This window comes from Ranitomeya imitator, chromosome 4 (genome assembly GCF_032444005.1).
Source record: "Ranitomeya imitator isolate aRanImi1 chromosome 4, aRanImi1.pri, whole genome shotgun sequence".
NCBI classification, from domain to species: Eukaryota; Metazoa; Chordata; class Amphibia; order Anura; family Dendrobatidae; genus Ranitomeya; species Ranitomeya imitator.
Genome location: NC_091285.1, coordinates 58273998 through 58346086, shown reverse-complemented (window position 1 = coordinate 58346086; position 72089 = coordinate 58273998). Strand labels below are relative to the sequence as shown.

Genomic DNA, 72089 nt, shown 5'->3' with positions numbered 1-72089 from the left:
CAAACTGCGGGCTGGAGTGCTGTTTCACCAAGATAACGCGCCGGCTCACAAAGCTGCAGTTGCCATGGCTACCATTCAAGAAGCGGGCTTTGAACTGGTGGAACACCCCCCCCTATTGGCCAGATCTAGCCCCCAGTGACTTCTTTCTCTTTCCTCGACTCAAGAAACACCTCCGGGGCAAGAAATTTGATGACAATAGCGACGTGATAACAGCTGTTGGGGATTTTTTTGAGGGTCAAGATCAAGAATTTTTTTCTAAGGGAATTCTAAGGTTAGAAAAGAGATGGACTAAATGTATAGACTTGATAGGAGACTATGTAAAAAAATAAAAAATTTTTTTGACTATATTCATTGTTTAGTATTGATTATCATTACTTTTGGATCGACCCTCGTACAGCTTAACAAACTTCACAATTGTCCATGAAGCAGAGTTTCACTCTTGTTGATAATTTAGATATAATTGAAAGTAATGTTTGTTATTGTATTGAATTTTATCATCATGTTTATGTATTGTCTGTCTTGTTCAACCTGTTTCCTTAACAGACCCAACGAGACCATAAGATTCCCCTCATCAGACAGAGAGATATGAGGTTATACAGGAGCCAATTAATAGGCTAAAAAAGTATGGAAAATATATCCATTAGAACCCCCCTCCCCCCATCCTTTTCCTTTTTTGAGCTACCAAACTAGATATGTCTATCTACTGGACAGTGCACGTATATGTGACGCCCAGGAGACCGGGATGCCCAGCACCGGCCAATGGGGTCTGTCTCTTGAGGGGGATGTCACGGGTGGCTTGACCCGGTGCTGTGGCCTCAGGCAATGCACAGTGTAAGGGGTATCGTGAGGGGACAGGCACTTACTTGATCAGCAGCAGGTTCTCCCAGCGGTGACGATCCCGATCCTGGATAGATGGCTATTGTCCAAATGAAAGACTGAGGCACTGAAACGTTTAACCAGTTTACTTTAACATAAAAGGATTTACAACCAGTCCTGTCACCGGAGTCTGTGTGGGAACTCTGAGTTACTTTGACCCTGCCGGGGTCTTCGCCTCTTATTGTACGCAGTTTCTGTGTGGCCCTGCTGCTGTATGTGAACTGGCTGCCGGCCCAATCTGTCCCCTCCGGGCCCTGGTTCAACAGGCAACCCGAGTCCTTTTATCGGCTTACCCCCTCCGGGAGTACCGCTGAACTCTGTGTCTGTTGCTGCGTCCGGCCCTAGTGAAGCTGATATCACCTCACGTTTTTCCGGTTGCTGTATTATATATAATGAATACAGCCGCGGATCCGGTATCTGTCTTTGCGCCTGTTCTGGGTAGTGATTAATGCTACCCGGTTCTCACAATGTCCTTTTTCTCTGTCCCTCTTCTCCTCAGGCCGGTGATTTGGGCCTGGAAACCGTCATAGGGCTGTTAGAAATTCAGCTGTATGACCTCTCACTTTCAGCTCCTTAGCCCAACTGCCATTTCTTCTCTCAGACCAGAATGGATCAAGGGAAGTCTCTGGAGCTCCCCCTTCTGGCCGGAGGTGGTAGTGCAGTCTTGCTATTTTAGTATTTGTATTTACTATCAGTAACTATTTTTGTGGCAAATACCCCTAGGGGTGCCACATTCACCCTTAGTTAAGAAAAGTACTCCGGGACTGTGGGATGATAACATTTTGAAATAACAATTAATATATACAGAGTCTTAAAAATGAAAAGTTACAAAAACCACTCAAGGAAACAAAAATAGAGTTCTGTAAAAAGTCACTTCAAATAGCGTCCATTAATACAGTTCTACCCTTGAAGGTACACAATATAAAGTCTAAAAAAAGTTCAAAAAGAGCAAAAGGCAAAGTTCAAAAAGCAGTCTTTCCGGAGCTTTGATTTAGTGCCTCCGGGCTGATAACAAGTTCAAGAATATGCAAGAAGTTCATACAGACAAGTCTCTGTAGGCACTGGGCTTAAACGTTGCAGAATGATTACAATGACTATAGTTTTATAATTGGTAATCTGCATACCTGGCCGGTAATTGACCCTGGGTACTACGCTGTGATCTACGTAATAGCGGTGTCTCTTCATGTGGTGTACTACTGTCTACTGTGGATGTAGTATCTGCCCGCTCTGCTAAAGATAATTCCACGACTATGGAGTTGGCAAGTCCACCGTGAATGGGATTACTCTGATCAGGAATCTGTTCTTCCTGGCCTGGAACCTCCTGTAGTACGGGGTCAGCCTCTTCCTGTCTTGGGACTTCTGGTATTGGGTTCGGTGTTGGGTAAAAGGCCACCATGGGAACCACTACTGCACCATGGTATGTTAGTAGGGTTTTGGGAAAGTCTCCTATACAGGTGTGATACATTTCCTCTTCTTTTTCCTTTACTGGTTGAACCAGTATGGGTTGAATAACTTCTGGTTCTGGCTGGACAACTTCTGGCTCTTTCAGTGCTTCCGGACATAATTTAAGATTGTCTCTTGACACTAGTACAGATGTTAAGCCTCCGTTTTTGCTAATGAGACACATTTTAGGATTATCCATTCTTGTTGGTAAAACTGTGTAGGGTACGGCTTCCCACTGATTGTCTAGTTTATTGGTTCGACGATTTCTCTTGAGCACTTGGTCACCCGGTCTTAATGGGGACGCTAGAGCATTCTGGTTGAAAGTTCGCTCTTGTCTTTCTCTAGTTTGCTGAAGGCTTCTTTCCACACTCTCTTGCACTTGGCGATACTGCTTTTGCCGTATGATATCCCAATTGGAGTCTTGAACTTCTGCGTCTGGTTTCAGAATTCCCATTTCTAGATCGATTGGTAATTGGCCGGGTCTTGCACGCATAAGGTAAGCTGGGGTGCAGTTGGTGGAGCTCACCGGGACATGATTATACAGATCCACCAAGTCAGGCAATTTCTCTGGCCATTGATTCCTTTCTGTCTCAGGTAAAGTCTTTAGTAGGTCTATTACAATATGGTTCATCTTCTCGCATAAGCCGTTTGTTTGTGGATGATAGGCCGTCGTCCGGATCTTTTTGCAACCATACATATTACAGAATTCTCTGAAGATCTCTGATTCAAAGGCTGTACCTTGGTCGGTGAGAACCTGTTCCGGATATCCATGGGGTCTACAAAAGTACGTTTGGAACGCTTTGGCTGCTGTTTTTGCTGTCAGATCTTTTACGGGTACTACTACCAAGAAGCGTGAATAATGGTCCACGATGGTCAAGGCATAGACATAGCCGGACCGGCTTGGTATTAACTTCACGTGGTCTATGGCTACAAGTTCAAGTGGTTGTTTGGTGATTATGGGCTGCAGTGGTGCTCTTTGGTTCTTTTGATCGTTTCTTCTGAGGTTGCACGGGCCACAATTTCTGCACCACTGTTCGATTGATTTTCTCATCCCGACCCAATAAAATCTTTCTCTTAGAAGTACTTCTAACTTTTTCCAACCGAAGTGACCAGCACCATTATGGTAAGCTTCGAGGACCATCTTCACATCTTGTTTAGGCACAATAATCTGCCAAACCAATTCATGTGTTTTCGGATTGATGTATCTTCTACAGAGCTTCCCTTGATACAGGAACATTTTGCCTCTCTCTTTCCAGAGTTGATGCGTCTCTTCTGGGGCATCCTCATCGGGATATGCACTTTGCTCAGTCAACAGTTCCTTCACCAACTTCAGAGCCGGATTGCTGTCTTGGGTGTCAGCCCATCTATGGTGTGCTAACGGATTAAAATTCACCTCTTGTTGTTTCTGATAGGTACTTGACTGATGATGTTTTGCGTTGGGATGATGGAAGGCTGGTAGTTCAATTTCTTCAAGCTCCCCCGTTTCTTCTTCTACATCTCTCAAGTGTGGCATCCGGGATAGGGCATCGGCATTGCCATTCTTGCGACCTGCTCGATACTTGATTATGAAGTTGTAATTAGATAACCGGGCTATCCATCGCTGTTCTAACGCACCTAATTTGGCTGTGTCCAGGTGGGTCAACGGATTGTTGTCCGTATAGACAATAAATTCTGCAGCGGCCAGATAGTGTTTGAAACGTTCAGTCACAGCCCAAACTACTGCCAGTAGTTCCAATTTGAAGGAGCTGTAATTTTCTGAATTTCTTTCAGTAGGCCGGAGCTTTCTACTTGCAAAGGCGATGACTTTCTCCCGACCTTCTTGCTTTTGTGACAGCACCGCTCCTAGTCCCACATTACTGGCATCGGTGTAGAGGATGAAAGGTTGATGGTAATCTGGGTATGCCAGAACCTCTTGTCCGGTTAGTGCCTTCTTTAGTTGTTCAAAGGAGTCTTCCCTTTCGTCGTTCCACTGAAAAGGAGGGTTTCGGTTTGAAGGTTTCTTCGTCTGCCCTACCAAGGTGTCTTGCAAGGGTGCTGCCAACTTGGTAAATCCTTTTATAAATCTGCGATAGTAACCCACCAATCCCAGGAATTGTCTCACTTCTTTTGCGCTGGTAGGTCTTGGCCAATCCCTTATGGCGCTTATTTTCTCGGGATCTGGTGCTACTCCCTCCGAACTCACGATGTGTCCCAGGTACTGTACCTTTGGCTTGAGAAGGTGACATTTGGATGGCTTGACTTTCATGCCATACCTGGATAAGGCTTCGAACACTTCTGCCAGGTCTATTAAGTGTTGTTCGTAAGTCTTTGAGTAGACGATCACATCATCTAGGTACAGGAGGACGGTCTCGAAGTTCTTGTGTCCGAGGCAGCATTCCATCAGCCGCTGGAAGGTACCAGATGCGTTGCAGAGTCCGAACGGCATGCGATTAAATTCACATAGACCCATTGGTGTGGTGAATGCCGTCTTTTCCTTATCTCTCTCAGCCACAGGGACTTGCCAATACCCGCTTGTTAAGTCTAAGGTGGAAAAATCAGAATTCAAAACAACCAGAGGCGCTGCACATTCCTCGGTCACCCTCCTGCAGCAAATACACAGACACCACTACAAAAGTGTCAAATGCCAGGTGTGCAAACACAAGGACTATATATATGTATGTGATCGCGCTGGAGGTGCCGATACAACAAGAAAAGCTTTCTTTTTAGAAAAACATTCACACTATGCTTAATTACCTACTTAGCATTTGGCGTCTGTTTCCCACATATAAGCAGTTGCCAGGTTTTCCTGTTAATTCTAGAGGTCTTCCCAGATATGAACGGTTACCGTATTTTCCTATTGATTCTGATGATCTTCACGGATAAGTATAAAGTGCTGTGCTTAAAAATATATATGCGAGGGAGTGGGTATAAAACTGTCCCGGCCGGTGACAGTTACCCGTTACCTCACATGCAGTGTGTTCCAGACCTTCAGCGGTGAAGTCGCGCTTAGAAAATGGAATTGCCGGCGAGGTGCAGGACCTCGCGTGACGTCACATGCACGTGGTACTCCACGTGATCAGCTAACGGAATGCACCTAGGACTTTTTGGTCCTAGGTGCATTCCGTTAGCTGATCACGTGGAGTACCACGTGCATGTGACGTCACGCGAGGTCCTGCACCTCGCCGGCAATTCCATTTTCTAAGCGCGACTTCACCGCTGAAGGTCTGGAACACACTGCATGTGAGGTAACGGGTAACTGTCACCGGCCGGGACAGTTTTATACCCACTCCCTCGCATATATATTTTTAAGCACAGCACTTTATACTTATCCGTGAAGATCATCAGAATCAATAGGAAAATACGGTAACCGTTCATATCTGGGAAGACCTCTAGAATTAACAGGAAAACCTGGCAACTGCTTATATGTGGGAAACAGACGCCAAATGCTAAGTAGGTAATTAAGCATAGTGTGAATGTTTTTCTAAAAAGAAAGCTTTTCTTGTTGTATCGGCACCTCCAGCGCGATCACATACATATATAAGGTGGAAAAATAATTAGCAGATTTCAAAGCAGTTAAGGACTCTTCTATCCTAGGCAAGGGGTAGGCGTCTTTATGGGTGATATTATTAATCTTCCGGTAGTCTACGCACATTCTCATGGTTCCGTCCTTTTTTTTGACAATCACTAGAGGGGCCGCCCAGGGGCTACAGCTGTCTCTTATTACCCCGGCCTGTTTCCTCTCCCTCAGCATATCTTTTGCACATTGATAGTGAGCGGGCGGTATGGGTCTATATCTTTCTTTTATTGGGGGATGGTCACCGGTGGGGATTGTGTGTTCTACCCCTTCTATCCGTCCGAAGTCCAATGGGTGTTTACTGAAGACTTGTTCATATTCTATCACTAGCCTATACACCCCTTGTTTTTGATGGGTAGGTGTTGAATTTATGCCCACGTGTAGCTGTTGGCACCAATCCTCCATTTCTCCATCTGAGCCATTGCCTTCCACCTGACAGGTTGGTTCTAAGGGCTCAATGGTTGTGATGGCATTGTTGTCAACAGTATATAGCCTTGCCATTGTAGCATACCTTGGCAAAGTGACCTCTTCCTCTCCACAGTTCAAAAGTCGTACCGGCACTCGTCCCCGGTGTACCTCGACTATCCCTCGTGCTGTGAGTATAGTGGGCCTGCTGTCGGTGTACACTGGTTCTATTAAGGCTTGATAATCTCGTCCCTTAGTACCAATGGCTGCTCTACACCATACCAGCATTTCTGTTTTTGGTGGGATTACAATAGACGTTGGATCACTTACCCTCACACTGCCGATTTCTCCACCTGCAACTTCTACCTGTTGCCTTAACATCAATACTTTTATTTCCCTCCGGAGAACTCTCTGCTGGCAGGATTGGGCAGTTTCAGCAATTTGCTGTAAGACAGAAATGACTTCGGAAAAACAGTTCTCTAACACAGGGGTCCCCAACTCCAGTCCTCAAGGCCCACCAACATGTCATGTTTTCAGGATTTCCTTAGTCTTGCCCAGGTAATAATTGCATCACCTGTGCAATGCAAAGGAAATCCTGAAAACATGACCTGTTGGTGGGCCTTGAGGACTGGAGTTGGGGACCCCTGCTCTAACACATTCATTCCTATCAATACAGTTGGTTCACAGTTCCGCCGGTCAACATCAACAACAATTATACCCTGTTTCTTCAATTCTACTTTACCAATCTTTATGGTCATCTCCCTGAAACCTAGTTTCGGTACCAACTTACCATTACTGGCCCATATATCTAGTTCAACATCAGAGGGCCCTTTATCAATATCTGCATCAGCCCAGTACCTCTTATAAAGGATATACGGTATAGATGAAATCTGGGAACCTGTGTCCAGCAAAGCGTTGAGGGGCATTCCGTCCAGCACGATAGGGATAATGGGTCATCCTCCGATGTACCTGTCGTGCCAGGGTGTTGGGCCTTGAAACTTCATTCCTGCGAAGCGGCCCGCATTCCCAGGGGATTCCCATTTAAATCACAATCTCGTGCAAAGTGGCCTGGCTGCTGGCAACGGCGGCAAATGGGCTGTCCATCCGGTTGGTAGCGGTCGTGGGGTCGTCCTCTCCATGTCGGGTATCTCCGGGGTCTCATCCATGGAACACCTTCCCTACGGTTTGACAACTCCATCTTGGGTCCTCTCATCTCCTGCATGGTTTTAGCCATTGAAGCAACAACATCAGTTAAAGAGTCAAGCTTTTGTTGAAGAGCCTCATTAGTACTGGGCCCCAGGGGCTTAGCAATGGCCCCGGACATAGCTGATGTCACTGGTACTCCATGTTGTTGAGGAGCCTCTGCCATGAGTTGCGCAGGCTCCTGATCCCGAGGTGCCTCTGCCAGCTGGAGACGTATAACGCTCTCCTTTAATTGGGCAAATGTCAATTCAGGGTTCTTAAAAACAAGCATGCTCACATGCCCCCGGTGAGAAGGGGTGTAGAGTCCCTCAATAAATTGATCTCTTAGCAGTTTATCCGCTCCGGTGTTAAAAATGGGTTCAGCCAGTGTAAGTGATTTAAGGGCTTCCTGCAGGTTTAAGGCAAAGTCTCTCACGCCCTCATTAGCTTTTTGTTTGCAATTAAAGAATCGTACTTTAGCTTTGCTGCCGGCAGTGGTTTCAAATGTAGCTTTTAATCCAGCAAATATGCGTTCAACAGTGCCTTTTAGATCAGCTGCCCATGCTGTGACTTCTCGCTTAGCATGGCCACTTAACTGCATCATCAGGAGACTAACACGCTGAACTTCACCCACGGGGAACATGTCAAAATGGGCCAGCATCTTTTCTCTGAAATCGTCAAGGGTATTAGGCTCACCTTCATACATAGGAAGCCATGGGCCACCCGGGGTATATGGCATCAGCACTGGCATGATGGGCGCCACTCCTTGCACCGCTGCGCTACCGGACTCTCTATCGACACTCTGTCTTTCAGCTGCATTAGCGTCGCCGGGTGCTGCGGCGTCTCCGTGCTGCGACATACTGTGCCCCCTTAGTTAATCCGGACCCGTCCGGTCCTCCGCTTCCGTCGGGATAGTGTAGATTCGTTCCGCTGTGCAGCAGGATTGATTTTCCCCTTGCTCTGATGTCAGAGCGCTCAGCTTGGTGCCGCCCACAATGACACGCCCCCTGCTGCTCCCACCCACCGCGCTCTGTAATGGCGGATTCTGAAGTTTTTCAGTTAGACTGGGGCTCAGGTGATGGCATGGCTCAATTAACAGTCTCGTGCCTAACGGTTATGAAGTGATTACCTCAGGGGATGGCGGCCATCTTTACTCCATTATAACCAATGGGGAAAAGTCACTTTCAATAGTTTGCAATGAGGAATGGATTTTTCTTTAATAAAGTCAATTTTCAAGATTTTTCATCCAAGTTTTCACAGTTTTGGGCTCCAATCACGGCACACAATACCCGGTATATGGGCTGGCTGAATCCTGTTCGTGACGCCAATTGTGACGCCCAGGAGACCGGGATACCCAGCACCGGCCAATGGGGTCTGTCTCTTGAGGGGGATTTCACGGGTGGCTTGACCCGGTGCTGTGGCCTCAGGCAATGCACAGTGTAAGGGGTATCGGGAGGGGACAGGCACTTACTTGATCAGCAGCAGGTTCTCCCAGCGGTGACGATCCCGATCCTGGATAGATGACTATTGTCCAAATGAAAGACTGAGGCACTGAAACGTTTAACCAGTTTACTTTAACATAAAAGGATTTACAACCAGTCCTGTCACCGCAGTCTGTATGGGAACTCTGAGTTACTTTGACCCTGCCGGGGTCTTCGCCTCTTATTGTACGCAGTTTCTGTGTGGCCCTGCTGCTGTATGTGAACTGGCTGCCGGCCCAATCTGTCCCCTCCGGGCCCTGGTTCGACGGGCAACCCGAGTCCTTTTATCGGCTTACCCCCTCCGGGAGTACCGCTGAACTCTGTGTCTGTTGCTGCGTCCGGCCCTAGTGAAGCTGATATCACCTCACGTTTTTCCGGTTGCTGTATTATATATAATGAATACAGCCGCGGATCCGGTATCCGTCTTTGCGCCTGTTCTGGGTAGTGATTAATGCTACCCGGTTCTCACAATGTCCTTTTTCTCTGTCCCTCTTCTCCTCAGGCCGGTGATTTGGGCCTGGAAACCGTCATAGGGCTGTTAGAAATTCAGCTGTATGACCTCTCACTTTCAGCTCCTTAGCCCAACTGCCATTTCTTCTCTCAGACCAGAATGGATCAAGGGAAGTCTCTGGAGCTCCCCCTTCTGGCCGGAGGTGGTAGTGCAGTCTTGCTATTTTAGTATTTGTATTTACTATCAGTAACTATTTTTGTGGCAAATACCCCTAGGGGTGCCACATATACGTATGCCCACTTAAGTTCCCTCAACTACGACGCAGATTAAAATTGTCATATAATGTAAGAGGGATAAACTCCCCAGTTAAGAGAGGTCAAATATCTCAAAAGAAGAAAAAGTGGATATTTGCCGCCTTCGAGAAATTCACTTTAGAAAAACACATTCCTACTTTGTCTAGAACATTTTTAACTTCTTGGTCCAAAAGTCCATCTCAATCTGGTAATTCTAAAGTGAGCATTTTTATTAACTCACGTACACGTATCACACTCAAGGGTTTATATAGTGATGAGGAAGGTAACATTGTATTTATTAATAGTCTGCTGAGAAACACACAGGTCGCAATAGGAAACATATGCCCCTAATAAGAATCAAATAACATGTCTTGTTGCGACACTAGGCTTGCTAACTTAATTTTGAGAAGGTAAATCTGCAACTTCACACAAAGCATTACGAATACTCAAAGCAAAACTACTTGAAACACAACTCACGTACAGGTGATTCTCACAAAATTAGAATATCAAAAAGCTAATTTATTTCAGTTCTTCAATACAAAAAGTGAAACTCCTAGAGTATATACAGTCATTACAGCGCTAGATACTCCCCGTTTACAGCACTCTACCCCAAGCAGGCGCAGTAAAAAAAAATTTTATTTGTTAAAAAAATAAATAATAATGTTTTTTGCTCCCAAAAAGGTTTGGTTAATTGTGTATTTCGCCGCCAGCAACACACACCGTGCGCAAATAAAAAAACTGCGCCGCACACTTTATTTTTTGCCCACATTATAGCTCCAGTAGTTAGCAAGTACAACACTGCAGTTTTGTGTGTCTTTATTATAGAGATATGAGATGGGACAAAAAATGTATACTTGTATTTTCTCCATAATCTCTTCCTTCAGCTTAGTCTGTGACTAGTGTTGCAGACTGAAGAGAAAATGGCGTCAATACAATGCAGAACTATATTCAACAGGTCAGGTGTCCAAAAACTCCTTAGTTAGGACACCTGACCTGGTGAGTAGAGAACTACCTTGTATAACCTCCATTTTCTCTTCTGTGTACGTAATCTATTTCACACAAAGTGAAGGGACGATGGCAGTCATACAAGGCATATCTATGCTCACCTGGACATGTGTCAGAAATAGTGAATTCATGAGGCTGTTATATGTGCATCATGAATTCATTATTTCTGACACCTGACTTGATGAGTATAGATCTGTTTTGTATGACAGCCATTGTCTCTTCAGCCTGCGTCCAATGGATACTGCAGAACAGAATCAGGACGCAATGACATCAACAACCTTACCACTAACAAACTGGCTGCTGTCACACTAGCAGTATGTGGTCAGTATTTTACATCAGTATCTGTAAGCCAAAATCAGGAGTGGAACAATTATAGAAAAAGAATAATATAAACATATTTAGCACTTCTGCATTTATTACCCACTCCTGGTTTTGGCTTACAAATACTGATATAAAATACTGACCAAATATTGCTAGTGTGACGGCAGCCTTGGTTTGTAGAGGAAATTCATAGGAGACACGGTCAAGATACCAAAAAAAAAGTTTATTAACAAATTATTAGTTACATTTAAAAAAATAACTGGTACAGAACAAATCCCAACAGGACATTTACACAACATTGTCCTGCCATGACACACGACCAATATCGGAATCAAAAAAGGCAGCAAATAGGTCCTGCATGTGGCCAACTTCAGCAGTTGACCGCAGCGGGTGATGCTGGTAATCTGGCAATGGGTTTCCAACTGGTTCATCCAGTTCAATGTTGGGTCGCTCCTTAGCCATTATGTAATTGTGGAGAACCACACAGGCTTTGACCACCTCGTCGACTGTCTCCATTTTTAGATTAATGGTTGTTGCAAGAATGCGCCATTTTGAGACTAGAATCCCAAAGATACACTCTACTGTTCTTCGGGTCCTGGTCAGTCTGTAGTTAAAGATCCTTTTGGTGTGGTTCAAGTCCCGACTGGAATATGGCTTCAGTAGGTTTTCACACATCTGAAAGGCCTCATCTCTAACCATAACAAATGGCATCAGTGGACCTTGAGTGTTGGGGAGAGGTCGTGGCCGTGGAAAATTAAAACTTTTGCCATACACACGGCGCCCCATATCCGAGTTCTTGAAAGTCTAGGAATCGTTGCCACGGCCAAAAGCTCCAATGTCCACGGCGATGAAGCGACAGTCCGCATCTGCTATTGCCATGAGCCCAACAGAAAAATATTTTTTATAGTTGAAGTACTCCAATCCTGTTCTGGCTGGTTTGATAATGCGGATGTGCTTTCCATCCACTGCTCCCAAACAGTTGGGGAAATCACACACATTCCAGAATTTTTCAGCTATTTCAATCCACATGTCCGCGGTGGGTAGGGGTATAAACTCATCCCGGAGAACATTTCACAAAGCCCGGCAGGTGTCCGCAACTATTCTGGACAGGGTGGAAATTCCAAGCCGGAATTAGCAGTGGAGGGATGATAAACTCTCTCCGGTTGCCAGAAATCTGGAAGAAAATAAATTAAAAAAAACTTAAAATCAATTCTATTTATGGTGTTGTTCTGCTAAAGTTATAAAGGAAAACACAAAGAATACATGTCAGAACACCCAAAATTAGCACTGGCATTTGTTTAGAATTGTTACGTACCTTAATGTAACCAGCATACGTTCCTCTGGTGGAATCGCTCTATGGAGCTGGGTGTCCTGTCTCTGGATGGCTCCTTGGACACGAGCAAGCAAATCCCGGAAAGAGTCTTGCGACATCCTGGTATATTCCGGGAATTTGTCCAGGTTGGCATTAAGCTCGCCATACAGCGTGTGATAGGCTCCACGGTTCTCATGTAGTTCGATAATGGGGTGTCGCCAAAAACGCCAACGCCGTGTCCTTCATCTTTTGCGATTTCTGTGTTGCTCCCAAGCAAACGCACAGGCAAGAAACAGCTTGATGCTTAAATCCAGGTTGAAATAAAAGCTCTCCATGCGAAGATCCATCATGACACAGGATACAGTAAGATTAAGATTGTTAAGATTTCAGCAGTTCTAGGGTCTATATATAGATATCCCATAAGACAAGCCCCCTGTAGTCCCATTGGCAGTGTCTGGTTATCTAGATTTTTCTCCTGTAAAATTTTCCACCATGCGCACAAAAAACACAAATGCACGACAAAACGCATGGAAAAGCGTGAAAACGCGGCGTTTTATTAACCGCATGCGTTCCCGCATGTGTCTAAAATACGCTGCGTTTGTATGTGTTTCTATGCATTTTTTCCTGCACTTGCGGATGCGGATTAAACGCTGCGGATTTGAACGCAAATGTGAAACTAGCCTTAGCCAGATCATTTTGCAATATTGTAATGTTAAGGTCATATTTTAATATCCTACATAGTTTGATGTCGTCAGCAAAGACTGACACTTTACTCTCAATCACTTCAACAAGGCCTTTAATAAAGAGGTTAATAAAGAGCTTAAAAAGAATCGGTCCTAGCACAGATCCCTACGGTCCCCACTGCTGACTATATCCCATTCATTTAGAGAATGTACCATTTATGACGACTCTTTGTTTCCTATCTTTTAGCCAGTTTCTTACCTATCTGCATAGAGATTCCTCCAGTCCCTGCTTCTGTAGCTTCAGTATAAGGGCCCCTTTCCACTTGCGAGGAAAATGGATGAGTGCAATCCGATAAAAAATCGGATTGCACTCGGACCAATGTTATTCAATAGGTGACATTCCATTTGCGATTTTTTTCTCAGCCGAAATCGGACTGAGAAAAAAATCGCAACATGCTGCGTATTGCTGCGATTCTCGGACGAGACTCGCCAATGCAAGTCAATGGGTGCGATAAGAAAAACGCACGGCACTCGCACCATGCGAGTGCTGTCCGATTTTTACGCACCGGTGTCCTTTGAAAAGCCGGCAATTCAGCGCAGAGTACAGTAAAATCACACTGACAGGTTAGATTAGAGTAGATGTATACACATAGAATAGGTATATATACATGTATATATATGTCAGGGAGACACCTATATATATATATTTATATTTAATGCAGCGCTAGATAGCTTCAAAGCCAGTAATTCAATTGCCGGGTTTTGCTATCTCCTTCACAAACCCGACATGATATGAGACATGGTTTACATACAGTAAACCATCTCATATCCCCTTTTTTTTTGCATATTCCACACTACTGTTAGTAGTGTGTATGTGCAAAATTTTGCGCTCTATTATATTTAAGGGTTAAATCGCGGAAAAAAATGGCGTGGGCTCCCGCGCAATTTTCTCCACCAGAGTGGTAAAGCCAGTGACTGAGGGCAGATATTAATAGCCTGGAGAGGGTCCATGGTTATTGGCCCCCCCTGGCTAAAAACATCTGCCCCCAGCCACCCCAGAAAAGGCACATCTGGAAGATGCGCCTATTCTGGCACTTGGCCACTCTCTTCCCACTCCCGTGTAGTGGTGGGATATGGGGTAATGAAGGGTTAATGTCACCTTGCTATTGTAAGGTGACATTAAGCCAGATTAATAATGGAGAGGCGTCAATTATGACACCTATCCATTATTAATCCAATTGTATGAAATGGTTAAAAAACACACACACACACATTATTACAAAGTCTTTCAATGAAATAAAGACACAGGTTGTTGTAATATTTTATTAGACTCTTAATCCACCTGAAGACCCTCGCTCTGTAACAAAGGAAAAATAAAAAACAACAATATCCCATACCTTCCGATGATCTGTCACGTCCCACGCTGTAAATCCATCTGAAGGGGTTAAATAATTTTACACCCAGGAGCTCTGCTAATGCAGCTGTGCTCATGGCTGTAAAACCCCAGCGAATGAATGGAAAGTAGGTCAATGACCTGTAGTTACCTTCAGTTGCGGTGAGGCGCCCTCTGCTGGATGTCCTCATATGAACTTGAGCCTGGGAACTTTTCTGAATATTTTCCCACGCTCGAGTTCATATGAGGACATCCAGCAGAGGGCGCCTCACCACAACTGAAGGTAACTACAGGTCATTGACCTACTTTCCATTCATTCGCTGGGCTTTTACAGCCATGAGCACAGCTGCATTAGCAGAGCTCCTGGGTGTAAAATTATTTAACCCCTTCAGATGGATTTACAGCGTGGGACGTGACAGATCATCGGAAGGTATGGGATATTGTTGTTTTTTTATTATGCCCTTTGTGCATCATTGGTGTACCTATCCCTAAGAATGGCATTGCACATGTCAATGTAGTTAGATTGTTCCATAATCACAAGGCCCCTCCCCTTGTCTGATGGCTTAATGATCAACTTATCATTTTTGGTCAGATTCCATAAAGCCTGTTCTTCCCCTCGTGATAAATTAGAGTTTGGGATAAATGACATGGTAGGGATCCTGTGTAGGTCTCTCTACTAGCTTCAGAAAACTGTCTATATTGTTGACCTCCCCTTGAGGTGGCATTTTGGTGCTTCTGTTCCTAAGGCCAGTGAAAGGACTCGTGGCCCCACCCCTGTCATTTTCCTCCAATGGGCCAACAAGGGCCCTGTAGCCCTCCAATTCATCATCCTTCAGTCGCAATCTCTCACATTGTTACTGATCATGCTGCAAGAAAAAGAAATTCCATTTAAATTTCCTACAAAAGAGATTGATGTCCTTTGTCCACCCAAAACAATCAAATCTGTTCGTTGGGACAAAATTAAGACTCTTCCCAAGGACTCCATAGTCTTCTGCGGACAAGGCATATGATGTCAGGTTAATGATTTGGCCCTGGTTTAAATTACCTTCGGTCTTAGGTAATATTCTGTGTGGGCATTTCTCTCTAAAAAAAAGAGGAAGAGGAGGAACATAAGGGTGGATATGGTGATGTGGTGCTATAGGAAGAATCCCTAACAGACTGGTTTGACATACCGACCCTGTATGATCCCCTTTGTGAGGATCTTCCTCAGCCCCTCCATCTCTGTCTTTATCATCTTCCCCTTAGTGAGAATCCTGGGTTGGCATGTTCTGTGTCAGTATCAGATGAGGATATGTCGGATGTATTATTTTGATGAAAACTATATGCCTGATTGTCCCCAAAGACCTTCAGATGCCTCTGGAACAGTAGCTGCTTCCTTTTTTTAATGAAAGACTGACATTTTTTTACAGAGATCTGTAAAAGGCCTTCCCGTCTATTAGAGTCCGGGTCTACCTTGGATTTCAGGGTCTTCTCTATTAATATATTAAGTTGCTTAGATGATTTTTCAAAGACCCCCTTTTCCTCCTCTAGAAGTAACTGCATAAATCTCAGGGTGGACTCCATTGATTCCTTCATCCACTTTGTTAGCAACTCTTGGGAAGCAGCTCTAGGAGATGGATTGAGGTTGATCTTCAGGCCTCTAGGGACAATCTTGTTTTTATATAATTCTCTAGTGCTTTAATCTCCCACCAGGTTTTGATGTGTTCTTTGTACCCTGCATACAGATCACTGAATAATGATTTAAGGGACTGAAAACCACTTTCACCATTTAGTGGATTGGTGGTACAAAACACCTGCTTTGCGTCTTTTAACCAAGCGTCCGTGTTTAATGGACCTGCCGGGAAACTGGGCATGCTAGTGTGAAAACAGCAAGAAACTGAAAAATTGGCAGGTAGGGAATTCAGATTAACAAGTGGCTAACATAAGAAACCCCAAATTGGATATAAAAATTTACTTTTAATGTACACAATTGAAATAAAACAACACAAACACCATACAGTAAAAAGGTGAATTCTAGGTTCATCCTACACCCATGGTCTTGGGGCTGTATATTTATCCTAGGAACTCCCAGAGTTAGCCATCGTTGAGCAGGGGCGCCATATCCACTGTCAAGTAGGGGTGCCAACCCAACCTTTGCTGGCAAGCAGGCTGTTTATGACAGGAGACAGCTTTAGTGGGGTACAAATGTTTATCATTGATCATCTAATAGTATCCAAATGATGCCCAATGGTTCACTTACCTACTCACCCCTCCAGCATTTGCCCACCAACACTTGCAGTTCCAGCGGCCCACTTGCCTTGGTATTTCCTTTTATTTATCCCCAACATTGTGTGATTGGGTGATTGCTTGCACTTATCCACAGGGATATCTAGGGCAGCTAGGGGCAGCAGCCGAGGAGTGAGGGCACAGTTTTAATATAGAATCAACTAGGGTGCCAACCTCCGCTTGTTGTCAGGAACTGGGATAAGGACCCGTATTGTAGGGTGAACCTAGAGTGCACCTTTTAATTGTATGATGTTTGTGTTCCATTTTAATTGTGTACATTAAAAGTTAATTTTTATATCCACTGTGAGGTTTCTTATGTTAACTGTTGTGGATTCTGTTTTTGGGCTCCCTCTGGTGGTTACTGATGGTACTGGGTGACTTGTGTTTTCTGCGGTCTCTGGTGTCCACCTGTTCTATCAGGATATGGGAGTTTCCTATTTAACCTGGCTTTCTTGTCATTTCCTCGCCGGCTATCAATGTAATCAGTGTGTCTTGTTACCTCTGCTTCCCGCTTCTGTAAATCTTCAGGACAAGCTAAGTTTTTGATTTTCCTGTTCCACGTTTTGCTTAATTTTTGTCTTAGTCCAGCTTGCAGATATGTGATTCCTTTTTGCTGGTTGCTCTAGTGGGCTGATATTACTCCTCATGTTCCATGAGTTGGCACATGAGTTCAAGTAATTTCAGGATGGTTTTTTGTAGGGTTTTTCGCTGACCGCGCAGTTCACTTTTGTATCCTCTGCTATCTAGCTTTAGCGGGCCTCATTTTGCTGAATCTGTTTTCATAACTACGTATGTGCTTTCCTCTCATTTCACCGTCATTACATGTGGGGGGCTGCTATTTCTGTGGGGTGTTCTCTGGAGGCAAGAGAGGTCTGTGTTTCTTCTAATAGTGGAAGTTAGTCCTTCGGCTGGAGCGAGACGTCTAGGATCATCGTAGGCACGTTCCCCGGCTACAGCTAGTTGTGTGTTTAGGTTCAGGATCGCGGTCAGCTCAGTTTCCATCACCCTAGAGCTTGTTTTGTTTTTTGTGCTTGTCCTTTTGTGATCCCCTGCCATTGGGATCATGACAGTTAACCACTTGATAATCTGAATCCCCTACCCGACAATTTTTCAATTTCATGATCAGGAATAGTAGCATTTTGAAGCAGCGTATTTTCGAGTTTTACATTATGTACCTGTGTTTTGGAACTATGCAGATTTGCTGCATCTAATGAAAGTCTAATGAGGAAAATAAGCACAGGATACTAAGCTTCTCTGCTACAGAAATTGACATGCTGCGGCATCGAAACCCACACCGCAGGTGAGTTTACACAGCATTAAAAAGAAGCACAGTGGGCATGGGATCTCTATGAATCCCACTCGCTGTGCTTGTAATGTAAAACAAAGTGAGGCTACTTTCGCACTAGCGTCGTACTCGGCCCGTCGCAGTGCATCGGGCCGACGTACCAACGCATACTGTGGAAGCGCCGCACAACGGGGGCAGCGGATGCATTTTTCCAACGCATCTGCTGCCCCATTGTGAGTTGCGGGGAGGTGGGGGCGGAGTTCAGACCGCGCATGCGTGGTCGGAAATGGCGGACACGACGCTCAAAAAAACATTGCAAGCAACGTTTTTTTGTTCGGACGGTCCACCACAACACGATGCAACCGTCGCACGACGGTTGTGACATGTGGCAATGCACCGCAATGCGTCGCTAATGTTAGTCTATGGGGAAAAAACGCATCCTGCAGACAACTTTGCAGGATGCGTTTTTCCCCAAAACGACGCATTGCAACGTATCCCAAACAACGCTAGTGTGAAAGTAGCCTGATTTGGACACAGTGAAAATGCACTGCAGGTCCAAAATGCTACTATTCCTGCTGGCCAGAACGCAGCCTAAGACCTCTCTCACACTCGCGTATAAATAATCAGTACCATCCAGGAGAATGGGATGACTTTTTTCGCACTTGTCATCCGTATGTAATCCATTTCTTTTCACAGCAGTTATTAATCTTTTACAGGACCATTTACAGTTTCCTATCTTACAGAATTGTAATGTATCCGTAAAAATCTCATGCCATGCTGATGGTCCTTATGTCGTGCAATTTTTTCTTTCTCACAGCCATCTGATTTTGGAATTAAATCGCAGCATGCCAAGTACAGTTCAGATAAAATAGGCAGATCTGCACGGCCACATTGAATTACATTGGTGCGAGTGGAATGTGATTTTATTTTTTTTCTCTCATTGAAGTTGCCGAGTTTATACACCGGTGAGAATGAGGCCTAAGGCTGGGTTCCCATTGCGTTATGGGAACGCGCTTAACGTACAGCGTTGCACGGCGAGATTAACGCCGTGCAACGCGTCCGTTAGCGCGCCCATTCAAGGCAATGGGAACGCACAGCACTAGCGCGTGCCATGTTCGGCACGCGCTAGCGGCACGCCGGTGTTTCCTGGCGCGCCGCGGTCCGTTCCCCGCTCTCGCAGATCGGGGATCTGCGAGAGCGGGGATGTTAACGTGACCCCGGGACGCGGCCACATAAAAACATTGCGTTAGCGCAACCCGCTAGCGCTATCGCTAAACGGGTTGCACTAACGCAATGTGACCCTAGCCTAAGGGTGGAAACAGAAAAGCGCATAGCATATTATGCGAGAGCATTGGCTGCGATATGCTAACGACCCTCGGCTCCATCTCTGCTGTGAACGTGATCAGAGTGTTAAGGTACCTTCACACTCAGCAACTTTAGAACGAGAACGACAACGATCCGTGACGTTGCAGCGTCCTGGATAGCGATCTCGTTGTGTTTGACACGCAGCAGCGATCTGGATCCCGCTGTGACATCGCTGGTCGGAGCTAGAAGTTCAGAACTTTATTTGGTCGTCAGTTCGGCGTGTATCGTTATGTTTGACAGCAAATGCAATGATGCCAGCAATGTTTTACATGGAGCAAACAACCAGCTACAACGATAAGTGAGTCGCCGTTACGTCACTGGATCGCTCCTGCATCGTTCTGGAGTTGCTGTGTTTGACGTCTCTACAGCGACCTAAACAGCGACGCTGCAGCGATCGGCTCGTTGTCTATATCGCTACAGCATCGCTGAGTGTGACGGTACCTTTAGTGCTCTGTGACCGATCCTCTCTCATGAGAGAATCACAACACAGGTGCAGAGAAGATGGAGAAAGTAATTTCTCCATCTCCTCCATGGCCTGACTCGGTGTTTATCAGACTGCAATGGGATTACATCCGAGTGGAGTTCAATGTTTCACACACCACCATAGACTTGTATAAGTGCAAGTGAGCCGAGTCTCGCTGTTGCGAGTGTTGTCTCATGCCAGATTGGCATGAGAAAATAATTGCAGATCTGAGCTGCCCCATAGATTAACACTGGTCCAAGTGCTATCTGATTTTTTTATCACATAGCACTCGGCAGTGTTATACATCCATGTGACTCCGGCCTAAGGGTGATATCTGCATTAACATACACAGTATAAATTGACATGCAAATGATGTAGTTTACATGCATCATTTTTGCGATGGTATTCACACTGGTGTTTCATTGCTGATTTTCCATTGCAGGAATCTTCCTGTTTTCAAAAGTTTATGATATACTGACCTCTGGGACCCAGACCTAGAAAGGGTGATATAGTAGTGGTATTGGTAAAAATATACATACTTCCTGCTGATCCTTGGTGGGCTGACCTATACACCATGTTCCAAATTATTATGCAAATGATATTTTTCTCTGATTTTTCTAATAAAAGTCATCACCCGTTAGAGTATACATCGAATTTTATTGAAGAAACCTCCCAATGATAACAGTATAATCTCCAAAATGAATAAAAACTCAAAATGCACTGTTCCAATTTATTGGGCACAGTAGAATTTCTAAACATGATATGTTTTAAAGAAATGAAAATGCTCATTTGTGGAATTTGCAGCATTAGGAGGTCACATTCACTGAACAAAAAAGCTATTTAACTTCCTAACATCCTAACAGGCCAAGTTATATGTTAACATAGGAACCCTTCTTTGATATCACCTTCACAATTCTTGCATCCATTGAACTTGTGAATTTTTGGAGAGTTTCTGCTTGTACGTCTTTGCATGAAGTCATAATTGCCTCCCAGAGCTGCTGTTTTGATGTGAATTGCCTCCCACCCTCATAGATCTTGTGCTTGATGATACTCCAAAGGTTCTCTATAGGGTTGAGGTCAGGGGAAGATGGTGGCCACACCATGAGTTTATCTCCTTTTATGCCCATAGCAGCCAATGACTTATATTCTTTGCAGCATGAGATCGTGCATTGTCATGCATGATGATGATTTTGCTCCTAAAGGCATATTTCTGCATTTCATACCATGGAACAAAGTTGGCAGTCAGAAACTCTATATACTTTGCAGATGTCATTTTCACAACTTCAGGAACCTTAAAGGGCCCTACCAGCTGTTTCCCCATGATTCCGGCCCAAAACATGACTCCTCCACCTCCTTGCTGATGTCGCAGCCTTGTTGGAACATGTGACCATCCACCAACCATCCACTATTCCATCCATCTGGACCATCCAGGGTTGCTCGACACTCATCAGTAAACAAGTCTGTTTGAAAATTAGTCTTCATGTATATCTGGGCCCACTGCAACGGTTTCTGCTTGTGAACACTGTTTAGGGGTGGCCGAATAGTAGGTTTATGCACCACAGCAAGCCTTTGAAAGATCCTACACCTTGAGGTTCGAGGGACTCCAGATGCACCAGCAGCTTCAAATAACTGTTTGCTGCTTTATTAAGGTATTTTGGCCGCTGCTCTCTTAATCCAATGAATTTGTCTGGCAGAAATCTTCCTCATTATGCCTTTATCAGCACGAACACATCTGTGCTCAGAATCAGCCACAAATCTCTTAACAGTACGATGATCATGCTTAAGTTTTCGGGAAATATCTAATGTTTTTATCCCTTGACCAAGGCATTGCACTATTTGATGCTTTTCGGCAGCAGAGAGATCCTTTTTCTTTCCCATGTTACTTGAAAACTGTGGCCTGCTTAATAATGTGGAACATCATTTTTAAGTAGTTTTTCTTTAATTAGAATCACCTGGAAAACTAATTATCACGTGTTTAAGATTGATTTAAGTGATCCATTGAGCCCTGAGACACAATACCATCCATGAGTTTATTTGAAAAACAAAACCATTAAATCTTTATCACACTTAAATCCAATTTGCATAATAATTTGGAACACGGTGTGTGTGTATATGTATATATCTATATAATTGTCTAAAGGCCCCTTCACATTAAGCGACGCTGCAGCGATACCGACAACGATCCGGATCGCTGTAGCGTCGCTGTTTGGTCGCTGGAGAGCTGTCACACAGACCGCTCTCCAGCGACCAACGATGCCGGTAACCAGGGTAAACATCGGGTAACTAAGCGCAGGGCCGCGCTTAGTAACCCGATGTTTACCCTGGTTACCATCCTAAAAGTAAAAAAAACAAACAGTACATACTTACCTAACGCTGTCTGTCCTCCAGCGCTGTGCTCTGCACTCCTCCTGTACTGTCTGTGTGAGCACAGCGGCCGGAAAGCAGAGCGGTGACGTCACCGCTCTGCTTTCCGGCTGACCGACGCTCACAGCCAGTACAGGAGGAGTGCAGAGCACAGCGCTGGAGGACAGACAGCGTTAGGTAAGTATGTACTGTTTGTTTTTTTTACTTTTAGGATGGTAACCAGGGTAAACATCGGGTTACTAAGCGCGGCCCTGCGCTTAGTTACCTGATGTTTACCCTGGTTTCCAGTGAAGACATCGCTGGATCGGTGTCACACACGCCGATCCAGCGATGTCAACGGGAGATCCAGCGACGAAAAAAAGTTCTGGACTTTCTTCAGCGACCAACGATCTCCCAGCAGGGGCCTGATCGTTGGTCGCTGTCACACATAACGATTTTATTAACGATATCGTTGCTACGTCACAAAAAGCAACGATATCGTTAACAATATCGTTATGTGTGAAGGTACCTTTAGGGTCACCTCCGTCTGTCTGCCTGTCTTTCTGTCTGTCTGATACGGATATTCATTGGTCGCGGTCTCTGTCTGTCATGTAAATCCAAGTCGCTGATTGGTTGTGGCAAAACACCCACGACCATTGCCTCGACCAATCAGCGACAGGCACAGTCCGGTGGCAATATGGCCACTCCTTCCTCCCCACAGCCAGTGCCCGCTCCATACTCCCCTCCAGTCAGCCCTCACACAGGGTTAATGGCAGCCTTAATGGACCGCATTATGCCGCAGTGTAACGCACTCCATTAACGCAGCTATTAACCCTGTGTGACCTGACCAACTTTTTACTATTGATGCTGCATATGCAGCATCAATAGTAAAAGAAATCTAATGTTACAAATAATCATAATAAAAAAAAGGTTATTCTGACCCTCCGACGTAGCGCTGTCCTCGGCAGTGCAAGCGGCAGGTTCCGATGCAAAGGATGCTATGCGAGAAGGACCTTCCATGACGTCACGGTCATGTGACCGCGACGTCATCACAGGTTCTGCGTTCATACCAACCCTGGGATCGGAAGCTGCCGCATGCACCGCACACAGGCGCCAGGACTTCAAGGGGCCTTCGGAAGGTGAGTATATGTTTATTTTTTATTTTAAGTCTTTTTTAACCTGTTACATACGTGGCTGGGCAATATACTGCGTCACTGGGCAGTACACTACGTGTCTGTATAGTACGTGGCTCTGTGCTGTATACTACGTTGCTGTGCAATATACTACGTGGCTGGGCAATATACTATGTGGCTGGGCAATATACTACGTCACTGGGCAATATACTACGTGGCTGGGCAATATACTACGTAGCTGGGCAATATAGTACGTGACTGGGCAATATACTATGTGGCTGGGCAATATACTATGTGGCCTGTGCAATATACTACGTGGATATATTGCCCAGCTACGTAGTATATTGTGCAGCCACGTAGTATATTGCCCAGTCACGTAGTATATTGCCCAGCTACGTAGTATATTGCCCAGCCACGTAGTATATTGCCCAGTCACGTACTGGGCAATATACTACGTGGCTGGGCAATATACTACGTAGCTAGGGAAATATACTACGTGACTGGACAATATACTACGTGACTGGGCAATATACTACTGTACGTGGCTGGGCAATATACTACGTGGCTGGGAAATATACTACGTGACTGGGCAATATACTACGTCACTGGGCAATATACTACGTGGCTGGGCAATATTGTACGTGACTGGGCAATATACTATGTGGCTGGGCAATATACTATGTGGCCTGTGCAATATACTACGTGGACATGCATATTCTAGAATACCCGATGCGTTAGAATCGGGCCACCATCTAGTATATGTATATATATATATATATATATATATACAGTATATATATATATATATACTAGACGCTGGCCCGATTCTAACGCATCGGGTATTCTAGAATATGCATGTCCACGTAGTATATTGCCCAGCGACATAGTATATTGCCCAGTCACGTAGTATATTGCCCAGTCACATGCTATATTGCCCAGTCACGTAGTATATTGCCCAGCCATGTAGTATATTGCCCAGCCACGTAGTATATTGCCCAGCCACGTACTATATTGCCCAGCCACGTAGTATATTGCCCAGTCAGGTAGTATATTGGCCAGCCACGTAGTATATTGCCCAGTGATGTAGTGTATTGCCCAGTCACGTAGTATATTGCCCAGCCACATAGTATATAGCAGAGCCACGTAGTATATTGCCCAGTCACGTAGTATAATGCACAGCCCACGTAGTATATTGCCCAGCGACGTAGTATATTGCCCATTCACGTAGTATATTGGCCAGCCACGTAGTATATTGCCCAGCGACGTAGTATATTGCCCATTCACGTAGTATATTGGCCAGCCACGTAGTATATTGCCCAGCAACGTAGTATATTGCCCAGTCAACCAGTCAAATAGTATATTGCACAGCCCACGTAGTATATTGCACAGCCCACGTAGTATATTGCCCAGTCACGTAGTATATTGCCCAGTCACGTAGTATATTGCCCAGCCACGTAGTATATTGCACAGCGACGGAGTATATTGTCCAGCCACATAGTATATTGCCCAGGCACGTAGTATATTGCACAGCGACGGAGTATACAGCACAGAGCCACGTAGTATAGAGACTTAAAATAAAAAATAAACATATACTCACCTTCCTAAGGCCCGTTGAAGTCCTGCAATACTCACCATCCGCCGCCTTTCCCGCACCTCGGGACGCTCCTGGGATCGCTCCATTGCAAGCGTCAGCTTCCGGTCCCAGGGCTGGTATGAGCAGGACCTGTGATGACACATGACCGTGACGTCACGGCAGGTCCTTGTCGCACACCAGCCCTGGGACTGGAAGCTGCCGCTTGCAATGGAACGATCCCGGGAACGTCCCGAGGAGCGGGAAAGGCGGCGGAGGGTGAGTATAGCAGGTTTTTTTTATTATTATTTTTAACATGACATATTTTTACTATTGATGCTGCCGCCTTTTCCGCTCCTCACCATGCTCCCTGGACCGCTCCATTGCAAGCGGCAGCTTCCGGTCCCAGGGCTGGTGTGAGCAGGACCTATGATGACGTCGCGGTCACATGACCGTGACGTCACGGCAGGTCCTTGTCGCACACCAGCCCTGGGACGGGACCAGAAGCTGCCGCTTGCAATCAATAGTAAATAGTTGGGGACACACAGGGTTAATAGCAGCGGTAACGGAGTGCGTTACACCGCGGGCCGTTACCGCTGCCATTAACCCTGTATGAGCGGTGAGTGGAGGGGATTATGGAGCGGGCGCCAGGCAGTGAGTGCAGGGGAGTAGGGGAGGGACTAATCGGACCGTGCCCGTCGCTGATTGGTCGCGGCAGCCATGACAGGCAGCTGCCGAGACCAATCAGCGAATGAATAACCGTGACAGAAGGACAGACAGACAGACGGAAGTGACCCTTAGACAATTATATAGTAGATATATATATATATGGCAAAAATTGAGAGACCACTGCAAAATGTTCAGTTTGTCTGATTTTTCTCTTTATAGGTATATTCTTGAGTAAAATGTAAATTGTTCTTCTACTATATAATTGTCTAAGGGTCACTTCCGTCTGTCTGTCTTCTGTCACGGATATTCATTGGTCGCGGCCTCTGTCTGTCATGGAAATCCAAGTTGCAAAACGCCCACGACCATTGCCACGACCAATCAGCGACGGGCACAGTCTGGCGGCAAAATGGCCGCTCCTTCCTCCCCGCAGTCAGTGCCCGCTCCATACTCCCCTCCAGTCAGCCCTCACACAGGGTTAATGGCAGCGTTAACGGACCGCGTTATGCCGTGGTGTAACGCACTCCGTTCCACAGCTATTAACCCTGTGTGACCAACTTTTTACTATTGATGCTGCATACGCAGCATCAATAGTAAAAAGATCTAATGTGACAAATAATAATAAAAAAAAAGGTTATTCTCACCCTCCGACGTGGCGCGCTGTCCTCGGCAGTGCAAGCGGCAGGTTCCGATGCTATGGATGCTATGTGAGGCCGCCGTCACACATGCGAGTTTTACGGACGTAAGAGCGCAGAATCTACGTCCGTAAAACTCGCAAAAAATACGGCACAATTATTCTCTATGCCCCTGCTCCTATTTGCCGTATTTTACTGATCAGTATTATACGGCTTTCTACGGCCGTACAAAATCGCAGCATGCTGCGTTTGTCACCGTACTGCGCAAGAAATACGCCAATGAAAGTCTATGGAAGCGTGAAAAATACGGATTACACACGGACGGACGTGTGACTTGCGAGAAATACGCAGCGCTGTTAGAGAGAAAAGCCGGTAATTCAGTGCTGTGTACAGCTTACAGTAGAATAGGTAGAATAAATGTGTACACATAGAATAGGTATATATATAAATATATGTCAGTGAGACACATATATGTATATATATTAATATTTATTCCAGCGCTATACAGCTTGAAAGCCGGTAATTCAATTACCGGCTTTTTCCTTCTCCTTCCTAAAACCCGACATGATTTGAGACATGGTTTACATACAGTAAACCATGTCTTCTCTCCATTTTTTTTGCAGATTCCACACTACTAATGTCAGTAGTGTGTATCTGCAAAATTTGGCCGTTCTAGCTCTTAAAATAAAGGGTTAAATGGCGGAAAAAATTGGCGTGGGCTCCCGCGCAATTTTCTCCGCCAGAGTAGTAAAGCCAGTGACTGAGGGCAGATATTAATAGCCTGGAGAGGGTCTACGGTTATTGGCCCCCCCCTGGCTAAAAATATCTGCCCCCAGCCACCCCAGAAAAGGCACATCTGGAAGATGTTGCTGCGTGGTGGAGATACATAGACGATATCTTTCTGATTTGGACTGGCCCGGAGGATACACTGATTGAGTTCCATCAATACTTAAATACGGTTGATGATACAATCAAGTTCACCTTGGTACATTCAAATACAGATATTCAATTTTTGGATGTGAATGTGAAAATTGACAATAATAGATTGACCACTCAACTGTATTCTAAGATGACTGACAAAAATGACCTACTTCTCTTTAATAGTCAACATCCGAAAAAAACAAAAGAGTCGATCCCCTTGAGTCAACTAATTAGGGTTAAAAGAATTGAGAGTGGGGAGGAGTCTTTAAAAGAATCTATGGAAAATACCCTAAGAAAATTTTCAGATAGAGGTTATCCAAAAAACCTCTTAAAAATACAAAAAAGTAAAGTGGATTTATTAAAAAGAGATGACCTTCTTCAAAAAAAGCACTCCAAAAAAGAACTGAAACGTATACCATTTGTGACGTCTTTCTGCGAAGAGAGTAACAAAATTTCAAAAATTATATATAAACATTGGGGAATGTTGTCCAAATGTTTACCACATGTGACAGAATTCTCCAATCCTCCAATATTCTCTTACAAACGTAACCGCACTATTGGTTCCACTATAGTCAAATCTGACATTGGACCCCTTAGAAAGTCCGGCCAAACAACTATATCCGGTCAAGATAGGAAAGGATGTTTCCCATGTCTATCATGCGTCAACTGTTCCCTGATGCTTAAAGGATCAAGTTTTCTTCATCCTATTACTCAAGAAAAATTTAAAATACAGTATTTCTTGACTTGCAATTCTGAATTTGTTGTGTACCTGTTGCAGTGCCCCTGTTCCTTATGGTATGTCGGTGAAACAACTTGTGATTTTAAAACTCGTATCAATCAACACCGACATACCATAAGGAAGGGGCGTATGGATTTGCCTGTTTCCAAGCACTTTGTAGAGAAATCGCACACAGAAAAACAACTACGATTTCGTATCATTGACATGATTCCTCCTCAGAGAAGAGGGGGAGATCGCGTGCGACTACTTAAAAGGAGGGAATTGGAATGGATTGTGAAACTCAATACACTAAAACCATTTGGATTAAATGTAGATTTTAAAACGAATCAAGTCCTGTAAAATTTGGTAAATTTTCTCTTTTCATTGTATGTGGGAAAATTGTTTTTAATTTTTTACATTTTTTTCAGATGTCCCAATCTATGAAGGGAAAGATACATCTTGTATGGAAAATGATGTCCCTTTGCAATTTTCCTGTTTCAAAATGAATACTCTGCAAAAAGTTTCAATAAATATATGGATGGCACTCACCTGTCTTTATGGTTTATTGGTTGATAGTATCACGATAAATGTTTACTATGGTCTTAGCAATTAAGGGTATATGAGAACATTGGAGGATTATTACCTCTTTATATTTGAGTCCTGACTTATAATATCCCTTGAGGTAGGGTGAATTGTTTGGATCCCTTGTGGACTTATGTCCGGACCATTATGTAAATATGATACGATTAAGCCTTTTTTAGTAAGACATTGTGGGTGCGTCCTAATATACAGCCAATAGCACTTACTTTAACTCAACAAATTTACATTGTGATCTTTTATATTGATATACTCATAAGACACTTATGTGGCTAGCGCTGTTTTGAATATAGAAATTCGCTATGAAATTGCAGAGTTCTCCTGTTTTCCTTTGAAATCAAGGTTATTCCCTTTTCCAAAATGGCGCCGAGGTCCTCGGAGCACTAGTGCGCAGGCGCTGACCACAATGCTATGCGTCTTGGGTGAAATGCCATAGACATGCGCAGTGACTCCAGGAAGACGCCGAGAATTGTACACAAGCGGCGATTTGCCTGTAAGTGTGCTGTCTGCTTAATTATGTATTAGATTGGGACATCTGTGTAGGTCTAATTGCTTATTATGATATTTATGTGATATATATGGTGCACTGTACATGATGGTTATTGTCCTAATAGTATTTTGGAGAGATATGCACGTTGACACTGATGCACTTTATTTGGATATGAAACTCATTAGCACTATTGTCAGAAATGTAAATATTATTTTAATGATGATTAATAGAGAACATATGTATTTTCTATATATACCCACTTCATTTGTATGTTCACTGCTTGAAAAAGGATTGGAAATCCGAAACGTTGCCACGCCGTCCAGGCATTAAAGCCCACTTTTTTCTATTTTTTGTGTGCTGTTTTCCTTTTTTTCTTATATTATTGGAACCATTTGAATATTGGTTTGGAAAGCTTTGCACCACAAGTTTGGTAATATGATGCTGTTCTAATTTTTTCTCTCTCTCTCTCTCTCTCTCTCTCTCTCTATATATATATATATATATATATAGACAGTATATATATATTTTCTTTTCTTTTTGGGACACATGGATCACTTCTATAGCGGTATGTTGGTTTTGCTAGCCTGCGAGAAAACCACGCAGTACGGATGCCATACGGATTACATACGGAGGATGCCATGCGCAAAAAACGCTGACACACCCTGCCTACGGAGGAGCTACGGACCACTTTTTTCGGGACTTTTCAGCGTATTACGGCCGTAATATACGGACCGTATTGTTTTACGCTGTGTGTGACGCCGGCCTGAGAAGGACCTGCCATGACGTCACGGTCATGTGACTGTGACGTCATCACAGGTCCTGCTCTCATACCAACCCTGGGACCGGAAGCTGCCCCGTGCACCGCACACAGGCGCCAGGACTTCAAGAGGCCTTCGGAAGGTGAGTATATGTTTATTTTTTATTTTAAGTCTTTTTTAACCACGCATATAGTGCCCACATTGCTATATACTACGTGGGCTGTGTTACATACTGCGTGGGCTCTGTTATATACTACGAAGCTGTGCAATACACTATGTGACTGTTATATACTACGTGGGCTGTGCAATATACTACGTGCCTGTGCAATATACTACGTGGCTCTACAATATACTACGTGGCTCTGCTATATACTACGTGGCTGACCAATATACTACGTACCTGTGCAATACACTACGTGGCTATGTTATATACTACGTGGCTGTGTTATATACTCTCGTAGCTCTGCTATATACTACGTACGCTGTGTTACATACTACGTAGCTCTGTTATATACTACGTCAGTTGTGTTATATACTACGTCACTGTGCAATATAGTACGTAGCCTGTGCTATATACTACCTACATATTCTAGAATACCCGATACGTTAGAATCGGGCCACCATCTAGTTTAGTCTATAAACTTCTGACAACATGTCTTAAGGTACCGTCACACTAGACGATATCGCTAGCGATCCGTGACGTTGCAGCGTCCTTGCTAGCGATATCGTCCAGTGTGACAGGCAGCAGCGATCAGGCCCCTGCTGTGATGTCGCTGGTCGGGGAAGAAAGTCCAGAACTTTATTTGGTCGCTGGACTCCCCGCAGACATCGCTGAATCGGCGTGTGTGACACCGATTCAGCGATGTCTTCACTGGTAACCAGGGTAAACATCGGGTAACTAAGCGCAGGGCCGCACTTAGTAACCCGATGTTTACCCTGGTTACCATCCTAAAAGTAAAAAAAACAAACAGTACATACTTACCTACAGCCGTCTGTCCTCCAGCGCTGTGCTCTGCACTCCTCCTGTACTGGCTGTGAGCGTCGGTCAGCCGGAAAGCAGAGCGGTGACGTCACCGCTCTGCTTTCCGGCCGTTGTGCTCACAGACAGTACAGGAGGAGTGCAGAGCACAGCGCTGGAGGACAGACGGCTGTAGGTAAGTATGTACTGTTTGTTTTTTTTACTTTTAGGATGGTAACCAGGGTAAACATCGGGTTACTAAGCGCGGCCCTGCGCTTAGTTACCCGATGTTTACCCTGGTTACCGGCATCGTTGGTCGCTGGAGAGCGGTCTGTGTGACAGCTCTCCAGCGACCAAACAGCGACGCTGCAGCGATCCGGATCGTTGTCGGTATCGCTGCAGCGTCGCTAAGTGTGACGGTACCTTTAGAATTTCCAAGCAATAAAGTTTGTATTTTTTTTTTCTGACAAAGAAAAATGGTTGAAATAAAAAATAAAAAACAGTGCTTTCAGACCTCTAATAATGCAAAGAAAACAAGTTCATAATCATTTCGAAACTACAATACTAATGTTTTAACTCAGGAAGAGTTCAGAAATCAATATTTTGTGGAATAACCATTATTTTTAATCACAGATTTCATGCGTCTTGGCATGCTTTCCACCAGTCTTTCACACTGCTTCTGGTGCAAAAATGTAAGCAGTTCTTGTTTGATGGCTTGTGACTGTCCATCATCCTCTTGATTACATTCCAGAGGTTTTCAGTGAGGTTCAGGTCTGGAGATTGGGCTGGCCATGACAGGGATCTGATGTGGTGGTCTCTTAATTTTTGCCAGAGCTGTATACACTCTAGTGAAATATTAAAACAATAAAGATTGACAATACGCAGATATTTATTAAAGGCTGTCTTAAAATTTGATTCAATAAATTATGATATTTACATGATAAATGAATACTCAAGTAATACAAAAATATAAATTTGATAACAATCAATTCTGAAAATAATCTGCAAATAACGGCACAAGAGATGATCAATCGTTACGAAGCTAGGACACCGCCATTATTTATGACATTCTGACAATTAGGAACATTCTGTCATAAAGTATTATAGTTAATATTGAAAGAGTATTTTAAGCTAAACCAACATTCTCAGGCATTTGTACAGTCATATATTTAAAACATTTCCCAGATACAGCTGATATGTTGGTCTACTTTTGCAATCAGTTTTTGTTTCTTTAATAAAAGCTCTAAATAAGAAAAAAATGAAACAGCTTTGCAGGTTAAAAAGAACCGGTTAGAAACTTTAACACCCCTCATTTAATATATTATAAATATATGCAAATTAGTCAGTGGATAGTGCTGCTAGCAGGAGGCTGAGAAGCTGTAGGTGCATCTTCCCTCCCTGATGCACTTGCAGACACATCTATACACAACTTTTGAAACAACTGACATTGTTTCTGGATCCTTACACATGTATTCCCAGTTACACGCTATTTGAATTTCCAGAATCCATGCAATGAGATCTTGTTTTGTTACTTCGGCAAATTTTAACAAAGCAAATGACAACAGACACACACAATATTAATATGACAGCACATATGACACCAGTCAGGAGTTGTGTGTGACAGTCAAACATCGAATGATTGACATCGTTGATCAGCTTACCATTAAACGTTTCAGGAGAATCACATACGTATCCATCCGGCCACCCCTGAACCGTCAGGTTAGAAATTGAAATCGCTTTCATTTCTTTTATAAAAGAGCAAGAACAGGTATATGGGATGTTGTCACCTCTAAAGCTCCTCAAATTCTTGAATGTTTGTATCTGACTAACTTGTAGCATCTTTATCGGGTTCCCGTCTACAGCAAGAATGTTTAAAAGAGGCATATGGCCAATGGAGGAAAGAGTAGAAAGCCTAGTGAAGGACAAATACAACTCTCTGAGATGGGGCAGAGAAATATTTAAAAATTCAATTCTGTTGTAGCTTAGATCTAATACCTCGCAATTTGGTGGTAGACTGATACTCTCTTGTTCCAAACCTGTATTAGATAGATTTAGATGACTTAAAGATGGCTGCCATTCACATAAAGAATTTGACATCTTGGAAAAGTCATTGAGACTTAAGTCTAAGTATCTCAGTTGGTCGTACCTGCTTAGTGCTTGGCACAATATCTCATAATTACTAAAATTGCTGCTTCTTAGTTTTAACGTTTGGAGATTAGGATATGCACCATTACAAAACATTGAGGAGACATTGTGATCCGAGAAGAGATTGTCCGACAGATCTAAAGTTGACAAGGACTGAAAGAGTAAAGCGATGTCACAAGGAACTCCTCTTAATAATGACTCTTTTACAGTTAGGTTCTTCAAAATGGACATCCAGTTTCCAAACCTATAGAAGGCAGTGTCTCTCTGGATTAATGGGTTTGAGGAGACATTGATGAACTGTAGAGCTAATATATGAGGAGGCGATTCCATTAAATTAAATCCAACAGATTGTCCGACGAAGGTGGTGTTTTCAAACAATAGCAGGTCAACAGGAACCTGGAATATTACACTTATAAAAGCAGCCAAGAAGTCCTCTGACAACACAACATTGACAAAACTAATCTTGGTCAAGGAAACACCTGCTATTTCCCAAACCACTTTTATGTCTATTAAAGAAAAATCTTCAGTGTTGATGAAAGTCCCTCCATTAAATTCAAAACTTGTGGCTGCGGCACATGGAAGGATGGACATAATGTTGTTCAACTCAAGGAGTGAACAGGAGCAATGTCTGAGGTACTTGTCATATAGACAGTCTCCATGAACCTTCTGAGCAAACAGAAGTGTGAGAAAAAGAGAATAGTAGATCTTCATCTTCATGTCTAAAAGAAATAATGACACAATTAAACTCAGATATACTAAACATAGTCAGTGTAATGTACGGATCTGTAATGCAAAGCTTATTTTTTGCTTCACACTATTTATTTATTATTATTATTTATTTATATAGCACCATTAATTCCATGGTGCTGTACATGAGAAAAGGTTACATCAAAATACAAATATCACTTACAGTAAACAAAACTAACAATGACAGACTGATACAGAGGAAAGAGGACCCTGCCCTTGCGGGCTTACATTCTACAGGATTATGGGGAAAGAGACAGTAGGTCGAGGGTTGCAGTAGCTCCAATGGTGTTGAGGTGGCTGTGTGGTCTTTACAGGCTGTAAGCTTCTTTGAAGAGGTGTGGTTTCCGGTTTCTTTTGAAGGATCCAAAAGTAGTGGATAACCGGACGTGTTGTGGCACTGAATTCCAGAGGATGGGTGATATTCGGGAGAAGTCTTGGAGGCGATTGGGTGAGGAGCGAATAAGCATGGAGGAGAGGAGGAGGTCTTGGGAGGACCGGAGATTACATGAGGGAAGATATTGAGAGATTAATGTGGAAATATACAGAGGAGAAAGGTTATGGATAGCTTTGTAGGTCAGTGTTAGTAATTTAAACTGGATACGCTGGGAAATTGGGAGCCAGTGAAGGGATTTGCAAAGAGGGGAAGCAGGAGTGAAGCGAGGAGGGAGATTAATTAGTCGGGCAGCAGAGTTAAGGATGGACTGGAGGATTGCGAGAGTGTTAGAAGGTAGGCTACAGAGGAGTATGTTGCAGTAGTCGAGGCGGGAGATGATTAGGGCATGCACGAGCATTTTGGTAGAGTGTGGGTTGAGGAAAGGACAGATTCTGGAAATATTTTTGAGCTGGAGGCGACAGGAGGTGGCGAGAGCTTGGATGTGCGGTTTGAAGGACAGGGCAGAGTCAAGGGTTACTCCGAGGCAGCGGATTTTGGGGACATGGGAAAGTGTGATTTCATTTATTTTGATAGATAGATCAGGTAGGGAAGATATGCGTGATGGAGGAAAGATAATGAGTTCATATTTGTCCACATTGAGCTTGAGGAAGCAAGAGGAGAAGAAGGAAGATATGGCTGATAGACACTCTGGGATTCTGGAGAGCAGAGATGTGACATATGGGCCAGAGAGGTAGATCTGAGTGTCATCGGCATATAGATGGTACTGGAATCCATAGGACCTTATGAGTTGTCCCAGGTCGAGTGTATAGATTGGGAAGAGTAAGGATCCTAGGACAGAGCTTTGGGGGACTCCAACAGAGAGGGGGCGAGATGAAGAGGTAGTATGGGAGTAGGAAACGCTAAATGTGCGGTTGGAAAGGTATGAGGAGATCCAAGATAGGGCAAGGTCTTTGACCCCAAAGGAAGAGAGGATCTGTAGTAGGAGGCAGTGGTCAACTGTGTCGAAGGCAGAGGACAGGTCTAGGAGGAGGAGTATAGAGAATTGTCTGTTAGCTTTGGCTGTAAGTAAGTTGTTAGTAATTTTGGTCAGGGCAGTCTCAGTGGAATGGTGGGGACGGAAGCCAGATTGTAGGTTGTCGAAGAGAGAATTAGATGCAAAGTGAGAGGAAAGTTCAGCATGGACGTGCTGCTCAAGGAGTTTGGAAGCAAATGGGAGCAAAGATATGGGACGATAGCTGGACATACATGGGTCAAGGGATGGCTTTTTGAGGATAGGTGTGATTGTGGCATGTTTGAAAGCAGAGGGGAAGGTACCACAAGTTAGTGATAGGTTGAAGAGATGGGTTAGGGATGGGATTAGTGTGGTGGTGAGGTTAGGGAGGAGGTGGGATGGGATGGGGTCAAGTGCACAAGTGGTGAGGTGTGATTTAGAGAGAAGATGAACAAGCTCCCCTTCAGATATTTTGGAGAGTGAAGTTATGGGGTTTGGGCATTGGTTTCTCATACAAAGGGGTTGTGGTGGTTGGACAACAAAGATTTGCCTTGTTTGGTCTATCTTATTTTTGAAGTGCGAGGCAAAGTCCTCGGCAACGATTAGGGAACTCGGAGGGGGCAGGGGTGGGTGGTTTAGGGATTTAAAAGTGCTGAACAACTGTTTGGGGTTGTGGGATAAGGAAGATACGAGGGTTGAGAAGTAGGCCTGTTTGGCAGAGGTGAGAGCTGATTTGAGTGCCAGTGTTGCTTGTTTGAGTGCAGTGAAATCATCTTGCGAAGGCGTTTTCTTCCAACGCCGTTCTGCAATTTTGGATACTTGCCAAAGCTTTTTAGTGATGTCATTGTGCCAGGGTTGTGTATTGGTTCGTCGCACTCTGCTATGGATGACAGGGGCGACATGTCAATAGCTGATGCAAGAGTGGCATTGTAGAAAGCAGTGGCAGTGTCTGTGTCGTGGAGTGAGGATATAGAGGACAGTGGTAGGATAGAGTCAGAGAGTGTGTGGGTGTCTAGGTGTGCGAGGTTCCTGCATGGGTGCGCATGGTGCTGGACATGGGTGACAGGTGAGGAGGACAGGGATGAGAAAGTGAGTAGGTGGTGGTCAGATAGAGGGAGAGGGGAGGTTGTGAAGTTAGATAGGGAGCATAAACAGGTGAAGACCAGGTCTAATGTGTGTCCGTCTGTGTGGGTGGCTGAGGAGGACCACTGAGTAAGTCCAAAGGATGAAGTAAGGGACAGGAGTTTGGAGGTTGCTGACTGGTGGGTGTCAATGGGGATGTTGAAGTCACACATGATGATGGAGGGAATGTCAGCAGACAGAAAGTGAAGGAGTCAGGTGGAAAATTGGTCAATAAAAGAAGTGGTCGGGCCCGGAGGTCGGTATATGATGGCCATTTGGAGGTTGTAAGGGGATTAGATGCGGACAGAGTGGACTTCAAAAGAGGGGAGGATAAGGGAGGGTAGAGGTGGGATTGGGTTAAAGGTACAGTTGGAAGAAAGAAGAAGGCCCACTCCTCCACCATGTTTGTTTCCAGGGTGAGGAGTGTGGGTGAAGTGGAGGCCACCGTAACATAGTGCAGCAGGGGAGGCTGTGTCAGAGGGTGTCAGCCATGTTTCGGTGATGCCCAGAAAGAAAAGATTATGAGAGGTAAAGAGTTTGTGAATCACGTGGAGTTTATTGCAGATGGAGTGGGCATTCCATAGTGATCCAGAGAGAGGGAGAACGGGGGTGGGCGTCATGGGCACGGATTTGAGATGGGCAAGAATTCGGGTCTTTATATTGGGTTGGGAGCAATAGGAGGGGGTAGTAATAAGAGGTATGAGCTGTGGGGGCCCAGGGTTGGGAGATATGTCGCCAGCAGAGAGAGACAGAGCAGGTGGGAGAAGGAGAGTGGGCAGCTTGTTTTGTGTTTTATTAGGAGAGATATGAGGTTGAGGAGCAGGTCAGCAGAGGAGGACAGGTGGGGAAGCAAGAGGAAAGGAGAGATTATTACTTGGTTAGGGGGTGCTGGGGTTTGAGGATAGCGAAGGAGAGTTAGGAGTAATGGAGCCAAAACTGTTAGAGCGTATGTCAGCATGATGAGAATAAGTGTGGAGGAAAGGGAAAGAAATTTAGTACATTTATTAACAGTGGTTAGTCTTACCTTCTGTTCACCTCTGGCTCATTTCTGGCATATTTCTGCAGTCATATTTGCTGTTATCCTTTCAGAGACATCCTTCTAGAGACACACCAAGGTCCAGACAGACCTGTGTCTCTGAATCTATAACAGGCTAAGAGCTCAGGAAATAGGCCAGGTGTGATCAGGAGGGAGGGGCAGCAGGAAGACTGGTCACAGACACAGGAGGGGATTAATTAGAAGTCAGAAGGGAAAATGCAAGGGGAAATAGATCCAAATGGAAAGATAAAGCCAAACTGTGTATTGGCATCAAAGAATTAAAATGAGAAAACATGCAGGGGAAGGGAAAAAAACAGTAATAGCAGCAAGCAGACATACCAGGAAGGAATAGCTGGGTGAGGAAGATCAGGAAAGTTGGGTGATGGTGATGGGATTGGGGTAGCAGTCAGTGGACATACCAGGAAGGAATAGCAGGGTGAGGAAGACTATGTTGTACTACTGTGTGCCTCCTGATTTAAATAATCTTGTCATAGATTCAAATTACATTTCTGAGGAAAAATTGAGGGAATGTACTAATCCATGCTATATTATTATAGTTCGGATCCATGAGAAGGCATAGGTTGGTAGCTAACTGGTTAAGGCGAAACCAGATATTAGGTGGAGGGTGCGGGCACAATTCTATTAAGGTGTACCTGTCGTTTCAGGTAACTTTTCACAATAAGGTGTGCTGTGTGTGGACATGAAGAATAACCATGATGGATTTGGACTGTTTTTAGAGTGGATGGTTAACTTCAGAAGGCAGGTGAAAGGGGGAAGATGTAGATTTCTCTGATAAGATATCTTACAAAATCTCTTATTTTTTTTGTACTATTAATTTATACAAATCTTTTTGAAACAACAGTGACCATTTAAAAGTTCTGGAGCTGATTTACCATCTATCATTGTAAGGGGTCATGCTATGCAGAATTGTAGCCTACAATCACTGCCCCCTTACTCAGTAGAAGAACACTGACCAACACCTTGCTCTCCAGACTGATGAAAACATCCATTGATACAGGAGACCCAACTCAATGCAGAGTGAAGCTCTCTGCTGTCAATCCACAGGATCCACTTTCAAATATCTCATGAGATAAGTATGTTCATGTGATTATTGGCTCACCTATGAGACAAATAGACATCTATGGTGTTTGCATGTGTGCCAATCCTTGTAAGACTTGGCAAATAAAATCATTGTGCCAACTTTTATTTAATTGTTTGGCTCTACTAGGATTTGGAAGTTACATTATTGCCTAATTTCCAGGTCTCTGGTTGTTTAGATACAAAGAGGAACTTGGTTGAAGAACATGTTGAGATTTAATTATGGTGTCCTTTTGTTTAGATAATCCTGCCATTTTTTTTCCATGCACCTACATCACTTCACACTTAATTAAGCCATGTTCAAGCATGCTAGAGACTATATTTCAACCCCTTTAAGGATGTGTGCCAAAATTGGAAGTTATCTTCATCCAAAGGAAAGATGATATCTTTCTGTTCGCTGGGGTTTGACCTCTCAGATACCCACTAATCCTGAGCCCCTTCTAAATGGAGAGTAAGCATCTGCACAGCTGCTCGATTTATTCATCAATCATTACTGCCATTACTGGCAAATGAGGCCTGGCAAGCAGAGGGGGCTCGCAGCGGGCCCCTCTCTTCTGCTCACCAGGCCCCAGCGGCAGTTGCTGCTGCTTCATTTACTGATCATGCGTCTTCAGATGGACAGGTAAAATCTGATAACAGCCACCAGCCAATCACTGGCCGGCAGCTGAATCGAGCAGAGGACGCCGCTGGACCTCGGCCAAGTAGAGAAACTTTTTATTTTTTTGTAAAGCACCACTATAGGGGTGCATTATACTGCTATGGGAGTGCATTATACTTCTATGGGGGTGCATTATACTGCTATGGGGGTGCATTATACTGCTATAGAGGTGCATTATACGTCTATGGGGGTGCATTATACTGCTATGGGGGTGTTTTATATTACTATGGGAAGTGCATTATACTCCTATAGGGGTGCTTTATACTACCATGGTGGTGCATTATACTACTATGGGGTGCCTTATACTACCATGGGGGTGCCTTATACTACTATGGGGGTGCATTATACTCCTATAGGGATGCATTATACTACTATGGGGGTGTCATATACTACTATGGGGCTGCATTGTACTGCTATGGGGGTGCATTATACTCCTATAGGGATGCATTATACTACTATGGGGGTGCATTATTCTGCTAAGGGGGTGCCTTATGCTACTATAGGGGTGCATTATACTGCTAAGGGGGTGCCTTATACTGCTATAGGGGTGCATTATACAATATGGGGGTGCATTACACTCCTATAAGGGTGCATCATACTACTATGGGGGTGCATTATACTCCTATAGGGGTGCCTTATACTACCATGGTGGTGCATTATACTACTATGGGGTGCCTTATACTGCCATGGGGGTGCCTTATACTACTATGGGGATGCATTATACCGCTATAGGGGTGCATTATACTGCTATGGGGCTACATTATACTGCTATGGGGGTGCATTATACTACTATAGGGGTGCATTATACTAGTATTGGGGTGCCTTATACTATAATGGCGGTGCCTTATACTACTATGGGGGTGCATTATTCTACTATTGGAGTGCATTATATTACTATAGGGGTGCATTATACTGCTAAGGGGGTGCCTTATACTACTATAGGAGTGCATTATACATTATGGGGGTGCATTACACTCCTATAAGAGTGCATTATACTACTATGGGGGTGCATTATACTCCTATAGGGGTGCCTTATACTACCATGGTAGTGCATTATACAACTATGGGGTGCCTTATACTGCCATGGGGGTGCCTTATACTAACATGGTGGTGCATTATACTACTATGGGGTGCCTTATACTACCATGTGGGTGCCTTATACTACTATGGGGGTGCATTATACTACTATAGGGGTGCATTATACTGCTAAGGGGGTGCCTTATAGTACTATAGGGGTGCATTATACAATATGGGGGTGCATTACACTCCTATAAGGGTGCATTATACTACTATGGGGGTGCATTATACTCCTATAGGGGTGCCTTATACTCCTATAGGGGTGCCTTATACTACCATGGTGGTGCATTATACTACTATGGGGTGCCTTATACTACTATGGGGATGCATTATACTGCTATAGGGGTGCATTATACTGCTATGGGGCTACATTATACTGCTATGGGGGTGCATTATACTACTATGGGGGTGCATTATACTACTAAAGGTGTGTATTATACTCAGGGCCGCCATCAGGGCATTACTTCTTTTGGCCAAAACAAAAGCTGCCGGCTATATGTGTGATCTGGTGATGGGAACTGTTAATGTGCGATAGATGAGAAGTGGAGTTTTTCCAAGAGAGAGTGGTGGGGCTGTGGACAGTTCGAGGGGTGGAGGCGGGCTGGGGTGGAGGCTGGGTGGAGTCTCAAGGGGCCCCCGAAAAAAATGTTGCCAGTATGGGGCCCCGAAATTTCTAGTGGCAGCCCTGATTATACTACTTAAGGGGTGCATTATACTAGTATGGGGGTGCCTGATACTACCATGGGGGTGCATTATTCTACTATTGGAGTGCATTATACTCCTATTGTCAAGGTAAAAATATATATCTTTATACTCTTTTGTACTTTTATATATTCTTATGCTGTGAAACAATAAGTTTTTCCCTTCATGCTTATTAATGCAAATTTAACTGTATTTAAGATGGCTGCCAGTATTCACCTTTGCCCCAGATTCGCTCTGCTGAAGAAGCAAGTTACACATTCCAGAAGGACAAGTATCATTTCTCTGGAAATGATACTTAAAGCGATGTGGACAAGATGTGGACAAAGGAAGATTCATCAGATGATGTCAGAGCCAACCAGAAGGACTGAATACTAGATACATTGCTTAAACCCCGCTTAACCCCGCCCTCTGCACACCTTCCCCCAATAGATCATATAATGTTGTGTATTAGAAAATAAAGTTGTTGTTGCTGTGACGTTACACACGAGCATGCAATGAGTTTGAACCAGCATTGTGTCTGACTCATTCTTATCCGGTACCAACATGCTCTTAATCTGATTTGGAATGACTGGTGGATGAAGGGTATTGTCGTGACGACCCCGACAATTTGGCGCCCAACGTGGGGCGTGGCTGGCGATCCGAGACCCCCTGGCTGGATGTCCGTGGACGACACCCGTAGTGGCTGACCTCGAGGACTGATCACCCTCCAAACACGGTAAGTGGAGATCACATACTATGTATGTGTCACACTTGCTAGTGTTTCAGCCATTATTGGTTAGTCTGTGGTCTCCTTGGGTCTGGGGAGTGACCGGTCGAGTGGTGAGACCGAGCGCGATCCCGTGCCAGGCTTCGAACCAGCAACTGAGAGACGTCGCACTCTGCGCGTCCTCGTGTACACCACACCTCCTCCACCGGTCATTGTACTCCATTCAACCACCCTACCCGTGACTATTGTCTAGTAGTGATAGAGTGAAAGATTGAAGAAGTTTGTGGATTGGGGGCGGCTGAGAGAAGGGATAGGAGACGTAGCCTCTGTGATATTGCACGCACATACATTGGTAATTAAGACGTCCCAAGAGGGGGACCACCAGAAACACTTGCACACACTTGCACATATCGGTAATTAAGACGTCCCAAGAGGGGGACCACCCGAAACACTTGCACACACTTGCACATATCGGTAATTAAGACGTCCCAAGAGGGGGACCACCAGAAACACAGTGGAGGGGTCTCACTAGGAGACAGCCTCCCAACATTTAGAATATCGTGACATGGCAGACTGTAATCACTGGTGTTCAGGTTAGGGAAAAGTATTGAGCGCGAGGCTCTTTATTCATAGCACGTCGAACGTGAGGCTCCGTGCTTAGGACACAAGTGTTGCTGTCGCTGTCAGCGGCCTGCTGCAGAAGGGCGTAGTATTCTGTGAGTCATGTTGCGTCTCTTATAGCAGAAGAAGTCCGTGCCCCACGAGTTAAGTGAGGATGCTGTGGAAGTCAAGACAATAGTAGAGTCACGGGAGGGCAAGAAGGCAGTCAAGAATGTTGAGAGGTTGTACAAGCATGTAGGATTGCCCTCGACAGGGAGATTGCAGCCGTCTACATGGCACAATTTCATAGAGAACAAAAAGGGCATGTTGAAAGATAAAAGACTGTTAGAACAAGCGCAAGCTCATCTGCGAGTGGCGCGAGGTTTAAAGAACGAGGAATGGAAAAAAGATTGATGGAGAGGAAAGATGAAAGAATGCAGAGCCCATGTTTGGTTATAAAATACCTCAATCATTAGTTTTTCTAGGGTGTTCTGGTATATGAGTTGTGTGAAGGTTTTGTAGAAATGAATTAAGTCTGAGAACTGCTGTATTTCGTTACTCTGTGTGGTTTTCCGAGACACCCGATGGGAGGGGTCAAACAGCTGCGCTGTGCCTTTCTTCTTTGTGTTGAGGAATGCTGTGATGTGCTTATCTGTTCCGTGTTTCTGGTATGGAGGGGGTTGAGTCGCTGCGTCCTCTCCTTGTGTAGTAAGAATTATTGTAAGTTTAAAGTAAAATATGGTGTTTTGTTTTAGATTGTTACGTTGAAAAAAGGAAAAATTGTCTATTGCTATGACAAAAACTGGATGTTTGTGGTGCAGGAAGGAACTGAGAAAGTGACTGAGATTAATGTGTTGGGAAAGCAAACAATAAGAAATTTGGTACAGGGGGGCTCCCTGTTAGGTAATATGGTCCCTCCCCAGGAAATTAAGTCTCTTCTCCCGACTGTAAGCTCTGTGCCCCTTAACCCCAAGGCACCAATATATCCTAGACTGCCGAGAAGTTCTATGGGCGTCTTATGGTAGTGTTTAAAGATCTGGGGTTTTCACTGTATAATAAAGCCCATTCACACCTTTTTGTGGTAGCTTTGATGTCCGAGTTTTAAATCTGAATTACATAGTAACATAGTTAGTAAGGCCGAAAAAAGACATTTGTCCATCCAGTTCAGCCTATATTCCATCATAATAAATCCCCAGATCTACGTCCTTCTACAGAACCTAATTGTATGATACAATATTGTTCTGCTCCAGGAAGACATCCAGGCCTCTCTTGAACCCCTCGACTGAGTTCGCCATCACCACCTCCTCAGGCAAGCAATTCCAGATTCTCACTGCCCTAACAGTAAAGAATCCTCTTCTATGTTGGTGGAAAAACCTTCTCTCCTCCAGACGCAAAGAATGCCCCCTTGTGCCCGTCACCTTCCTTGGTATAAACAGATCCTCAGCGAGATATTTGTATTGTCCCCTTATATACTTATACATGGTTATTAGATCGCCCCTCAGTCGTCTTTTTTCTAGACTAAATAATTCTAATTTCGCTAATCTATCTGGGTATTGTAGTTCTCCCATCCCCTTTATTAATTTTGTTGCCCTCCTTTGTACTCTCTCTAGTTCCATTATATCCTTCCTGAGCACCGGTGCCCAAAACTGGACACAGTACTCCATGTGCGGTCTAACTAGGGATTTGTACAGAGGCAGTATAATGCTCTCATCATGTGTATCCAGACCTCTTTTAATGCACCCCATGATCCTGTTTGCCTTGGCAGCTGCTGCCTGGCACTGGCTGCTCCAGGTAAGTTTATCATTAACTAGGATCCCCAAGTCCTTCTCCCTGTCAGATTTACCCAGTGGTTTCCCATTCAGTGTGTAATGGTGACATTGATTCCTTCTTCCCATGTGTATAACCTTACATTTATCATTGTTAAACCTCATCTGCCACCTTTCAGCCCAAGTTTCCAACTTATCCAGATCCATCTGTAGCAGAATACTATCTTCTCTTGTATTAACTGCTTTACATAGTTTTGTATCATCTGCAAATATCGATATTTTACTGTGTAAACCTTCTACCAGATCATTAATGAATATGTTGAAGAGAACAGGTCCCAATACTGACCCCTGCGGTACCCCACTGGTCACAGCGACCCAGTTAGAGACTATACCATTTATAACCACCCTCTGCTTTCTATCACTAAGCCAGTTACTAACCCATTTACACACAATTTCCCCCAGACCAAGCATTCTCATTTTGTGTACCAACCTCTTGTGCGGCACGGTATCAAACGCTTTGGAAAAATCGAGATATACCACGTCCAATGACTCACCGTGGTCCAGCCTATAGCTTACCTCTTCATAAAAACTGATTAGATTGGTTTGACAGGAGCGATTTCTCATAAACCCATGCTGATATGGAGTTAAACAGTTATTCTCATTGAGATAATCCAGAATAACATCCCTCAGAAACCCTTCAAATATTTTACCAACAATAGAGGTTAGACTTACTGGCCTATAATTTCCAGGTTCACTTTTAGAGCCCTTTTTGAATATTGGCACCACATTTGCTATGCGCCAAATCCTGCGGAACAGACCCTGTCGCTATAGAGTCCCTAAAAATAAGAAATAATGGTTTATCTATTACATTACTTAGTTCTCTTAGTACTCGTGGGTGTATGCCATCCGGACCCGGAGATTTATCTATTTTAATCTTATTTAGCCGGTTTCGCACCTCTTCTTGGGTTAGATTGGTGACCCTTAATATAGGGTTTTCATTGTTTCTTGGGATTTCACCTAGCATTTCATTTTCCACCGTGAATACCGTGGAGAAGAAGGTGTTTAATATGTTAGCTTTTTCCTCGTCATCTACAACCATTCTTTCCTCACTATTTTTTAAGGGGCCTACATTTTCAGTTTTTATTCTTTTACTATTGATATAGTTGAAGAACAGTTTGGGATTAGTTTTACTCTCCTTAGCAATGTGCTTCTCTGTTTCCTTTTTGGCAGCTTTAATTAGTTTTTTAGATAAAGTATTTTTCTCCCTATAGTTTTTTAGAGCTTCAATGGTGCCATCCTGCTTTAGTAGTGCAAATGCTTTCTTTTTACTGTTAATTGCCTGTCTTACTTCTTTGTTTAGCCACATTGGGTTTTTCCTATTTCTAGTCCTTTTATTCCCACAAGGTATAAACCGCTTACACTACCTATTTAGGATGTTCTTAAACATTTCCCATTTATTATCTGTATTATTAGTTCTGAGGATATTGTCCCAGTCTACCAGATTAAGGGCATCTCTAAGCTGGTCAAACTTTGCCTTCCTAAAGTTCAGTGTTTTTGTGACTCCCTGACAAGTCCCCCTAGTGAAAGACAGGTGAAACTGTACAATATTGTGGTCGCTATTTCCTAGATGCCCGACCACCTGCAGATTTGTTATTCTGTCAGGTCTATTAGATAGTATTAGGTCTAAAAGTGCTGCTCCTCTGGTTGGATTCTGCACCAATTGTGAAAGATAATTTTTCTTGGTTATTAGCAGAAACCTGTTGCCTTTATGGGTTTCACAGGTTTCTGTTTCCCAGTTAATATCCGGGTAGTTAAAGTCCCCCATAACCAGGACCTCATTATGGGTTGCAGCTTCATCTATCTGCTTTAGAAGTAGACTTTCCATGGTTTCTGTTATATTTGGGGGTTTGTAACAGACCCCAATGAGAATTTTGTTACCATTTTTCCCTCCATGAATTTCGACCCATATGGACTCGACATCCTCATTTCCTTCGCTAATATGCTCCCTTAAAGTGGACTTTAGACAAGACTTTACATAGAGACAAACCCCTCCTCCTCTCCGATTTTTACGTCCTTTCTAAACAGACTGTAACCCTGTAAGTTAACTGCCCAGTCATAGCTTTCATCTAACCATGTCTCGGTTATTCCCACTATGTCAAAGTTACCTGTAGATATTTCTGCTTCTAGTTCTTCCATCTTGTTTGTCAGGCTTCTGGCGTTTGCAAGCATGCAGTTTAGAGGATTTTGTTTTGTTCCAATCTCCTCGCTGTGGATTGTTTTAGAAATGTTCTTACCTCCCTTCTGAGTATGTTTTCCTGGATCTTCTTTGTTCAAGTCTAATGTTTTTCTTCCCGTCCCCTCTTCTTCTAGTTTAACGCCCTCCTGATGAGTGTAGCGAGTCTTCTGGCGAATGTGTGTTTCCCAGGTTTGTTGAGGTGTAGTCCGTCTCTGGCGAGGAGTCCATCGTACAAGTAATTCACACCGTGGTCCAGGAATCCGAATCCTTGTTGTCTGCACCATCGTCTTAGCCAGTTGTTTGCATCAAGGATCCTGTTCCATCTCCTGGTGCCATGCCCGTCTACTGGAAGGATAGAAGAAAAAACTACCTGTGCATCCAGTTCCTTTACTTTCTTCCCCAACTCTTCAAAGTCTTTGCAGATTGTCGGTAGGTCCTTGGGTGGACGTCCTTGGAGTTGAAGAGCTTTGGTATCCTATCGGTCACATCCTTGATCATCGCACCTGGAAGGCAGCATACTTCTCTTGCAGTTATGTCCGGTCTGCAGATGGCTGCTTCTGTGCCTCTCAGTAGTGAGTCTCCCACCACCATTGAATTGAAAGAGGTAATAATGTCAGTCAGACCTGACATCGAGAATTCCACTCCGGACGATGCATTAAAAGTAGTACAAAGTTTCCAGAAGAACTTAACCCATTCTGTATCAGCAGCTGCGCTCTGTAGCCCCCACCGCAGCTTCAAGGAGCAGGAACGGCAGCTTCAAGGACACAGCTCGTTCCTTATCAGTGGCTCACTATACTCCAGCTCCAGCCCCCCTCCCTTACACAAATCCAGTGTCATATTCCAATATTCATTTTAACCCTGTGTCTGGAAATCTCTCTCGCCATGTTAATTCTCAGACCAAGACAAGACAGATGGACTTGTAAACATTGCGGTCAGACAAACCCAGACTGGAGAAATATAATCTGTGCTGCAACCCAACCTAAGTGAATTACGCTGAATCCTGTCCAGACAAGATCACATGTAGTGACATAAGAATCTGACACAGGATTGTGGTTAGTGGGTAGTGGGGACATTAACTTTTGGGAGTAAGCTGACAGTAATCCTTTTGGGAAGGAGCTGTAGACCAGCATGTCATGTCACCCCCAACCGATCATCTAGTCACCCCCACCACCAGAGAACCAACCACATCAGGTAGTATAAGACAGATACAGGAGTACTATCCCTGGAAGCCCTCTGACTAGCTAGCTATGCTAAAATAATTGGCTGACCCTGAGAACAAACCTTTCCCATTTTACAGACAAAGACAATATGATGGATGTATAAGTGCACCTGAGCAGACCTAGAGAGTTGGTGAGCCAAGATGATGGTCAGATGGTATTTATGTTATATAACCCCTATGCAGATGAGTATAATGAGATGTGTATCTTACACGCCCTTTCCCAATCAGTTTGTAAAAAAAAAAAAAAAAAAGGGGGGGATAGTGTCTCTAACCCTGGCAGTTAGAATATCCCTATGTCACGCTGCTTCAGTATGTGGGTAATTTTTTGTTTTTTGTTGTGTGCACAGACAGAGCAGGAAGCCATTGTTGCCACTGTTAGTTTTCGCAAGTATCTGGCAGATCTGAACTGTCGGGTTTCGGCCTCGAAACTTCGGTTCTGCCTTGGTCAAGTGATATTTTTGGGTCACTGTCTCCTTCAGGGTGCCAGACACCTCACAGAAGAAAGAAAAATAGCCGTCAGCTACAAAGGATGAGACTAAGCTCCAGCGTTTCCTTGGACTATGTACTTATTGTGTCAGTGGATACCGGACGTATCCCGCATAATGCTACCTCTCTACAAGGCCCTGAAAGACTGTTCAAGATATGCTGTTGGCAGATTCCACACCGGATACACTGTTACTAAGGAAGATACTGTATTGCCCGGAGCTGCACTCTCTCCCTCCCTGTCAGGACAAGAAGCAGAACGTCAGGATCTGTCTACTGCATGTGTACTTTGGCCAAAGACTGGCGGGCTAATATATACACGGACTCACAGTATGCATTTGGTATTGCTCATGGTTTCGGAGCCCTATGAGCCAATCGAGGATTTGTTACTACTGCCGGGACTCAGTGAAGAATGCTGAAGCTGTTAAGACCCTCATGGACTCAATCGAATTACCTACTCAGGTGGCCATTATCAAAGTTAAGGAGCACGGTACTATGGAACAGGCCACAAACTGTTGGTAACGCCTTTGCGGATATGCAAGTAAAAGCCGCTGCTCTTCTGCCCGTTGAACAGACCATATCAGCTATGGTGACCACACGCTCTCAGCGTAAACATTTACAAGAAACACTGACTCTACAGGAACCTGATGATCTATGACAGACTGAGGTTTTCTGCCGGACCCCGCGAGACCGCTTAATGACGATGCAGAGAATGTTTCCAAAGGAAGAAGTGAAGCAGTGGAAAGCTGATGGAGCACGTATAGACAATGGTCGCTGGAAAAAGGACCAACTTGTGTGTCTCCCTAAGCAGATGTACCCTGCTATTGCCACGTGGGCGCATGGGCCCACACATCGAGGTATCTGTCAGACCTGCAATCCCGGTCAACTTCAACGTGAAACCCCGAAGCACCTTGCTAAGCCCGACTATCCTTTCCAAAGGCTCCAGGTGGACCACATCACGTTGCCTAAGTCTGGAAGGTATGAATATTGTCTGGTGGTTGTCGACATGTTCTCCAGTTGGCCAGAAGCATTCCCTGTTACCAACGTGACTGCAAAGACCACAGCAAAGAAACTGGTGATGTTAGTTATATGCAGATATGGTGTTCCAGAAGTTGTTGAAAGTGACCAAGACCCGGACTTTCCTTCTCATGTGTATCAGGAGGTTCTGACAATGCTTGGATCCACTGTAGCCCTCCATATTCCGTACCATCCACAATCCAGTGGAAAAGTTAAGAGGCTGAACGGCACACTGAAGGGACAATTGACCAAAATGATGCAGGAGACTACGGCTCCATGGCCAGGGCTCTTATACATTCGTACTACCCCTATTGCAAAACATGGCCTGTCCCCATATGAGATATTGTTTGGTGCTAGGTTCTCAGTTGCAAATTTTCAGTCTCAGTAGTTGTCAGAAGAAACTGACCGTGCTGTTCAATATGTTATTCAGTTTAGTAGAAATGTTGCTAACACCCATGTTTTAGTTTCTTCTTTCCTTCCAGATTCAGCAGAAACCGATATTGGTCACAATTTGAAGCCTGGTGGTTTTATGGTCGTGAAAAGCTATGTCAGAAAACACGGACTAGAACCCTTGTATGATGGTCCCTACCAAGTCCTCCTCATTACTCCTATATCAGTAAAGCTGGAAGGAAGGCCGACATGGATCAACGTATCGCACTGCAAGCTGGTCAAACAGACTAGTAGCAAATAAGGGGACATGATGTTTTGGTTTTTCGTATTTCCATATAATAATATTGGTAACCGCATGGGACAGTCTAAATTCCCCAATATCCTTGAATAATAAGTTTGTACAATATCATAAAAGATTAGTAGTACAGATGGGTATAGCCAATAAAATTGTCAGTTATATAAATGTGGGATAAATTGGTTAGGGCCACAGATTGTTCAGATGATCAAATTTGGGATATATTGGATATACTTAATACTACTGCCTGTGTTATGAATCTGTTGAAGGGTTTAAAGCCCACTGATTGCTCAGATTATGTTCCACTAATTCATGAAGAACCCAAACTAAAGGTCCCAGGGGGGATAACTGTGTTAGCTGATAATTATACCTGCTATAATTCCCACGACACTACAGGTACACCAGTAGGGGTCTTCGAGACAGGTTTCTGCAAAGAGAACAGTTCCCTAGATACTGACTTGCTAGCTAATCATACACAGTATATGTACGACATTTATTGGTTATGTGGAGATGGTAAGCTCCGTCCTAGGTTGCCTAATGCCTGGACAGGTCAATGTACCCTTGTTAAACTAGCTGTGCAGTTCAAGATTTTACCTTGGGATCCAGAGACACCTGATGAATATACCAGAAAGAGGAGAAGTCTCGATCAGCTCCACATGAGTTATGAAGAAGATCCATTGGTATATGTCAATGGCATTGGAGTGCCAAGGGGGGTGCCCGACCAATTTAAAACCCAGAACCAGATCTATGCTAGCTTTGCTTCTTTAATCCACAAGTGCAGATTAATAAAAATTTTGATGGGATCAATTACATATATTACAGTGAACAAAGGTTTGTCAATTTTATCTGTGATGTCTTCCCAGGTATAGTTGAGGAATTGGGCCCTAACACTAGAATGACCCTCCAAAACCGACTCGCCCTTGATATGATCTTAGCTGAGAAAGGAGGAGTCTGTGGGATGGTGGGAGAGGAATGTTGTACCTATATCCCTCAGAACTCTGGGGTAAATGGAAAGACCATGATAGCCCTTAAAAAGATAAATGGGTTAGCAGCAGAATTAAAAACTAATGCTGGAGTAGACACATCTTTCTTTTCCGGTTGGTTGGGTGGGCTCAAAGGATTCCTCCAACAAGCTTGTCTGGTACTGATTGCCCTTCTTGTAGTTAGATCGATAATTCTCTGTTGTGTTATTCCCCTGTATAAAAAGGTTATCATTGAGGCAACTCCGACTGGCACCTTCATCAACCAAGAAGTAGACCCACCAGAGTGCGATGGCACTGATCCAGGGGAGATCCCTAAGTATGCCCCCCTCAAGAAGTTAGACAATACCCTTTACTCTCAGATGATGCTAAGAGAGTTAGTTTAGGGACAGCGGGAGAACTCCATGTGAAGCTAGTGAAGGGTTCAGCTGCCTGGAGGCCTCTCACAAGGGGAGAGCTTCTGAGGTGTCTGGATGAAGAAATCCACCTCCCCTTTCCCCATCACATGGACAGTCTCGAAGGATTTTTCTTTTTAGGGAAAAACTTAGTGTTTAGGGGGGATTGTCAAGGTAAAAATATATATCTTTATACTCTTTTGTACTTTTATATATTCTTATGCTGTGAAACAATAAGTTTTTCCCTTCATGCTTATTAATCCAAATTTAACTGTATTTAAGATGGCTGCCAGTATTCACCTTTGCCCCAGATTCGCCCTGCTGAAGAAGCAAGTTACACATTCCAGAAGGACAAGTATCATTTCTCTGGAAATGATACTTAAAGCGATGTGGACAAGATGTGGACAAAGGAAGATTCATCAGATGATGTCAGAGCCAACCAGAAGGACTGAATACTAGATACATTGCTTAAACCCCGCTTAACCCCGCCCTCTGCACACCTTCCCCCAATAGATCATATAATGTTGTGTATTAGAAAATAAAGTTGTTGTTGCTGTGACGTTACACACGAGCATCCAATGAGTTTGAACCAGCATTGTGTCTGACTCATTCTTATCCGGTACCAACATGCTCTTAATCTGATTTGGAATGACTGGTGGATGAAGGGTATTGTCGTGACGACCCCGACACTATAAGGGTGCATTATACTACTATGAGGGTGCATTATACTGCTATGGGAGTGCATTATATTATGGGGTGCATTATACTGCTATGGAGGTGCATTATAGTACTATGGGGGTGTATTATACTATACAGCTCAGGCAAAAATTAATAGACCTCTGCAAAATGTTCAGTTTGTCTCTTTATAGGTATATTTTTGAGTAAAATGTAAATTGTTCTTTTAGTCTATAAACTTCTGACAACATGTCTCCGAATTTCCAAGCAATAAATTTAGTATTACAGAACTGCAACACAGAACTAGGATAGAAGGGGAAAAAGTGACCCTGCACTGAGACTAGGCTGATACCCTACGATGGAGTGGGTGACCAATTCCTTGTGAATAGACCCACCGACGATCCTAGGATAATCTCAGTGAAGACCTATAGATAGGAGGAAGGAGGTCCCTGAAAGATCTAAGGACTGGGTATAAAAAACAGGTCACCTCCTAATAGAAAATACAGAGATGGCTGCAGAAACCGACTGAAAACAGAAACTAAAGATAGCAGAACCAGAGATCCTAGAACTGCACAATAACAAACACAGAAAGCTAACAAAGCACCTAGCCAGAACTCTCGCGGATTAACACTGTTGTCCAGCGAGGAATGGGAGGCAGGTGCTGGGTAATAAAGGGTGATACACTCACCTGACCTAAGACAACCAGCGCCAGGGGAAAAAGACCAGTAGCCAGAAAACCACAACAAGATGGCGGATGGTCAAAAACAAAACAGATTCTAACAGCTACATTCATGTACTGACTGTGGTTATCTAGCAGCATTCATGCACTGCCCCCTGTGTATAGAGGAACTGTGGGCCAACCATACTGTGTATAGGGAATTATATTGTGCAAAAGGTATGGGCCATTATACTGTATATTGGGGAGCTGTGGGGACATCATACTCTGTATAAGGGAGCTGTGGGTCCACTATATACAGGAGCTGTATATTGGGGGACCCAGTGGACATTATTAAATGCTAAGTGGGCACTTAAGAAGCATTATTGTTATAGGGGCATTCAGAGTATTGTAACCATCAAAGGGGTAAAATGTGGACGGTTTTCTAGGGCATTTGCATAGAGCATTAATCTATTCAAGGAAGCAATATTACTTGACATTGCTATTGGTCGATCCTTCGAAGGGATGACACCCCTTTTCTATACCTTAACTTTAGGTATTCTAACTCCCCCAAATAACGACAGACTCTGAGCTTGGATTATAAATGGCCACAGTGGCCTTTATTATAAACATACAACAAGAATAATAACGTAGGGAGGAGTCCTTGAAGCTCCAAACTGGTGGTCAACCATAACAGGGAGTGGACAGAAACAAACCATGTATTTACTCCCAGCCGTAACCATCCAGGCTCGGAAGCACCAAAATACTCCGAAGGGTTAACCATGTCCACTTTTAACCTGGGGATCCGGCCCACCGTTGCCAAGATCCCCCCCCGAACCACCAGACCCGAAAACCAAGTTTACACCCACTGAAGGATCCGTACCCCGACGGATCCCCCAGGCCAATTTATCACCAACTCCAAGGACCCCTCCCACCGCCTCAGGCCACCACGACCCAGCAATTACCCAAAAACGCAACAAAGCAAAACACGAAAAATTAGGGCGGGCGGGCGGGATCTTCTTGCTGCTCCAGAGCGGGAACTGGTAAGCCCCACCCCACCCCCTCCTTATAACCCCTGCCTCATGCATATACTCCCTCCTCCCCAAATTAACCCCTTCCTCTCCTAATTCTCCCTCCCAAACCCCTGTCATGACGGCCTGCACGTACGCCGTCTGCGGGGGGATGGGACGGCTCGCTCCGGCCTGCTCTTGACATTGCTATTGGTCGATCCTTCGAAGGGATGACACCCCTTTTCTATACCTTAACTTTAGGTATTCTAACTCCCCCAAATAACGACAGACTCTGAGCTTGGATTATAAATGGCCACAGTGGCCTTTATTATAAACATACAACAAGAATAATAACGTAGGGAGGAGTCCTTGAAGCTCCAAACTGGTGGTCAACCATAACAGGGAGTGGACAGAAACAAACCATGTATTTACTCCCAGCCGTAACCATCCAGGCTCGGAAGCACCAAAATACCCCGAAGGGTTAACCATGTCCACTTTTAACCTGGGGATCCGGCCCACCGTTGCCAAGATCCCCCCCCCGAACCACCAGACCCGAAAACCAAGTTTACACCCACTGAAGGATCCGTACCCCGACGGATCCCCCAGGCCAATTTATCACCAACTCCAAGGACCCCTCCCACCGCCACAACGAGGGTATTTGAAAACCTTAAATACCCGAGACCCCACCACACTTCACCGCTATTGCCCTTTCAATACCGGTCTGTAGACCCAAAGCCCACAAGTCAGTGCCCACAGCGTTCAAGTGAACACCATCACCCAGGAGGAAATCCCCCCCACCCTGTTCCAGCTCCAGATGACGGACAAACAGACCTCCATTCTTCACCACAAACTTGGCGACCGTCCGATTAACCTTGATCCTGGCCTTGTTGACCTTGTCCGCCGATCTGGCGTGCCTCCAACACCTCCTCGGAACAATGTCCGACCATACAACCAACACATTCCCAAAGGACGCCCATAATCTGCGAAGGTCATGCTTTATATCTTGGATCAGTTCCCTACAAGGGCGAATCCCCAAATCGTTCCCTCCAACGTGCAAGACCAGAATGTCCGGGAATTTGTCTAAAAGAGCATTGTTATGCACTTCCTTCAAAACCACGTTCCAGCCCAATCCCCGAAAACCCAGCCATCTGACCACGGCCACCTCTTTGGAGAACCCGAGCTGCCGACCGTCCCTCCGAACGTCCGCCCGTCTCGCGCCCCAGTACACGTACGAGTGACCGACGATCCAGATCAACAGGGGATTGGAACCTGAAAATACATAACAACTAAAATCCACAACCGTACTACAAAAACAAACAACATAACAAAACACCCCAATCCTCCCTTTCATCCTTACTTAAGGTCTCACGTAACTCCTGTAACGCTTCGACTCCCATCTCCCAATCCGTTGCACCACTTCCGGTGCTAAACCACCCAACGCCGCCTCAGTCGCAGCCCCAATTCGGAAGGAGTGAGAGGCAAAACGGGAAGCATCCAAACCCAACTCCCCCAGGGCTCGTCTAAGCACTGCCACAAACTGAAACTTGGACAAAAAGGACCCATTTTCGTGACACAACAAAGGACCCTCTTTTGGGGGCTGAAAACAACTAAAAGCCTCCCAACAACTAACGGGACACATAAGCGAACCCACAACAGCGCCCAAAACCACACATTTTCCTCTACCCTCCTGATCAGTCTTCGATCTACGCAACCAAAATTGTAACCCCCTTTCGGTAAGCACCACATCCCTGGCCCAAAGCCCCCCCTGCGCATAGGTGCTAGGCGACACGATCTCGCTCACCCGCAGCGCGCCAAAAAATGCCAAAGAAAATGCCAAACGAAACAGAGCCACCTCAAAGTCCGATGTGCAAATCTCACTGAGTTTCGCACCTACTCGTTCCAACAAGCTAAAGGAAATCGGGCGCCTTAGATCGCCCTTTCCCACCTTCCTTCTGACGCCCTTCATCGCCTGTCTCACTACAAACAACTTTGTTATATCCCGTAAACCTCTAAGCTGAAAACCAAACGCCAATGCCGACCGAATCCTCTCCACTTTTGATGCCGACCATCCGTCATCAGCACCCCGTCTCAACCACAATAACAGGGCCCCAACATAATCCTCACCCATGTTATCCACCCCACAAGACACCAACCAGGTCTCCCAATCACACCACACCGTCCGGTATGCTGCCCAAGTGCTGGGTGCCAAAGACGCCTGAATCAAAGGTCCTGCAGCCCGGATACCACGTTCCAGAGTTCCTGAGGGCAGTCCCGACCCGTCTCCTCCGCCTCCGGAGCCAAAGCACGGAAACGCTCCCACTGAAACCGAGACAAAGAGTCAGCGATGGAGTTCTCAACACCGGGCACATGAATTGCCGAAACATGCGCATTGATAGACATGCAGAACAACACTAACTGACGCAACACCCGAATGACTGGGGGGGACGACGCCGTCAAACTGTTGATCACACAAACGACTGCCATGTTATCACAATTGAACCGTACCCTGCGATTGCGCAAATCTTCTTTCCACAAATGAACAGCCACCAAAATAGGAAAAATCTCCAATAAGGTCACATTTTTTACCAGCCCGGAACCGAACCAGTCGTCTGGCCACCTTGAGGCACACCACCGCCCTCCAAAAAAGGCGCCAAAACCGATCCCACCTGACGCGTCCGTAAACAAATCCAAGTCATGGTTACCAACCACTTCCTCCATCAGAAGCGATCGGCCATTGTACCGCGACAAAAAGCTGTCCCACACCTCCAGATCAGCTTTGTGCTCACTAGACAAGCGCACAAAATGATGGGGGGACTTCACCCCTGCTGTAGCACCTGCCAGCCTCCGAGAAAACACTCTCCCCATTGGGATAATTCTGCACGCAAAGTTCAACTTGCCAAGAAGAGACTGAACTTCCCGCAACGGCAACTTCTTCAAGCGACGCGCTCGAGCCACCTCGCTTCTCAAACCGAGCACCTTATCCTCGGGTAACCGAAACTCCCATGCGACTGAATCAATGACGATGCCCAGAAATGAAATACACGTACTGGGCCCCTCAGTTTTACCTGGCGCCAGCGGAACACCGAACCGCCCGGCCACCCAAATCATTGTTCGTAACGCCATTTCACAACAACCAGACTGAGCCGGCCCGATGCACAAAAAGTCATCCAAATAGTGGATGATGTCATCCAAACCAGACACATCCCGCACGACCCACTCCAAAAACGAACTAAAAGCCTCAAAATATGCGCAAGACAACGAACAACCCATCGGCAAACATCTGTCAACATAAAACCCTTGGTCCCAATAACAACCCAACAGTCTAACACTGTCCGGATGGACAGGCAGTAACCGAAACGCCGACTCGATATCTGTCTTGGCCAATAACGCACCCCTGCCGCATCTGCGCACCAAACGAGTAGCCTCATCAAAAGACGTATAAACCACAGAACAAAGCTCCGGATCTATACCATCATTCACAGACCGCCCTTTAGGGTAAGACAAATGATGAATTAGCCTAAACTTGTTAGGCTCCTTCTTAGGAACCACACCCAACGGAGAAATAACCAAATCTTCAATGTGTGGCGCGGGGAAAGGGCCAGACATCCTGCCCAACGCCACTTCCTTGCTCAACTTTTCCGACACGACCGCCGTGTGTAACATTGCCGACTTCAGATTCCTTACAACTTGCGGAATACTAAAAGTAGGTGCAGGTATTTGAAAACCATCCCGAAAGCCCAAAAACAACAACTCCGCTTTCGGCCTATCTGGAAACCTATCTAGAAAGGGGGCCATCACGTCCAGCCTCACTGGCGTCGCCCCCTTTTGAATTACCGTCTGGCTTAACCTTCTTTTTGAAGCACTTTGCTGCCCCATGGGAGGATCCACTGCAATGCGAGCACACGTGCTTGAATTTACATGTGGCCCCAAATTTGCACTGGCCGTCATTAAACTGCCAGCACAAGCCGTGCTTCTGACTCGCTTGGCCAGACTGACTGCCTGTTCCCGCACTACCTTGTGCTGCGGTCTGGCCGGCATTTCCGGCCCCCCCCTGAAAGGAGTGGCCAAACTTTGTGGGCGCCATCACCCGCAACCATAAACCAATGTCCTTCTGATCCCACCGGATCGACGGACGAACTGCCTTCCGCTGCCTAAATTGCTCATCGTACCGGAGCCAGGCCTGGCCCCCGTACGCTCTGTGCGCCTCCCCTATCGAATCCATATAACAAAAAAGCGCCGAACAATTTTCTGGCGCCTTTTCACCAACTACACTCGCTAAAATTGCAAACGCTTGCAACCAGTTCACAAACGTCTGCGGGATAAGGCGCCACCTCCTTTTTTCCTCGTCCTCCTTCTTACTGTCCTCCTTTTTGTTCTTATCTAAATTGAACTTTTCCAAAGGAAGAAGCAAAAAAATTTCCACATACTCATCTTTCCATATCTTCTCCCTTACTTCCTTCTTCAAATGGGCCCCCAGCAGCCCCTCAAAACAGACGTAAACCTCCCCCCGAGCTTTGTCGTCTAAACGGATCCCGCCTTCCTTCTCCTTCTCAGTTTGTACCGACACCGACACCGGGACACTTGAACTGCTGGGTGCCAATGCACCCTCCCCAGATGCCCCGGCACACACATCTGTAGAACCAACCCACGCGGCCAACGGGGACGGCACCGACCCAACCTCACCCAACCTCGCGAGCAACTCCCGAACGCTCAACAATAATTCGCCAACCCCTTCGTTCCCCGAAACCGACCGAGTCCCCCCCTGCTCCCCCATAGCCCGTACCCCACTTGTCTGACTAGCCCCTACCCCCGGGAAATATAATCGTGTTGGAGACAAAACAGACATAGAATCTTGCTCACCAGGCTGCAGAGGAACTGCAGTCCCCCCAGCCGCAGGCGTCGTCCGTGTCCTGTTGTCCTCGGCTCCTGGTCCACTCTGCCCGCGCGGCTGCGTCTCACCCCGAGATGATGAACGAGAGGATGCGGCCCCGTCTCGGCCCGACGCTGAAGATCCCGATGCGGCCCGATAAGAAGGACTGCCCGGTACTGGCCCACCGCCCGATCCATGCCCCGGGGACGCCCGGCCCGTACTCCCTCTGGCTCCCCCTTGTGATCCGGCTGATGTACTTGGCGTCCTGGACGGGCCCGGCCGCACCGGGGACGAAGCGGTGCTGCCGACCGCTGTATGACCGGCTCTCCCTCGCCGACTCACTGTAGCAGCAGGAGCAGGACGCCCGGCCGCCGCCACGCTGCGGCGCCCCCCCGTGACATCGCTGGTAATCGGCGCTCTAGCGCGAGAAGGCCCCGCCCCCTGAGCTGATGAAGCGGGCCTCACTACCGCCGCAGGCCCCCTCGCCGCTTGTGCACACCTCCCGGACCGGGCCCTGCTGGGACGCTTACCGGCAGGCACACGGTCCGGAGGGTCGATGGAGGGGCTCCTTCGCCGTCGCTGCGGCCTAATCGGATCCGGGGACAGCCGCTGTGGGGGCCGCACGCGCCGGGAGCGCCGCTCACTGGTGGCCGCCGTCTGTGCTCCTCCGCTGCCGCTACCACCGCCACCGCCCAGTATACCGGAGACCTGGGCCTCTAACCAGCCTGGAGGCTGGCTCTCCGCTGCCGCCCGCAGCTGCTGCAGGATCCCATCTATTCCGGACATGGCAGTCTGCTATCTTCTTGCTGCTCCAGAGCGGGAACTGGTAAGCCCCACCCCACCCCCTCCTTATAACCCCTGCCTCATGCATATACTCCCTCCTCCCCAAATTAACCCCTTCCTCTCCTAATTCTCCCTCCCAAACCCCTGTCATGACGGCCTGCACGTACGCCGTCTGCGGGGGGATGGGACGGCTCGCTCCGGCCTGCTCTATCTAGAAGGCACAAATGAGGTATTTTAGTTAGTAAGGGGCACAGTGGTGGCATTATTATGTGGGGCAGTAATAGGAGCTGTGTTTTTGTGCCACACGGCAGGTGCAGTAATAGAGACACATATGACAGCAATGGCTCTATTGTGGTATCAGTAGGATGAGGATTTTGTGCGGGTTGGGTATAGATGGGGAATGGAAATGTGCAAAGTCAAATATGTTTTTGTTGTAACCTCTGCAGACGAGTCGTATGTGGAAGAAGTTGTCATATTGGTCGGTGCCAGATGGAAAAGACGGGAAAATTAACTACTCCACCAGAAAGAATGTCATCTGTAAGTTACTATATATAACTGTATTGTAATTACTTGTATGGTCTGCAGATCTGGTATCTACCACCATATGGTCACCATATGACGGTAATATCAGTGTTGATCTTTATGTAGAGATTTATTTTCAGTAACAGAGCGGTCATCTGCTGATGATCCTCTATACCCACGATCAGGGTTCACCACCATAGTTGTAAACACGGTTACCTGGTTGGGGGCCCACTCAAATGTTTCACCCCCCACTGAACTGAACACCTAGCTAAGCCTGTGCAGGAATTTATACAAGCCAGCAACGGTAAATTTTCCCCTCTGCTTCTGACGTCACTGATGCAGACAGCGGGCACAATGATATTACTACATGGCACCTGCTGTGCTGAGATGTGCGAGCGCTCTGAGTAGCGGGGGAACAAGGAGGAGAGGTGAGTATTGTTTTTTTTAATGGAGCGTGCACTATACGGTATGGAGACCTTTGGGGAGTACATTATAATATATATAGGCCCATGGTGAGTGCATTATACTATATAGAGTCCTATGGGGAGTGTATTATACTATATGGAAGAGTATGGGAAGTGCATTATATTATATTGAGGTGTATGGGGAGTGCATTATACTATATTAAGGCCTATGGGGAGTGCATTTCACTATATAGAGGCCTATGGGGAGTGCATTATACTAAATAGAGGCCTATGGGGAGTGCATTGTGTCACGCTCACGCCCTGACTGATGGGCGTGAGACAAGGGGGTTTGTGGCCCCACTGTGCCACGAACCAGACTACCATGGAAGGGGCGTGACTATGACAGCTGCCTTGGTTTTCACTGAAGCCTCTGATGGTGAGGTCAGGCTTGTGCGGCAGGCAACTGTCAGGTGCTACTCCAGGGTGGTGTCTGGCTGTGGCTGCTGATCCCACTTGGAGAACAAGAACACTAGGACAGGCGTGCGCATCAGGCAGGACTAGAAGATGAGCACGGATGAAACTCAGATGAGTAGGCAGGCACGGCTGAGACACAAGGCTGGCAGAGACAGGACTGGCAGGAACGGCAGAGACACAGGGCTAGCAGGAACATCAGAGGCACAGGGCTGGCAGGAACAGAAGAGACACAGGGCTGGCAGGAATGGAAGAGACACAGGGCAGGTTGGTGTGGTGTATGAAGGAACAGGTAGGGACGGGACCTGTTCACACAGGAGAGAACCGCAAGGCTGCGGATAGGAATGGTAGAGCAGCAGGAGATGGAGCAGCAACAGAAGCTAAGCAGAGCGGAACCACAAGGAATGCGGAGAGGAGCTGCAGCAAGAGGTCTCTGCAGCAGCAGAGCAGAGTAGAATGGAGCAGAACCGCAGGAGTGCAGAGCAGAGGCAAAGCTGCAAGACAGCGAAGCCCAGGCAAAGTCACAATGGTTCAGAGAAGGCAGAGCCGCAAGAGTGTGGAGCATAAGCAGACTGAGAACACAAGGAAAGGCACAGCAGGGAAGGAAGTCACAGACAAGGAGACAGAGATAGGACTAAGTACAGACTAGGTAATGGAACAAGACAAGGTACAAGAACAAAGACACAGGGACTAGGATATACAGCCTCCTGGAGGGCAGACAAACAAGATCAAGACAAGGAGAAAAGCCTCTAGAGAGGGAGTAACACAGAGCAAGGCCTGGCAACTCAGAAGCTAAACACAAACTGAGCTAACACATTGCACAGGCCCTATCTACTGGGTGGAGATGCACTAAATACTGGAGGCCTCTTGGTAATTGGTCAGGAACAGATTAGACAGGTGCACCTGATTCCTATAAGAACCAGAGAGTTCAGGCGTTGCCCCCCTATGCACACAGCCAGGAAGCATGCAGAGAGTAGAGGCACAGAATATGAAGCTGGCAAGAAACAGAAACCACAACATGACCTGGAGCAGTGAGTAAGATAGTGTGAGAGATGAGAGGCCATGCCGTGATGCCAGCAGAGTTGTTACACATTGTACTAAATAGAGGCCTATGCGGAGTGCATTTTACTATATAGAGGCCTATGGGGAGTTTATTATACTATGTAAAGTCCTATGGGGAGTGCATCATACAATATTAAAGGGAACCTGTCACCCCCCAGGCGTTTTTAACTAAAAGAGCCACCTTGTGCAGCACTAATGCTGCATTCTCTCAAGGTGGCTCTTTTAGTTCTGGTCCCTGCCAACGCTGCAATAATCGCATTTATAATGTGCCCCCTCATACGTCGAATTAGACCTGGGGCAGGTCTTTCCCCCCTAACACAGACGCACCACAGCCGTCACTCAGGGCTTCTGTGCCGGGCGCTGCCTCCTCTTCCTTAATTAGCGTTCCGGCGCCTCTTGACATTATTAAATGTTAAGTGGGCACTTATTACTTTCTAGGGGGCATAATGTGGGCACTGTTTTCTAGGGCACTTGCACAGGGCATTAATATATTCTGGTGATTTGTTTTACCATTTAGAGGGCACACAGTACCACACATTAGGTGCAGTAATAGAGACACATATGGCAGCAGCGGCTCAGCATTGGGGTATCAGCAGCATGAGGATTTTGTGCAGGTTGGGGATAGATGAGGCTGTTCTGGAAACATGAGAAGTCAAATGTGACTTTGTTGCAATCTCTGCAGAGTCCTGGCTGGAAGAAGCTGTCATGTTGGTCTGGACCAGATGGAAAAGTGAAAGATTCCATCAGAAAGAATGTTAGGCTACGTTCACATTTGCGTTGTGCGGTGCTGCGTCGGCGACGCAACACACAACGCATGCAAAACGCATGCACAACGCGTTTTGTGACGCATGCGTTCATTTTTGCATGATTATTGGCGCAGAAAAAACTGCATCATGCAGCGTCCTCTGCGCCCTGACAGTTGCGCCAAAATGATGCATGCGTCTCAAAACGCAAGACAATGCATGTCCATGCGCCCCCATGTTAAATATAGGGGCGCATGACGCATGCGTCGCCGTGGCTGCGCCCGACGCTACACCGCACAACACTAATGTGAACGTAGCCTTAGCTGTAAGTTCCTATATACAGGTCCTTCTCAAAAAAATTAGCATATAGTGTTAAATTTCATTATTTACCATAATGTAATGATTACAATTAAACTTTCATATATTATAGATTCATTATCCACCAACTGAAATTTGTCAGGTCTTTTATTGTTTTAATACTGATGATTTTGGCATACAACTCCTGATAACCCAAAAAACCTGTCTCAATAAATTAGCATATTTCACCCATCCAATCAAATAAAAGTGTTTTTTAATAACAAACAAAAAAACCATCAAATAATAATGTTCAGTTATGCACTCAATACTTGGTCGGGAATCCTTTGGCAGAAATGACTGCTTCAATGCGGCGTGGCATGGAGGCAATCAGCCTGTGACACTGCTGAGATGTTATGGAGGCCCAGGATGCTTCAATAGCGGCCTTAAGCTCAACCAGAGTGTTGGGTCTTGCGTCTCTCAACTTTCTCTTCACAATATCCCACAGATTCTCTATGGGGTTCAGGTCAGGAGAGTTGGCAGGCCAATTGAGCACAGTAATACCATGGTCAGTAAACCATTTACCAGTGGTTTTGGCACTGTGAGCAGGTGCCAGGTCGTGCTGAAAAAATGAAATCTTCATCACCATAAAGCATTGACCCTGTCCTTGATGAAACACAGTGGACCAACACCAGCAGCTGACATGGCACCCCACACCATCACTGACTGTGGGTACTTGACACTGGACTTCAGGCATTTTGGCATTTCCTTCTCCCCAGTCTTCCTCCAGACTCTGGCACCTTGATTTCCGAATGACATGCAAAATTTGCTTTCATCAGAAAAAAGTACTTGGGACCACTTAGCAACAGTCCAGTGCTGCTTCTCTGTAGCCCAGGTCATGCGCTTCTGCCGCTGTTTATGGTTCAAAAGTGGCTTTACCTGGGGAATGCGGCACCTGTAGCCAATTTCCTGCACACGCCTGTGCACGGTGGCTCTGGATGTTTCCACACCAGACTCAGTCCACTGCTTCCTCAGGTTCCCCAAGGTCTGGAATCGGTCCTTCTCCACAATCTTCCTCAGGGTCCGGTCTCCTCTTCTCGTTGTACAGCGTTTTCTGCCACATTGTTTCCTTCCAAGAGACTTACCATTGAGGTGCCTTGATACAGCACTCTGGGAACAGCCTATTTGTTGAGAAATTTCTTTCTGGGTCTTACCCTCTTGCTTGAGGGTGTCAATGATGGCCTTCTTGACATCTGTCAGGTCGCTAGTCTTACCCATAATGGGGGTTTTGAGTAATGAACCAGGCAGGGAGTTTATAAAAGCCTCAGGTATCTTTTGCATGTGTTTAGAGTTAATTAGTTGATTCAGAAGATTAGGGTAATAGGTCGTTTAGAGAACCTTTTCTTGATATGCTAATTTATTGAGACAGGTTTTTTGGGTTATCAGGAGTTGTATGCCAAAATCATCAGTATTAAAATAATAAAAGACCTGACAAATTTCAGTTGGTGGATAATGAATCTATAATATATGAAAGTTTAATTGTAATCATTACATTATGGTAAATAATGAAATTTAACGCTATATGCTAATTTTTTGAGAAGGACCTGTATAACTGTGCTGTAATCTCCTACAATATATGTTCACAGGACAGGCATGTACAGGTCCTTCTCAAAAAATTAGCATATAGTGTTAAATTTCATTATTTACCATAATGTAATGATTACAATTAAACTTTCATATATTATAGATTCATTATCCACCAACTGAAATTTGTCAGGTCTTTTATTGTTTTAATACTGATGATTTTGGCATACAACTCCTGATAACCCAAAAAACCTGTCTCAATAAATTAGCATATTTCACCCATCCAATCAAATAAAAGTGTTTTTTAATAACAAACAAAAAAACCATCAAATAATAATGTTCAGTTATGCACTCAATACTTGGTCGGGAATCCTTTGGCAGAAATGACTGCTTCAATGCGGCGTGGCATGGAGGCAATCAGCCTGTGACACTGCTGAGATGTTATGGAGGCCCAGGATGCTTCAATAGCGGCCTTAAGCTCATCCAGAGTGTTGGGTCTTGCGTCTCTCAACTTTCTCTTCACAATATCCCACAGATTCTCTATGGGGTTCAGGTCAGGAGAGTTGGCAGGCCAATTGAGCACAGTAATACCATGGTCAGTAAACCATTTACCAGTGGTTTTGGCACTGTGAGCAGGTGCCAGGTCGTGCTGAAAAATGAAATCTTCATCTCCATAAAGCATTTCAGCCGATGGAAGCATGAAGTGCTCCAAAATCTCCTGATAACTAGCTGCATTGACCCTGCCCTTGATGAAACACAGTGGACCAACACCAGCAGCTGACATGGCACCCCACACCATCACTGACTGTGGGTACTTGACACTGGACTTCAGGCATTTTGGCATTTCCTTCTCCCCAGTCTTCCTCCAGACTCTGGCACCTTGATTTCCGAATGACATGCAAAATTTGCTTTCATCAGAAAAAAGTACTTGGGACCACTTAGCAACAGTCCAGTGCTGCTTCTCTGTAGCCCAGGTCAGGCGCCTCTGCCGCTGTTTATGGTTCAAAAGTGGCTTTACCTGGGGAATGCGGCACCTGTAGCCCATTTCCTGCACACGCCTGTGCACGGTGGCTCTGGATGTTTCCACACCAGACTCAGTCCACTGCTTCCTCAGGTTCCCCAAGGTCTGGAATCGGTCCTTCTCCACAATCTTCCTCAGGGTCCGGTCTCCTCTTCTCGTTGTACAGCGTTTTCTGCCACATTGTTTCCTTCCAACAGACTTACCATTGAGGTGCCTTGATACAGCACTCTGGGAACAGCCTATTTGTTGAGAAATTTCTTTCTGGGTCTTACCCTCTTGCTTGAGGGTGTCAATGATGGCCTTCTTGACATCTGTCAGGTCGCTAGTCTTACCCATGATGGGGGTTTTGAGTAATGAACCAGGCAGGGAGTTTATAAAAGCCTCAGGTATCTTTTGCATGTGTTTAGAGTTAATTAGTTGATTCAGAAGATTAGGGTAATAGGTCGTTTAGAGAACCTTTTCTTGATATGCTAATTTATTGAGACAGGTTTTTTGGGTTATCAGGAGTTGTATGCCAAAATCATCAGTATTAAAACAATAAAAGACCTGACAAATTTCAGTTGGTGGATAATGAATCTATAATATATGAAAGTTTAAATGTAATCATTACATTATGGTAAATAATGAAATTTAACACTATATGCTAATTTTTTGAGAAGGACCTGTAAGGGTGTGACAGAGGTTGTCATGTGCCTCTCCCTCTCTAAACAGTGTAGGTATTAGGCTAGGTTCACATTGCGTTAGGGCAATCCGTTAAGCGCATAGCGCTAGCGGATTGCGCTAACGCAATGTTTCTTTTTGGTCCGCGTTCGCAGTCCCCGCTAGCGCAGATCCCCGATCTGCGCTAGTGAGGACCGGACCTCGGATGCGCAGAAATAACATTGCTGTCAATGGGTGCGCTAACGGACCCGTTGCACGGCGTTAATTGCGACATTTTTGCCGTACAACGCTGTCCGTTAGCGTTAACCCATTAACGCAATGTGAACCTAGCCTTAAATGTGTGCTGATAGTCACTGTTATACTATGTGCTGCTGCATAGAATTTTGTGATCATTACTGTATTTGCTTAATGTTATTATATAGTGATTAAATGTCATTTATGCATAGTGATTACGGAAAGATGTAAAGGATAAGATAAGAGGGTAGCTATAAATTAGGATAGGATTTAGTTTAGTATAGTGTGGCACAATAGAGTCAGGAAAACTAGGGTGCCAGTATAGGAATAGTTAAGGAAATATAGGGATTTCCAAGTTGGGAGGGGTAAGAGTGAGTGATTTTGTCAGTGCCACACTTCCTGATTCTCAGTCAGTGGGAGCAGTACAGTAGTGTAATATAGTTATAACATTAAGAAAGTGCTGGAGAGTGATTCAAGAGAAGGCAGAACATGCCAGAGGGCCGCACAGTACGGAAAGGCACAGAACGCTTGGGAAAAGCAAAATGCGGTCGGCCACCACTTGGTACGATGGTATCCCTTAGAGAATCCGGAACCTATGGCTTGAATCAGGACAGAGGAACCTTTTTCATCTTCCAGTGAAAGGGAGCCGGAGTGGGAACCAGAACAGGAAAGTGGGCACAGGAATATGGGGACCCCAGAGCCAGGACGAGCATTTCAGAGGCTAGAAGAGCCAACATTGAGAGGGAAAGCTCAGGCTGAATATGGGGACCCCAGAGCCAGGACGAGCATCACAGAGGCTAGAGGAGCCATCATTAAGAGGGAAAGCTCAGGCTGAATATGGGGACCCCAGAGCCAGGAAGAGCATCGCAGAGGTTAGAGGAGCCATCATTGAGAAGGAAAGCTCAGGCTGGATATGGGAACCCCAGAGCCAGGACGAGCATCACAGAGGCTAGAGGAGCCATCATTAAGAGGGAAAGCTCAGGCTGAATATGGGAACCCCAGAGCCAGGACGAGCATCACAGAGGCTAGAGGAGCCATCATTAAGAGGGAAAGCTCAAGCTGGATATGGGGACCCCAGAGCCAGGAAGAGCATCGCTCCACTCCATACACCTCGTACACACACGGCTCTACTCCATACACCTCATACACATTTAGCTCCGCTCCATACACCTGACCTCGTACACACACGGCTCCGCTCTGTACACCTCGTACACACACGGCTCCACTCCATACACCTCGTACACACACGGCTCTACTCCATACACCTCATACACACAAGGCTCCACTCCATACACCTCGTACACACAAGGCTCCGCTCCATACACCTCGTACACATTCAGCTCCACTCCATACACCTCATACACACAAGGCTCCGCTCCATACACCTCGTACACACATGGCTCCACTCCGTACACCTTGTTTACATTCAGCTCCACTCCATACACTTCACACACACACGGCTCCGCTCCATACACCTCGTACACATTCAGCTCTACTCCATACACCTCATACACACAAGGCTCCGCTCCATACACCTCGTACACATTCAGCTCTACTCCATACACCTCATACACACACGGCTCCGCTCCATACACCTCGTACACATTCAGCTCCACTCCATACACCTCATACACACAAGACTCCGCTCCATACACCTCGTACACATTCAGCTCTACTCCATACACCTCATACACACAAGGCTCCACTCCATACACCTCGCTCGTACACATTCAGCTCCACTCCATACACCTCATACACACATGGCTCCTCTCCATACACCTCGTACACACACGGCTCCGCTCCGTACACCTCGTACACACACAGCTCCGCTCCATACACACACACAGCTCCGCTCCATACACCTCATACACACACGGCTCCGCTCCGTACACCTTGTACACACACAGCTCCGCTCCATACACACACACACAGCTCCGCTCCATACACCTCATACACACATGGCTCTGCTCCGGACACCTTGTACACACACGGCTCCGCTCCGTACACCTCGTACATACACGGCTCCGCACACCTCATACACACACGGCTCTGCTCCGTACACCTCATACACACACAGCTCCGCTCCGTACACCTCGTACACACACGGCTCCGCTCTGTACACCTCGTACACACACAGCTCCGCTCCATACACCTCGAACACACACAGCTCCGCTCCATACACCTCGTACACATTTAGCTCCGCTCCATACACCTGACCTTGTACACACACGGCTAACTGCACAGACTTCTCCATACCTGATACGTCGATCTGCAATCACAGCAGCAGAGGCCAGTATCAGAGGGGGCTGTGAGTGTTGCCATCCCACCATGCTCAGCTCCATTCATTCCACGCACGATTAGTTTACTAGCCAGGCATGATCAGCTCAGCAGTCCACTGGTCTGCTGCTTATTGTGGCACCCAGGGCTGTGTTCGGCAGATAAGCCCTGGAGGTGGTGACTGACTGTGTTGTAACTTATGTACCTCAAAGAACAGAAGTGTCCCCTCGCAGTGTCTCCTTCTCTGAAGTTCTGTACAGCACGCACACTGGAGACTCACTCAGGAACATACGGGAAGGGGCGTTGCCTAACACAAGGTGGTGTGACACGTACCTCAAAAATGTCCCCTCTCTCTCCCTCTGAGCTGTACAGCGCACACTGGAAGAAAAACAGACTGCAGGGGAAGGGGCGTGGCTTAACACAAGGGGGCGTGTCAGTTGCTTCTCCTGCTCTCTGCGGGAAGCAGAGCATCCCGTGCTGGACAGCGGGGCAAAGCATCAAAACCAGGACAGTCCCGCACAATGAGGGACGGTTGGTAGCTATGAGTAAAGGTACACTGTTTAAGTGGAATATGGTGTCTGTTCTTGAGTGTGTGATATCGTCTGGAGACGGGACTATGGGATCAGCAGGATCTGCGAACGCAAAAATGAGTTTTGTGCAATACTCCCACACCACACATCAGGCGAGACATTATGTTTTCTTTGCGGGGTGCCAGTGTATGGAAACACAACAGTCCCTTGCCATGACTACCACCCTGGCCAACACACAGGCATCTACCAATACATGGTCACTATATGGCAGTAATATCAGTTTTGATCTTTGTATAGAGATTTTTAGTAACAGCGCATTTATCTGCTGAGATTCTCCTACATCCACTATTTGGGGGTGCCACTATAGTGGTAATCAAGGTTACCTGGTTAGGGGACCACACAGATGTTTTGCTCTCCCTGAACCAAAACCCCTAGCTAGCTATGCCACTGCCACTTGGCTAATAATTCTGTGCACAGTGTAGTTATGTCACTGCTTCTTAGAGACATTCTATTGATAAAACAGTGAAATTACAGAAAGAAGTGACACATTAGCTGAAATCAGGGCCTCTTCCCTTACATTATTCTCCTCTCAGGTTAGGGATACAAACCTGATGACAGATTACCTTTCAAAATATTGTTAAAATGCAAAAAAGGTGATATGTATACTCTAACTGTTTTATATTCAAGTCTTCTCATTTACGTCTATTTTACATCTGCTTCCGATTTGCCGAAATTCCAGATCAGCTACTAGCTGTTTGCTAGAAACAAGTGCTTTACCATTGGGCTATGTGTACAAGTATTCTTGTGGTCTGCGGATTTTTCCGCAGCAGATTTGAGAAATCCGCAGGTAAAAGGCACTGCGTTTTACCTGCGGATTTACAGCGGATTCCACCTGCGGTTTTACACCTGCAGATTCCTATAGAGGAGCAGGTGTAAAGCGCTGCGGAATTTGCACAAAGAATTGACATGCTGCGGAATCTAACCCGCAGCGTTTCCGCGCGGGTTTTTCCGCAGCATGGGCACAGCTGTTTCTGTTTTCCATAGGTTTACATGGTACTGTAAACTCATGGAAAACTGCTGCGGATCCGCAGCAAAATCCGCAACGTCTGCACATATCCTTACAGTCCGGGTAAGGCTTCCTTCAAACGGTTTGGAAAAAAATTTATTTTAGTATTATTGCTTATTGCTCTATTAACATGCTACCTAAATAGTAGTTTTGGAAATAAAGCAGAAAAAACAAATTAAATAGTAATGGATTGAGTGATTAGGTATAACAACGAACATGCAGCATCGCATAAAACTTGATAATAAGGAACTTACTTTCTGTCTGAGGCCCAGACTTCATCTATGTTTTCAAATTCTCTTCTTCTTTCCTTTTGCTGCTGGAAGTGAAGCAATTTATATCCCAACTCTCCGCCTTCCAGTAAAGTTTAACTCACACAGGAAAAAAGTGCTGGCATGAGAGAACAGACTTCCTTTTGAGATTCTCATATTGAGTAATAGTAATTCTGAATTGCATCTGTATTCAGGGCAGGATCACAGATGCAATATTATTTTAAGAAATTCTCCTAGCGGAGATGAAGTAATGCCAGACAATGATATCTCACACTTGTCCTGTACATCTACGAGCAATGTACTGTATACAATAAAGCAGGGGTAGAAATCAGGGGCACACAGACTCGGACTGGCCCATGGGGGAACAGGGGAATCCCCAGGTGGGCCCCTGTGCAGATCTGGGCCACTAATCCCATTGTATGGGCAGTACTTGGCATAATTCACTTGATTCACTCTGTACAGAAAAAAAGTAGCATACCATTATTCATGAACCAAACTAGCCAGTCTATTATTATACAGAGATATAGGTAAATTTGTGAACAAAGGTAGTGTAATATTTGTATGCAGGTGAAAATTGGGCCCCCCAAAGTCAATGTTACTGGTGGGTCTTTGGCACAAAGCACTAAGGCATCCACCATAACATTCCTAGCACCAGGACGTATGTCACAGAGAAATCAAACCAAGCAAAAGAGAGAGCCCACCAGATCTGTCTAGTATTAAGTCACTTAGCAGCGTTAACATATAGTAAATTTTTGTGATTTGTAGGGATGAGCGAGAGTCAGGGGCGGACACACTGCATGTGCAGCCAATGCGGCTGCATCGGGGCACGGAGGTGGAGGGGGCCCCTACAGCTTGGCTAACACTGAGGGCAATCTGGCCCTGAGGGGTCCCTGGCCAGATTGCCCTCATGTCTGGCGGGCAGATAGCAATCTCTGCAGCTCTGCTGCCTATAGGAGAAAATGGGAACAGAGCTGCGGGAATCCGTCTTAGGCTTCCTGCCTGACACAGCCGCACGGATGAGGACATCAGCATTCAGCGAGCATCTGTGATAGAATGCTGCTGGCAACTATGATGCTGTGGGGGAACGTGTGGAGAGGTGAGCGGTAAGGTGTGTGTGATGGAGAGGGCAATGATGGAGGTGTTGGGGAGAGGGCAATGATGGAGGTAGTGGGGAGAAGGCAATGATGGAGGTGGTAGAGAGGGCAATGATGGAGGTGGGGAGAGGACAATGATGAGGTTAGTGGAGAGAGTAATGATGAGGGTGGTGGAGAAGGCAATGATGGACGTAATGGAGAGGGCAATTATGGAGGTGAGGGAGGAAGTGATGACATGCAGAGGGGTAATGAGGGATGTGGGGGATTGGGATGAAAGAGGAAGTTAGATATGGATGTAAAATGAATTGGGTGGTGGAGGAGGGTGCTAAGCCCCTCATAGTGTCCTACTAGATCTCACAATTCATTGTGATGCTATCAGGGACTTAAAATTTATTGGGGAGTGGGAGTGGAGGCGATAACGTGCATAGGACCCTTTATAATGAATTTAAAGGTGGGAGAAGACGCTGTCATGGACATGTAATGAATTGAGAGGTGGCACAGAATGCTCAATACCTGATAGCTTCTTCTCCCACTTCCAAATTCATTGTGATTCTATCAAGGACTTATAATGAATGATGGGGTCACAGGACAGGGACTAAGGCTATGTGCACATGTTCAGGATTTGCAGGAGAAAATTCTGCTGCATATTCTAATGTGTTGGCAGGAAGAAAGTTGCGTAAAATAGATAATTTTTTTTCCACATTTTTAAATGCTTTTGTTATGTATTTTTCCCCATTAGTATGGGTCAAATATGCTGCAAGAATTGACATTATGCAGATTTTAATCTGCTGCAAATCTGCAAGGAAAAAATAAGCAACGTGTGAATGAGACTTCAGGGATCTCATTCACTTCGCTTGTACAGTAAAACCTTGCATATTTCCTGTGTGCACATAGCCTTACAGTTAATTGGGGAGAGTCAGAGACTTAATAATTTATGTTGTTGGGAGTCAGAGATTATAAATAATAGAGGGCACAGTGCTGCTTATCACTTTATATTTTTAATGGTTGGGTACATACAGTATCTCTATTCGGGGGGGAGAAACATGTATGTATACAGTGTATGTGACCTTGTTATTTTCAGGGCTGCGAAGATCGTGACAAGATGAGTCATGGCTGGGAAATGTCAGCATGAAGGTCTGACCAGATGGAGAAGAAAAAGGAGAAAGCTGCTCTAATCAAACAAGACGTCAGTGGTAAGTGCCTCATGTAAATATTACTTTGTATCTGCACTATGTGACTTGGA

General features: G+C 45.4%; 1 protein-coding gene across 1 annotated transcript; it reads right to left on the bottom strand.

Annotated features, from left to right (window-relative positions):
* Nucleotides 1-31436: 31436 nt before the first annotated feature.
* CD14 (CD14 molecule) lies at nt 31437-69845 on the bottom strand. Its single transcript, XM_069763765.1, has 2 exons — nt 69738-69845; nt 31437-33429 (listed from the first exon to the last, which is right to left on the bottom strand). The coding sequence occupies exons 1-2, from the start codon at nt 69760-69762 to the stop codon at nt 32045-32047; spliced, it is 1410 nt and encodes a 469-aa protein (XP_069619866.1). The 5' UTR covers nt 69763-69845; the 3' UTR covers nt 31437-32044.
* Between the last annotated feature and the right edge of the window lie 2244 nt (nt 69846-72089).

What these genes read in the sequence shown, in the direction of transcription:
- CD14 (XM_069763765.1), bottom strand. Translation starts at nt 69,762, where the DNA reads ATGAAGTCTGGGCCTCAGACAGAAA. An exon ending in GTCTGGGCCTCAGACAGAAA is followed by an intron (nt 33,430 to 69,737) that starts GTAAGTTCCTTA and finishes TATTTCTTTTAG; the next exon opens with ACATGAAGATGAAGATCTAC.